The following is a 61013-nucleotide window of genomic DNA, read 5'->3' on the forward strand; positions in this document are numbered from 1 at the left end:
AATATTTTTCTTAATTATTAATTTTTTAAAATTTATATGTAAAAAAATTCTATATACCTGTTGTATTTTTGGGTTGTTTTTTTTGATTGTAGAAAAGAGTTTAAATGTAAAGATGAAAAAGAGGTGGCAGGAGGTTCTTAAAGAATATACTGATTCCAGTGCTGATGGTTATTTGTGGTGGGAGATATATATTTCCCTTTCCTTTATTCGCGATTACACTGTAGACACGCGGGGTAGGATTCAAAGTTTTTAACTGTGCCGCGAGTTTCTTGGCTGAGTCCCCCAAGAACACTGGACCCAAATCCAGACCCATATTGGTGGGGGTAAAGCAACACTCAAAGATCACGGTGACGTAGTTGCGGCAAGAACGCTGCCACGACGTGGTTTTTTTTTTTATTTGTTTTTATTTTTGTATTTACCATAACCAACGGATAAAATTTTCGTGTTTAACCCTTAATAAACATTTTTTTTTCATCATATAAACTATTAAAGATTAACAACAAAATTAGTCATCATAAATACATTGCTGAATGTTGTTTTTTTTTTTTTGGGATTTGAAAAAGACATTGTCATTTGGAAAACAGTCAGTGTGTGTGTGTGTGCAAGCAAAGGGCAAATTTGTATGAGAGTGGGAGGAAAAAAAAAAGTGGGAGACTGTAATTGGAATAAAAAAAAAAGGGAGGTGGTGGTGGTTGATTGAAGATGAAAAAAGAGGGAGGAGATATGTTAAAATTATAACCACCGGAAATTCATGTTATAAGATTTAAAAAAAAAAATTTTAAGTGTCTGACATTGCATGGAATTTTCTACTTAAATTAATATTATTATTATTATTTGGATGTAAATTGGAAATACTAATGAAACTGATGCTATTCATTTAAAAGTTTATTGCACATAAACAGCAAACATTTTCTCAATAACAAATTTTCTCGTTAAATTTTTTAATGGCAAATAAATTAGGTGATTATTGAAAAATTATATTAAATTTAAAATTATGTTGTAATTATGTTGTGAGACGCCTATCAGTGCAACCGATCATCGTGAAAGCCAGTTAAATTATATTTAAAAAAAAAAAATTAAAACTTGTTCGTTCAAGTGTATATATTTTTTATGTGCCAGAGTTCTAGAAGAATCAATTTTTATAAAATATTCTTCAGTTGAAATTTTGATACAGCACGTGAAACAATTATTAATTTTTTGTGACAATTTGACGTGAAAAAATTGATGAATAAATAAACAAAACGTGATTTATATTTATGACAATAATTTACAATAGACAAAAAAAAAAAATTACAAATAATTTTTAAATTTATTAATGAGAATTGAAAAAGGGAATGGAGATGCGACCACTTCTTGTGGCAATTTGCCTACTTTTTGTCACTCCAATCACTGGCTCATTCTGGTAAGCAAGAAAAAAATTTAATTTTATATTTTATATATCATTATTAATTATTTTTTTAAATGAAATATCTCGTACACGTGACAGTCATAAAACAAACAGAGTCAAACAAACGTCATCTGCATTTTACCTAACACTGCACACATTGAAGTACCAACGCACATAAATGTTGTTGCCTATATAATTTAACATTTATCCTTAACGCGCACTTTTAAGATTTTTTTAAAAGACTGTTTATAAACACACACTCTTGAAACGTCAAATAGTATATCATCTAAAAAAAAAAAAAACATACCCACCAGTATAATAAATCAAAAATGAAAAAATATAAATATATAACTCATTTAAAAATAATATTTAATAATAATTAAACCTCATAAAAACTACTAAATACATATATGCATTTTTTTTTTTCATATTAAAATCTTATATTTATCTTTTGTATATCTTTTTTTAGTCATGTTGTAATTAATTTCATGAGACCAAGTACTCCCGTTCATAATGTAAATATTTGTACAAGCGATAAAAGGATACACGGTTTTTATACTATTAGCACAAACTACGACAATCTGACATTATTTTCCACTTTCCTGCTAAAAAAAAAAAATGAATTAAAAAACACACAAGTTTGTAATTTTATGTATAATGATTATTTAAATTCCGTTAAAATAATTTATACATAAAATATGTTTGAATGATTTTATTTTTAATTTAAAAATTTTTTTTTACTCAATTTAAATTACTTTGTTACCTCAGTATAATTAATCCTTCTTACTGGATTTAATTTTTCATTATTATTATATATAGATTTTTTTTTTCTGTAACTTTTTTGAGTTTAAAATTTCGACATATACCCTTCTCATATAGTTGATGGGTCCTTCGGGAATGATTACGTTCTGGACAACGCGACTGAATTCTCTGAGATCATTGTGGATCAACAGAATTTATATTTTTTATTTAAAAAATATTTTTAAAATTTTTTTACACAGATGAATGTTTAAAAAATAAATAAATAAAAAAAAAAAAAAGTACTTTGATGAATTTTGTATCATTTATATCCATAAAAGTGGATCAAAAAGAGATCGAGTGCAATAATACAAAATATATATTATATAGGTAAACAAAAGGTAGAAAATAAATATATATACATATAAAAAAGATAAAAATAAAATTTTAAGACTGAAAATAAAGGTAGAAAATCGGGTGACAGTGAGAGGGTTGTATGTGCACAATATATATAAACGAAATGCAAGGTAAAAAGAAATAAGCCAACAAATAAATGTAGTAGAAAAATAATAAAAAAGAAGAAAAAAAAAAAAACGCAAAACGCATCTTATACTTTGGTTCGAAGCAAGTCAAGGAGTTAAACAAGTAAAGAAGTGAGCGAGGACGGACAATGGTCTCGCTCTGGCGTCACCGTAAATCTCGTTGAGCGCGTATAATTTGTAAGTTGACAGAGGCTCCCGTCCGCGTGGTCCACCTTTTCTTCTATATACCCATGGTATTTTTACCCTTTTTTTATATATATATATTTTATTTTATTTTTTTCATTTAGTTTTTTATATATATCAATGCAATTTTTTTGCAACAAACTTATCTCAAGAGCCAGTATAACGTACAGAACATCAGAATAACCATATATATAAAATGTCATGAAGTTAAATCACATAATGATTTTTTGTTTTTTTTTTTTTTTTTTGGCTTTTTTTACTTCTATATTTTCGGTTATTTCTTTTGGCTTCTGTTTTATTTTAAATTTTATTGTTTTTTTGTTTATATCAATTTTTTTTCTTTGTTGTCAATCAAGAATGTTGAAGATTTGAAAAAAAATTTATTTAATTTTTTTTTTTTTGCTTTAAATATATATATATAACATAATTTTTTATGCAGTTTGTGAGTCAAATCGAATGTTAAAATATTGCAGTTGGTTTGTAATAAATAATAAATAATAAAATAATAATAAATGCTCAAAGTGAATTGCCAATGACACGCTTGTATTCGTTGAAAAAAAAAAAAAAAAATGTTGGGGGGTATGAGTGGTAAATATTGCAAATCGCTGGGAGCTTTTTTTTTTTGTTTAAAAAAAAATTAAATATATATATATATATTAACGTAAACAATGAGTTCTGAATGAGGAAAAAAAAAATATATATAAATAAAACAAAGAATTGTGGTGTATATAAGACTTGAAAAATCTTTTTTTTATTATTATTTAATTTTACTGCATTTTCTTTGAGTCTTTTGACCTCTTATTTTTCTTTATTTCTTGATGGTGGACTCTCTTCTTGACTATTTCGTTCCAGGTAAGCTCAGACGTAACGAATTTGTCATGAACATGCTGTACCAATGGCAGCGTGCTAATTCAAATTTATGCTCGCTCTTGATGTGGGTCCACCTATGACCTTTCACCCTCCACCAACATTGCTTAGTGGTTGTTTCTCTTTTTTGCATTTTATTTTTTGCACTTATATATATGTGTATATAAAAAATATCAGCAAAAATAACCAAGGGCTTGTTGGAATTATTTATTTATTTATTTGATTTTTTTTTTTTTTTTATTTCTGTAATTTTTTCTTCATTCTCATGTCCTTTCACGAAGAAGTCGTAAAAAATGGATTTGATTTTAAAATGTTTTGAAAACAATAATGACAGAGTTGATGTGGATCGACTGTTATATTGCCTTTTGCAGTGGCAGCTTAAACAGCAACAGGTCCAACTGCACTTTGAATCGATTTTCAATCCTTCGGCATACTTTCTGAGAAATTCCAAATATATATGTGTGCAGTATATAATATATTCTCTCCCACTTTATTTCGTGTCATGCGGATTTTTTGCTTTTTTGTAACTTTATTTTTTTTGATCCTTGCTCTTTGAGTGTTGCTTTTATTTTTTTTACTTTTCAAATATATATACGCACACATTGTGTAAAATCCATTGATTTTACTATATATATACTCTCTTGTGCTGAATTGGATTCACTTAAATTCAAACATCAGAATGGCATAGGGACGAATGTCGGCATCACTGTCTATCCAAGTAGACAGCGTGGAGAATACTTTTTTTTTTTAATTTTATTTTATTTGAAGCAATGTGAGTGCTTCTAATGAGGCAATAAATAAAACGACTGACCAAACTCTTTCCCACTCTTATTTTTAAGCTCAACAACTTTAAGTATATTTACGTTTTGTTGATGATAATATTCAATGTCCTTGTCTCTTATTGATTTTTTATTTTCCAATTTGAAAAAAATTTAGATACTATTTTTATTTTATTGATTTAATTCTATCGATCATCTTCCTCTTTTTTTAAATAAATTTTTTCTCTTCATTTTGATGTTATAATCGATAAAAAAAAATTATCATAATGCACCTGACGATATGACGAATAGCTTTTTGATTGATACCGATTAATAAATAATAATTTGATTTATATAATTTTTTTTTTTTCCTCAAACTACAGTATGAGTTATTTTCATCGAGATTGATCACTCTTGAGAATGACATAAATTATTTTATTCAATAAAAATAATAATACAAATAATATATCTGAGCAATGATTAATTAATTATAAAAAAAAAAAAATGAGCTTGTCACATTTTTAATAACCAATGATTTTTCAGTTATTAACTTGGATATAATGATTTAATTAAATCGATTGAAATTACGTGAAAGTATGATATTAATTGCAATGTTGACAGCCAATCAATCAAATAATAATTAAATACAGCAAATGGTAGTTTTGATTTAACACAGATAATACTTAGATATATGTGTTTAATTGACGAGATAATAAATTTATTATTTTATAACTATAAATATTAAATAAATAAATACAAATTGTTTATATGAAAGTATAAATGCAAGTGATGTCATTAAATTATTCGAGTAAATTTTATACTTATTTCTTCATCGCTGAAATAAATCGTAAAAATATATATATTTTTTTTTTCGATATAGTCAACTGCAAATATGATGTGAAACGAAAATTTTCATTGAGTATACTAATGATGTTAATTAATTTTTATCGCCAGTTACAAAATATAAAAAAAAATTTATAAAAAAATTAAGATGCGGAGAGAGGAATACTTTCACATACAAGTTTTTTTTTTTTATTATTTTTTTCATTTACACTGCGTGTCGCATACTTTACCAGTTCTTTTATATTTTATATATAATTTTTTTTTAATTTTATTTTTTCGTTTTTCTTTTGTGTTTAATTTGGTCTTACTATATTTTTCCATCATTTCGTTCGTCTCCGTTATATACGTTCAAGAATACGTGCGTAATGGGCCGCAAGCTTTATAATTATCGTAATGGCAATGGTATGTTTTCACTGATGTTTATTTATTTATTTTTTATTTTTATCTCTTTTCTATTTATTGTGTTATTTATCAACATTTTAGAAGCTCATAGAGGTGATTCATCGTGCGATCTTGGTTGTTTTTTTCTTAATGCGTTATATGCCTTGAGAGTCATACCTCATTAAAATTAAAAAATAAAATAAAATAAATAAATAAATAATAATTATTATTTAAGATAAAATTTTAATCAATTTTTTCTATCTATTGTTTATCAAATAGGACTGTTGGTAGCCAGGTGGTGATGGATCCTATGGTTGTTTGTAAAAAAACTCGTAGATTACGAGGTAAATTGGCTGATATTTGTCGAAAAGAACCGTCATTGTTAAAAGAAATATCAAAAGGTGTTCAAGTTGGTACGAGAGAATGTCAACATCAATTTCGTAATCGTAGATGGAATTGCACAACTGTCAAACGTTCATTAAGAAAAATTTTACTTCGAGGTAAGTTTTTATATATGTTAAATTAGAAAATAAATTAATGAAGTCCCTATTATATTCGTAAGAAAAAAAATTAAGTAGTTCTTTGGAAGGCACTAATGTTAGAGAAGCATGGTGACTCAAATAACCTTCCTAAAAAATTTCCCCCCGAAAGGAACACACAGTTATTTCAGCAACTATCTCATGTAACTTGTTTTTTTTTTTTTTTATATATATTTTTTATAATCCATGATCGTGAAACAGGATCAACGAATATTAGCTTATACTGCTAGTGAGCCAGATGAGAGTATCGATTCCACGTGATCGAACCCGACAACTAAATCGAAGACACAGCGTCAATCCGATCGGTTCCCATATAGTTCAGTCAACAAGCTAAATTGATTGAACATTATTTTTTTAATTTTGTTTTTTTTGCCTCGTTTAAATTTGTCGAAAATGGAGCTGTCAGATTGAGTGCTCCTTTGGTAGCATGACAGATTGGCCACACTGTATGTCATATATTTTTCGACATTAGTAGCAATCTGTTTTCTTAATTAATCAGTTGATTTTTTATTTATTTATTTTTAAAATATCATCTAGAATTTCAATTTAATATACATTTTATATTTGTTAATTCAAATTGATAGACGTGTGAATTTTATTATATTTAATATTTGATTTCAAAAAAAAAAAAAAAAAATATTTAACGTGGATCGCCAATATTGATTGGACCATGTCATCATGTTTGAAGCACTTTTTAAGATAATATATTTAATATAAAAAAAAAGGAAAAGAGAGAAACAAAAATCTATCGGTTCCATTAATCGAATATTCGAATTCGAAGCAAGATGTAAGTCAACGGGACAGGTGGAAGAAGCAACGAAAACTTTTGAACCGATTAAAATGAATATTCCACTTCGTTTCAACTTCACATTCAATTTGTTTATCGATTGAATTTTTATCTTTTATTTTTTGTCACTCGTCTATTTCCATGTAGAATAAATAGATAAAAAAAATAATAATATTTACTTTGGATTATCGATTAGAGACTTAGAGTTGAGACAGTATAAATATTAAATAGAAAAATTAATATCAAATTGTGAAAACAGTATGTGTTATTTATCCCACTTGGACAGATACTTTGATGTCATCATAAAGAGAAAATAAATAAATATAAATAAAAAACTTTGAATGGATGAAGAAATGTGATGACAGGATCAGACATGTTTGAATGATCCCTTCGCCACAGGAGTCATTTTCGGTAGACTCCCAGAAACATCCAATAAATATATATAATATTGTGCAACAGGGACTACGTTTAAATATATTTGTGTTTATTTTTTTTTTTTTTTTTGTGAAATATGACTATATTTTTATGAGATTAAAAATTTAATACTATTTAAGGATTTCTCTATACTTTTTTTTTCTTCAGTCTTTGTGTATATCTTTGTAGAGTTATGTTACACTTTCTCGCGGTTCTATACAAAAACCCAAAATAGCATCAAATTATGTTCTCTGAAATTTTTTTAATTAAAAATTTCCAAGACAAATCAAAAACATTTATTTTTTTAAGTTTTCATAACTCAAAGAGTTGCAGTTTTAATTATGCCAAATCGTGCAAAAAGAAAAAAACAATTTTTTTTTTTCATTGAAATTGAGTTGAGTAATTACAGTAATTTGTTTAGTTGTTGATTCGTTTAGTTTTAGTCAAGTCACGACAACTGAATGATAGTTAAATTCTCTAAATTTTTTTCTTTCAATAAATTATCAATTGTTTATAATTATTTTAAAAATGATATTTATTTTATTGCTTGTACGATACATACAATTTACAATCGTAAATAATTCCGCAAAGAGTGTATGTGCCAGTGGGACAAATACTTAGCCAAGAGAAAGCTCTAAAACAGCATGAGTGTATCATGAAATATGCACATTAAATGTTTGCCTATATTACATATATTATATAGTAATCATAAAATCAAAAATAAATATACCAATTGTCATAAAAATATCAAATCAAGTATAAACTATTGAGAGATTGAAAAAAAAATTTAGTCATCATCATATAATCATGATTGTCATCTTTATGCGCCCATCAGCATCAACTGTGGTAGCAGTGATATTAATATATTTTTCAAGTGTTTCATGATGGCTCTTTCATCTTTTTGTAAATAATGTTTTGTGGCCGATCATAGCGTATGATGCTGTTTGAGGTTATGTTCAGTATATCTATACAACCCGTGGCGACTGAAGACAGCTCATTGTCCATCGTTTCTCAGATAAGAATGATTTATGCTTTTTCATCTCTTAGCCAACCACTATTGGTAATAGCCCCATACATTGGAATATAAAATTTAAAAAAAAAAAAAACACTTCTCACATTATGTTGCTGTAACTTTTGTCAATGAAGTAGTAACTCTTTCAAAATTTTTTTTTCAAATATTTATATCCTTTTCTTTTTTTGAAATTTATTATTATCATTTATTAAAATATATTATAATTTATTTTATTTATAATATAGATATATTTATTTATTAATCACTCAATAAAATTAATTTTTTTTTTTATATATTTTATATAATGAATAATTAATATATATTTCATTATGAGAATGTTGGAAAACTTGAATTCCAATATGTATACTTTGTCTATATAAAATTAGTAAACCTACTTAATTTTTTTTCTTTATCTAATAAAGAATTTTTAAAAGATGAAATTCCATTTAAATTAAACAAAATAAAAAAAAAAAAAAAAAAACTTGTTTTCTTTGGTACTTGCCTTTCTATATACCTTGAGAGATTTCTTGTAACTTAAACAGACCGAAGAAAAAATATATATATATGGAGACACTATATTTAAACTACTGGTGACGACGCCTATCTTAATTCCCGATTGACATTTATTTATCTGGCGACGTTTAATTTTTATGGTCGCGATCCACCGATAGGGGACCAGGTAGCTTCCTACTGTGTGGTCCCACGGGAAGATGTTTGGAAACGATCACTAGCAGACCTTCTTCAAATTGGTCTACCAAGCTGCCGTTTCAAATGGTAACTTATGTCTTCTTTTACTCATTTTTTTATTTTTTTTTTCATCTTTCTAATTTCAATATATTGCCATCTCTATTCTTTTAACACCGCACTCTGAGAGTGGCATTATTCTTAATTGAGGGCCAATCCAAGAGAGAAAATAAAATGAAAAAAAAAACAGGTTCTAATTTATTTATATTTCTAATAAAAAAATAACAAAATGGAAACAGTATTTAAAAGATAAAAAAGAAAGAGGAATCAATGTCATTTTTTAATAAATTTCATCAAGGTATCGGCTACTCAACACATATATATAAAGCTACCGTAAATGAGCTTCCATTTGATGGCTTATTTTCGCTGTGCGGTCAAAGAGAGAGCTGTTGTATATGTTTCGATTAATTCACGTTTAGAAATGACTTGTTTCGTTGCTAGTCAGTTTGCATTCATGGAAATAAAGTCGACTGTTTACGCGTTATATATGAAAAAAAAAAAGTCAACGGTGGTGGTCTTTTATACTCATTTCTTTTTATCATACTCTATATCTTCCACATTTATTTTTTTTTTATTTTCCAAATTAATACCTCCTTATGTAGGAACATTAAATGCTAAAAAAAAAAAATAATCTTAATATACAAAATAAAAACAAAATCTTAAAAAGAATCAGCCAAATAAAATCGCCACTAAATTGGGGCTAATTATTTGGCAGTAAACGCCATGCGGCAAGTTTCTAGGCGCGCGCGCTCGTAAAACGACTCCCTGCCGCCCGCAAGGACCTGAATATCTCACTCCGATTGTAATCTTTCCAATAAACTCGACAACTTATTGAGGTGGTCTTGTAGAATATATATATGTAGAAGGTCTTTCTTATATATACTCACATCATACGGATTATATTCGTTTAACGCGATTAATGTTATTCACACCCCCTACATTTACATTTAATATGAAATTCATTACAAATGTATAAATAAATTTTTTATTCATGCATCTAAAAATTTTACGATCTCAACGCTTGGTATTTAAAATTGTCCATTCTAGCTATAGCACTGAGTCGCTACTTGCATGTGGTTTTTTTAGTAAAAAAAAAAAAAAAAAGTTCAGTAGCTTGCTGCATGCTGTGCTCGTGTCAAGATTCGGATCCAATTTCTGTATCAGGTTTAGTCTAAAAATAAGTACAAAAATACTAGAATATAAATTTGATTACCTGCAAAGTCGGAATTTAAATTTTTTAAATTGAAACATAAGATGACATGCTGTCAAATTAAATCAGCATGTCCTTCAGCGAAATAAAAACACAAAGCAATTATATTTTTAATGACAAAAAAACTCTATTTTTAGAAACAATATATAATTTGTTGTTTTGTATGGTATATGCATTGCTATATGGCTTATATTAAGATGAGATTTTAGTGTCAATGAGCTGAGTGGTGAAAAGGACGAAAATTCGTGGGCGTGATAATGAGAAGACAAATGGGTGAACGAGTTAACAGCGATGTGCTAAGTGTTTGCTTTCTTGAAGCAATGTCAGTGTTAACTAATGTGAGCTCGCTCACTGCATAAATAACAGCTTAAACATATGTACCCACCGTTGCTATCCAAATTGTCATTAGTCACTCATTACATACAAATGTATACAGTCGAGCTTTTTTGTTGAACATTTATCTCATTCATACTTAAACATGGTAATGTCACAAGTAATCGATACTCTTTTATTGTTTAAAGAAAAAAACCGAGTTTAAGATTAGCCACATATCAAGGATAAAATTGTCGAACAGTGTGAAATCTCCCAAAGCAAATTAGACATGTATATGAAGAGAATAGATTCTTGACTCATGCGGAGCTTGCTTGTCGTTAGTTTCGCTATGGGTTTACATCTTGACATCTCGATTTTAACCCTGTGTCTCACTATGGGATCACTTTCTTTGTAAAACATTTCGTTATTCACACTTTTTTTTTTTTTATTTTTAAAAATAACCTCCCTCTTGTACTTGTTACAAAATATATACTAATTCTATTTCACACCGTCTGTTGATATAATAGGTATGAAAAACAACAAAACTATAATCTTCATTCAAACAAACAACAATATTTAAATAACAAAAAAAAAAAAAAAACACTAATAATGATTATGCGATTAAAAATTACCATAAAAATAGATAATCAATTTTTAAATAGCCATTTAACTTGGACAATTACATTTATTGTCAATGTTCCGATGATGATGATGCGTTATATGTTTTTTTTTTTTGGTCAATAATCGGCTTTTCTAAACATCTTTGTTGGAGGTCTAATGTAAAACTTCTTCGGGGGTCGCTTCAAAGAAAACGCTTTGTAAAAAAAAAAAAGAGGGTGGATAGTTCATGAAAGGTTTGCGCAAAATATTATCGGTCAAGTATGTGGCACTTTTAAATAAATTTAGTTGGTATATAAACGTGGTTTTTTGACACCCAACAGAGACTCACTGTCGTCGCTTAGAGCATTGTATTTTCTTTTGCTGCGACAAGATGGGCGTGTGCGATCATCATGATTTATTTACGACATTTTTCGATTCACAAGAGTTTGTTGTATTCGTGTGTTTTCTTTTTACCCTCCCTCAATTTTAGCTGATCCCAAAAAAAAATAAAAAAATCAAAAAATAACGTAAAGCGGAAAACAACAAGCCAGCCAGTAGTCATGGGTTTTTCTGTTTCATTCTGTCACACTGCAGGTGATCTTTTTCGATCACCTGAGAAGTGCTAACGTCCAATACATTCTGACAATGGCAATTCTATAAGTACCGATTATCGAGGTGCGTGTCGTTTCTCTTGTGTATTTTTTTTTTTTTTTTTTTTTTTTTAAGGTACAAGCTAAGGTTTTTTTTTTTATTCAAAGTGTGTAACTGATTTTTCATTCTTTTCATATGGCTATAGAGATGAAAAAAAAAAGACGTTGACGGCGCAACTAAATGTGAAGGTTGAGAAAAAGTTAACTATATGTTGCAAGGATATATAGTGAGAGAGGGAGTATAGGATGGCTAATTGATGATCGCTCCAGGACATTTTCTTTCCTTTCTTCAAAGAAATTAAGTCTATTCCAAAAATCATGATCATGAAATTCTTCACATTTATTGGCATTCTTTTGCGTTGTATAAAAAATAGTTTTTTTTTTTTCTTTTTTTTCTAAATAGCATGACCAAATAATTTTCTATATTTGTTTTTTTTATTTTTTCCTTTTTTAAACCCCTGGATAGATTGAAGAAGACATTACTTCATTGACTTGAAATATTCGTAAACGGGCCAGGATGATATATAGAGAAAAATAAATTAAATAAATAAACAATATATAAATATCGATATTTTCGAAGAACAACGACGTAAGTGCATATGTAAGTCTTATGTAGTTACGTTATTGTTCTTCAAGAACAGCAATATATTAAATACAAAAAAAAAAATAAAATAAAAAACTTTAGTATTGTCGGTGTACTTGCACAAAGGGGATTGACAACAGCAAACAGTTTAGTGTCCCGTACGTTTATTGTGAATCCAGAGGACTACTGTGCTTAAAAGATATCCTGGCATCAAGACAGATCTGTGACTCTGTAAAACTTCTCTCGTTTCTCACTGACATTTGAATGCTTCCATATACGTGGTATGGTGGATGAAGGCGGGAAAGCCAACGAGACTCTCTCGACAAGAAAAAATAAAATAAAAAAAAAAAATGCCAGAAATGGAAGACAACCAGATTGGCTCACCAACGCAGAATTTGCAATGGTAAATAAATAAATGAATAAATAAATAAATCAATCAATGGATAAAAAAAAAAAAACAAATGAACGAAAGAAAGAGAAAAAAGTGTAATAATAAAATTTACAATTTGACTCTTTTTATGATTAAAAAAAAAAGCTAAATAATTATATAATATTAATATTACAAATTTTTAGTGTTAAAAATCACACAAGTCTTTTTAATATACAATACAAATATTCAATTAAATCTATTATTATATGAAAATAAAATTTATATAAGGGTATATAAAAATGGTGAAAGAAAAAAAATATAAAAAACCAGAAATTCAAAGATGTTTTATTGGCAAGTATCTCATCGAAGTTGCGAGGAATCGAAAACACACAGAGCATAATGATTACTCGACATTTCAAAGTCCCTCTTGTGACGTGTTTGAGTGTCAAAGTAAAACCAGTAGAGTTAAAAAGAGTTAGAAAATAAGTATTAAAAAGAATAAAATAAAGATAAAAAAAAAAATGATTGCTACATATATGAAAATAAAAATAAAAAAACAAAAAAAAAATGAGGATATATATACGAGTTGAAAGAAGATCGAAGTCTCCGCAATTGGTCATTCGGCGATTTTTGTCGGGCATTCATGCGTCCAAGGTAGATATTTATTGGAAAGACTTTGAGTTGAACGCAACTGGGTTTCAACGATGGTTAGTACCCCCCTTTTTTTACCTCTTCTTTCATCCATACATCTCCTCATCCCCATATATATTTATTTATTTATTTTTTTCATTTATTTATTTATTTTTATTTTTTTTTTTATTCATCTCCTCTCGCCCCTTCTTGGTCGCGTATTCTCATTGAATATTCTTCGAGTTATTTACGGGATGCCGTCGAGATTTATACGCCACGTCTCGCCATCCGTGTCTTTTTTCCCCTTACCTCTTTGCGTTCCTTTAACTTCCATACCTTATTACTTTTTTTCCTTGTCTCTTCCCTTGATTCACCACAAAACTAACGTTTCAGTGTCTCTTACCCTCATTCTCACGCGGAAAAATATTTATCCAATGCACTTCTTTGTGAATTCTTTCGAATATATATAAAAAGTATTTTTGTGTGTATTTTTTTTTTTTTCTTTTTCTTATGCACTTGCACGAACGACAACCACGACACTCTGATAATGATATACATTGCATTAAAATTTACCAAAATAAAATACATTTAATGTATGAGAATAATTTTAACAACCATCATTTCACCTTTCTCCAAAGTATGTCACATATTTTAATTTATTATATTTATTATATGTGCGAGGTGATTATTTGAGCTACACACATATATAAATATTATTTATTTAAATGAAAAAAAAATGACAATTTTAAATTACTATTTGGACATATATCTGTCAGGGAAATATTTGATTAAAAATATTTACAAATGTTGGGTAAATTCACATGTCAATGGGAATGATATTAATGTCATTTATTAATGATAAAATAAGTTACATTACTATATGTATAAAAGACATACCAAGGACACTGCAATCACATTGTATTTATTGATGACAGTAGCAATAAGACATCAGTCAATTGTTGAATGAATAATAGTTGAAAATTGTGGGTGATTAATTTTACGTTAGTATATATGTAGTTGAAAAAAAAAATATATATAGATAAAGAAGATCATTGAATGTTTATACTTTGGCATTTGGCTTGTTACAAATCGAAAGAAATGTCATTTGAATTTGTGGTAAGTTCCAGTGAAACTTGGTGATGTGAGGGTGTCACCAGTGCAGCTAAGAATAAGATAAATGTTGTTGTAATGTGACGTTAAGAGTTACAGAATAAACGCGAATCGATTGTATGGACATTACGAAAAAGATTGTGAAGAAGACCGAGTGAATTGAATATATGTGAAACAAAGAGAATTGGTATTTTAACGGTGAATAAAATGTATTTATATATATTAAATTTAAAATGTGACAATTTGTGTTCAATGAGCTTTTATATATATTTACATTTTACGTTTATTTATACATAAGATACAAATCACCTGTACTTGCAATTATTTGTGAATAATTTTTAAACATTATTTTAATTTTAACAAGCATGAAAATACCGCGCACGAGTTAGAAGTTATATACAGCAATCATGATATATATCCATGGCATACTTAGACGATAACAAATGACTAATATATTACCTGCAATTATCAATATAGCATTACATAATATACAAGAATCAATTAATCAACGTGTTATTCATAGAGAAAAATAATAAAAAAAAATTTAAAAATATGTTTGTTCATTGTCGGTTGTGTACTGATGACTACTGACATTTTAAATAAATCAATCAACGCATTGCCACACAGTTATTAACAAGATTCTATTGTAGACAAGTAGTTTGTGCTACTGCAGTGTCTGTCAATGCATTTTGTAAACGCATATTTATATATACATAAAGATTCAATATTTATGTATCAATTATAATGATTAACTATAGTTTATTTATTTATTTTAAAAGTCGTGCATTTTTTTTTTTTTCTTAAAGCTACACTACAAATAATTTTATAGAAATAAAAAAATTAGGTTTATGAATTTATCGTTGAGTTTATCGATTGATTGATTTTTATTAAAATTATCACAATTATTTATATAAATTCATGATTAATTTATCGATTGAAAATTGTGGTATAGTTCAACACCAGATGAATTTTTTCAAATAGTTTATCAAGTTTAAAAAAGTTCAAGACTATTTGACATGTCATTAATGAAATAAATCAAGAATTCTCAATGCATCTGTGCATCTCAACATCAACAATTCCCAAACATAAAGCCAATTATTGTTATTTTATTTGTTCAAAGTACTTTGATCAATTAAAAGTCAACACGTGGTGGAAGTTCATATAGCAAGCAACTTTGTGAACAAAAAAGCAATAAATAAATAAAAAATTCAAACTAAAAAGGTAAATGAAAAAAATTAAAAGATATAAAAAATAAAATCATGAAAAATAAAAAATAAAATTAAGCAAAAAGAAAAAAAAAAAAGGAAACGCAGAGATGAAAAAAAAAAAGGGGCGATGGTCAGTTAAAGAGCGCGTAAGTTTTAGCTGTAGCGGATAATGCCATGGAATGCTGATAATTGGCTGGGCAAGGTTTTCTTCGTCTCTTAGGCTTCCACTTTGTGCCTCAAGGTGGATAACTATACACAGTGATAGAAAAAGAAAGAAATAATATTTTAAATCAAGTTAAACAGAGATAAATAAATGAAAAGAAGAAAAAAACGAAAGAGAAATCAGACTCTCTTCAAGTTGGTTTGCGCGCACCTGGCAGCAAAAGGACCCCAACGTATATATACCCCGCGAGATCATCGGCCCATGCCGATCCCTCGTGTCTAATTGATCCAAAGTGATTTATATCACCCGGCATGCTCTGACTCATTCGCGAGAGACGATATCCAATGTACTCCCTCTTTTTTTTGAAAAAAAAAAAAATCCTACAATTCTCTCGCACGCGCATTCTCCAACTTCAACGATCCATGCTATATATATAAAATAAAAGATATGCAATGTAAAAAACGAAAATGTGATATGCAGATTTGGTTATCATTTAATTTTATTATTATATGTACCCATATACTTGTAGATCTTTTTGATATGTTTTTTTTAAATCTTACAAAAAAATGATAAGATAATTTTTTAAATTGATTATTTAGGCAGAAATTTTATATGATTTTAATGTTAAAAAATGAAAAAAAATATTTGAAATTTCTGGTTTTTTGAGAGACGTTTGACATGGTGACATGGACCGCGCATATATATATTCTATATTTATATACACACACACGGGAAGATGGAATGATCAGAAAAAAGTAAATAAAAAAAAAATTGAATTCTAAAAACATAAAAAAGATGAGGGGTATATATACGCAGAGAACTGCATAATATGATATACAAAAAAAGCAGCTAGTCCTTCAAAGGAAGATGATCAGACGTTTCATTGGCGGCGGGGTAATACGTTGCTTCCGTCATGTTGGTAGTTGTTGGCGATAAAAAAAGAGAGAGAGAGAAAAGAAAAAGAAAGGGAAGATATTCGGATGCGCGGAGATACTTTAAATCCACTGAAAATTGTGTGGAAGTAGCAAAGAATTGTCGATACTCTTGAGAGAAAGAAAACAAGTCAATGTATATAAGGTAAAAAAGTGAGATGAAATGTATATATGGTCCCTTTGGGGCCTTCGTTTCGAACTTGATATCAGATCGCTCGTATAAAAACTATCGTATCGTTTAAATACGCACTGAAAGGTGAGGCGATGCATCAGAAGATACGCGGGCGGTGGCAGCCACGGTCCGTCGGTTCGTCCGTTCGTCGATCCGCGTTTAAGATATAACAACTAAGGAATCCATGGGAACCATGGAAAACCAGCATCAACACGTGGTATAACCTATTCGCTTATATAGTATTATATACTATATACTTTAACCAATATTATCTTTTGTATTTTCTATATCTCAGATTGTTTTATCCCTTGTTCTTAGATACATATACTATTGTTTTACAAACTTGCCACCTTTTATTATTATCCATGTTTATACAATTCATTATCATGAACCAGTTTTTTTTTTTTCTTCATTAAATCATTTGTTTGTTATTTTTTTTTCTATGATGATCACTGTATAAATATACTCTTTTTTTTCTTTACTTGTCGACTCACCTAAAAGTCTTTCTTTCCTCAAGCTTCGAACATTTTTTTTCACCACGAAAACTCATCAATATTTATCATCAGATCTGAAAAGTAGATGCAATCAACCCCGTGTGGCTAACGATGAAAATTGCATTAGTATAATATCAAACGTATAAATATTACATACAAAGTTACAAAGGGATAGATCGATACTTGGACAATAGAGTAAAATCACAAGTGTTACTATGGATCAATATTAAAATATATAAATAAATAAATAAATACATAAATAAATAATAAAAAATATACATCAAACACACAAGATGAGAATGCATTGGTTTGTGCTCGTTACGCATTTAAGGTGAACGAAGTCGGTTAATGTAATTGCGCCGGAATTGGCATAAGCTTGGCGGAAACACACTGCCGACTTGTGTGCACTCGTTTTTTATATATATACATATTTACGAATTTGATCGCACTACACGATAACGTAAAAACTTGCAATGCAAGGTAACTTGGCATTCGTGTTTATCAGGTATAGATATCCTTACATATATAATAAACAAAACTTCCAAGTGGAGCCATACCTGCAATTGATGGATTTTCTTTCTCACATATTTTCATTTTACTATATTATATATATATATCGTTCACATATGCTGGCAAAGATGGCCGTAATTGGAGTGGCATTCCGCGTTATGAGTTAATTCTATCGATTGAAATTCACGATATATATTAACGAGATGCTTTAAATAAAGCTCGTATCCATGACACGTGCCAATTGCCAACTTTACACGACGTCTTCTTTTTAATATACATATATTTATTTTTTTTTACTTATATTTTTCAACAACTGCAATGTTCAATTAGGTGCTGATTAAACTAGCCACATGCTATATCTGATTTTTATCTTATCTAAATACCACATCATCGTGTTATTTACAAACATTAAAGTTGACCTTTTTTTTCATTCAACTTATTCTTTGTATAATGATTGGTATTTTATAGAAAATTTACTTTATCAATATATATTTTTTTTTTTGGTCAAAATAACACTGTTTTAACGTGACAAATTAAACAATTATATGAATATTTATGTTATATATACATTAAATGATATAGCAAACTAATAATGAAAATATTATTTTCTCTAATATTATATAGAGTCATAGTTATGATTGCTAAAATTTCATGATAACGTGAATAAACTGTTATTATGTACAGTTATTTTAATGTCTTTCAGTTTGATCATAATCTGTCTTAATGCAATATACACACTATGAGTTTATGAATGAAGTAACTACGGTCAAAAAGGAAAAAAAAAAAAAAAAGAGACCAGCTTGAAGGATTTGCAAAGCCCGGATACAATATATATTGTATATAAAGAACAAGATAATAATAATACAGTGCACATGATTGATCACATATAGTAGAACCAAAAAAAAAAAACCATCGAGACATTGAAGAGGAAGAGTGGCTGGATGATGAAGAAGAAGGAAAAAAAAAAAAAACAAATCAAACAATTTATAGTAGTGTAATTTGGCGTATGATATAGATTTTATTATTATTAAAATTTTTTATTCTTTAAGGGTTAGAACTGGCGTAGTATTGTTCAGCTAATGATGGAGTGGAAACGTGACAGGTGTAACCCAATATGTGCCACGCGAAAGGTGGATATATCCAGTCAGTAACCAGTCGAGTATATTCTCAATTTAAAAAAGCCTGAGATTCAAAAATACTTCCCAAGACCTTGAACAAGTCTGTATTCAAATTGTGCTAATTCATCATTTGCATATAATAAAATTCCAAAGAATAAAAAAAAATTAAAATCATTTGCAATTATATTTTGCTTATAATTTTCGATAATGTTTTTTGAATTTTTTTTAATTGTATTAATCACATTGCGCTGCGTTTACTACGATATATCTATGAAAAATATTTTAAATGGTATTCAACAGTAATTGGACAATTGGCAAACTCTTTTATTTACTGATGAAAACACAAGATGTTCATTTGTATCGAATCATAAATCCTCAAGTGTTTTATTTCATTAAAATTCTCTTGAATATTTTTTTAATGTCGAATTTATATTTATATTTAAATATAAAGAATGAACCAATAGATGCATGTCGGATTCGCTTATTTTATCGTAAATATAATTTACAATAAACCCAGGGCATTTATCAATATATATAAGTGTGGTTACATTTTGTCTATACGCCTTACAATATCCATTAATCGACATGCTATTACACCATGATAGTCGTGCAAAAATAACCTGACTCGCATGAGCTACCATTTCAGTTTTGCGATTGAAATTTAAGATAGTATATGTGCTTGGTTAAATTGCAACTTTCTGAAGAAATATAAAAAATATCTTGTTTACTGTTTCATGTTTGATGCGATTTAAAACTATATACTGCAGATATTATTTATATATACACATAGGAAATGATTTTAAATCTCAAGATGATGATGAGAAATCCAGTTGCATGTTTAAAATTTTTTTGTATATTAAATATAAACTATATACAATCAGATATAATTTTGATGTTTGTTTGTAAAAAATTGTTGAAAATCATTTGTTGATATACATGCTATTATTAATTGATTATATTATTTTTATATTTAATTACAGATACAAGAGAAACTGGCTACGTTAATGCAATCACAGCAGCTGGTGTAACTTATGCTGTTACTCGGGCATGTACAATGGGTGATCTTGTTGAATGTTCATGTGACAAAAGAACATCTTCTGGTAATTGAAAAAAAATTATTAAACAATTATTGATCAAAGTAATATTAATTGTTTTTTTTTTTTTAGGCTATAAATTAAATAAAAAAAAAAATAAAAATATTGAAAAAATGACTGAGGGTGAATGGGAATGGGGAGGATGTGGTGATAATATTAATTTTGGATTTAAAAAATCACGTGATTTTATGGATGCACCATTTAAAAAAAGAAGTGATATAAGAACACTTGTAAAACTTCATAATAATGATGCTGGTCGTTTGGTAAATAAATATAATATAAATTTATTATAATAGCTTTGTTGCTTTATTTTATTTTTTTTTTAAATAATTTATATTTTATAGGCTGTACGAAATTTCATGCGTACCGAATGTAAATGTCATGGTTTATCTGGTTCATGTACAGTTCGTACATGTTGGCGTAAAATGCCATCATTTCGTGAAATTGGTAATCATTTAAAAGAATCATTTGATGGTGCTGCTAAAGTTATACCAAGTAATGATGGACATAATTTTATAACTGAAGGAACAACAATAAAACCACCAAGTCGTTTTGATTTAATTTACAGTGAAGAATCACAAGATTTTTGTATATCAAATTATGAAACTGGATCACTTGGTACACAAGGAAGACAATGTAATTCGACAAGTCAAGGTGTTGAAGGATGTGAATTACTTTGTTGTGGTCGTGGTTATGATACAAAAATTATTAAAGAAAAAGTTAATTGTCAATGTCGTTTTAAATGGTGCTGTGAAGTAACATGTAAAAGTTGTCTCGAAAAAAAAACAATCAACACTTGTCGTTGAATATTACATCTTTTTTTTTTATCATAATTCAATAATATTATAAATTAATTATCATAATTTTCTTTGTTTTTGCAGATACATTTCATTTAAATTTTTTCTGCATTAGTTGTGATTTAAGACTACGTCATTATTCATTAATCATATTATTGATTAACTATCATTTTCTATTTTTATATTCAAATTATAATAATATTTGGTAAGTTGATAAATTTTCAAATCATTTATTCTTAATTTTATTTTTAAAATTTACTTGATAATGTTTTTTTTTTTTTCCTACTTATAATTAGTGATACTAGATATTAAAATATGGATAGATATATATGAAAAAAATAAAATAAATAATTAAGCAATAAACAAAATTGAATAAACTTGAAAATCCTTTTAACACTTTTAAATTTATCATATAAAATTTTAATGTTATCATCTTGAAAACTTATTATTACATATATATGCTATATATATTTGAATGCCATCATAATTTTATTAGAATATATCATTCATTGAGAGAGTTTCACAATGAAGTTTCAAAAAAAAAATTATGATGAAATTAATAATTAAATAAATAAATAAAATATAAAACTAAAGGAATGAAAAATTAGTGAACATTTCTCCTTTTTTTTCTATTTTTTATTAGTCATTTTGAGCACACAGCTTTTAACCAGTAATTTAAAATATATTTTATAGTTATATGCTACTTTTTGAATAATTTTTTTAAACACAGTTTACTCAATTTTTTTTTTATTAAATTGTGTATAAATTTTTAATCTAAACATCAACACGAGTTAAAAAAAAGTAAAGAAATGAAAAAAAAAAAAAAGTAAGGGGTGTTATAAAAATAAAAAAAAAAGCCCTGTCTACATATCCTATAAAATAGTTTTACGATACTGGGGAATTTCACATGATCATAAAATAAATGCTTCTCACTCTTTTAACATATACACTAATTTATTTATTTTTTTGATTCTTCATTAAATCAAAATTATGAATAAATAAATTTTTAAATATATTATATTAATTTAATTTTTTTTATTTTAGAATGAATTTATATGTAACTTCAAGAGACTTTGAAATTGACTTCAGGCAAAAGAAAAAAAAAAAAAAACATATAGAAAAAGCAATAATAAATGGTGTATAGTCAGACTAATAGAGTGGTCTTGACTCTCGTTGGATATTTTTTTTATTTTTCAAAGAATATATTGGTAACATGCATCCTTGCACGATCGCAAGAATAAGAAAGATCTTCGAAGGTGGCGAAGCGGCAATACACAAGAAAAGAAGAGGTGGAGATATGTAGTGGCTAAGGACTGGGTCAATTAACCCCACCGACACGTAAGGTGGGTGGAAAGGGAGGGAAATAAACGGGGGCGTGCGATTAGTCCATAGCCAGGGAGATTGGTCTGTTCAACATTTAAACTGGGTGGTCTAAATACCCCAAGATAATTTTGGGGCTGCCGTGGCTTTTTTTTTTTTATTTTCGGACTTATGGCTGATGGCCAAAAAAAAAATTATTAAAATGGCTACCTTGATATTTTTGCGATCCAATAACGAAACACGCATTCACCATGAAATAATCATAAAATTTTCTTTACAAACCAACACCATTTTTTTTATATTTTTTTTTTTTTTTTATTATTTTTTTAAACCACAATTTGCAAAATGAACTTGACCAATTTTTTTTTTTTTATACTGTAATTTTTGTTTATCTTAATTTTAATTTCAAAAATTTTTTTTTCCAAATTAACGTGGTATTTTTTTTAATAGTTTACATTGAAAAAACAAAAATTAATTTTATATTCATTTGGTTAATTTAAAAGCTTTTGATATATGTTTTTAATTAAACATAGAAAATTCGTATACAAATTATTTTCTTTTTTAGAAAGAGAATTTAAAAGAGTATATATTATTTACATGTTGTATGTAATTAATTATATACTTGTAATTATATATATTCTTGCTTTTGTAGTAGTTTGTCGTGTGGTAATGATACGCGAAAAAATTTACAATATATATGGTTTTCACTGTGCTCATTGTTCCGCGTTTAATAGTTCCCAGAAAAGGCTGATTGTTTAAGAGTCGTGGGAGAGTTTCAGGGTGGTCTTATATGTATGTGTCTGTGTATATAGTTTTGATTTTTTTAATTTTCAACATGATTCATGGTCAATGACATATTACTCTATACATATATACATTCATTAATATATACAACTGCCAAAATAATAAACGTGAAAATATTTAAACCCCTTTGTTTCTCTGTGTGCAGAAAAAAAAAAAAAAAAATATTAATAATATTGGACATGTATTATCACTCCCCTCAAAAAGTTGATATTTTGTTTTTTCTATTTTTTTTAACGGTTCAATTTTGAGCATCATTAAAATATTTTGATGATTATTGCAAGCAAATTTTTCCCTCAAAAATAGAAGCTTTCCATTGCTAGAAACTTTGTAGTTTTATGGAAAAAAATAGCCACAGATAATAGTCAACATTCTGTCAGAAAATAGACTAAACAATTTCACCTCTTGACACTCATTGTGTATACATACTTTCAATTTTAAGCGTCTGCATAAATTTTATGCGCTTACACTGTTTTTCTTTTACATGATTAAATATTCACAAGAACTTAAAATTCAAGTAAACTTTATATATATATTTAAACATGAGCATGTATATATGTATATAAATATATATAACATGAATAAATGCCACAGGGTGGTCGTCTCGTGTGGAAGCTCAATATTAATTAAACGATCTCATAATACGATCTTTCCTCTTTTAACTAAACTGGCTTATATATTTAACAATTCAACGTGATACTGCTTCAAAAAAAAAACGCTAAAATGTTTCCAATCTTAATTAGGTAGGTGTTTACAGAAGGATAATTTTTACTTGGTGACTTTGCTGATCGGCCATCATTATACCACCCATCCGTAAAAGAGATATACATATTTTTATTTTTTATTTTTTTCTTGTTTATCATCATTTTATTTTAATTTTTTTTTCCCATATAATTGTCAATATATTTTACCTTATTTTCATACTTATATATATTTCTATATTAATTTTTTTTTTAAAGATAAATTAATTTACAAACGCATGTTGTTTGTAAATTTAATATTGCCAGCTATTTTTTTTTTTTTTTTAAATTTTTCATGATTAACCTCATATTTAAAAACGATTCAAGTATAGATAGATGCACTTATATGTTTAAGAAAAAGAAAAAAGTATATAGATACCGGAAATTGTTGTGAACAAGTTGTTAGATATATAGCTAAAGTAACTGGTATGAGTTTGACCTCGACAAACATCAATTGGAACTTGTTAGATCCTTTTAAGAAATACTTAGCGCTCTCACACGTGCCATTGCTTCCGCATTGAAACATGACTTATTTAAAAATATAAAAAAAATAAATAAAACTAATACACAAAGTATAAATATGTATTTTTAAAAATATATATTGTCAAAATATTTGATGATGTTGATAAAATAATAACATAAAAAATTTTGGTCAATAATTTTACAGTAAAATTGTTTTTTTTTTTTTTTTTATAAAATATATATATATATTTCAGCGACCACACACTGATATAGATGCAAATAAGAGAGCAAGAAGACCGATCACAGCAGGACTCCATATTCACAACTCTCTCCACATGGTAACTCTGGTTATTTTAAACATGTATTAGTACATGTATGAACATATTTTCATTTGATATAAAGAAGAATATTAACTCGTTCTTATATAAACACATGAAAGTTTTTGATATCGGTGTATCACTAAAAACTATATAAACATAAACTCGATGAAAGGTTAAAAATCCAGCAAACGATGAGAGTTATGATCATGCTTGGCTGTGAATTAAGGGTGAGTAGCAAATACGGTATATACATTGGTTTAATAAACGATCAGGTTTTATTTCGTTGCTTTTATAAAATCATTTGAGTTTCATGTTATAATAATAATATTAATATTATAAGTATAAATAAATAAGAAAAAGGAAAGAAAAAAAAAAAATGATATTGCAAAGTTGAAATTGTATTCGGGGCTTTATGTCTTGTTCTCGTGCTATGCCATGTTAATTTATGGTGTGGTTTTTAGAGACTCGTGCATTCTCAGTTGGTAATTAAATCGTATTTTGTATTTATATTTATATATGTATACATTATCATCATGTGTGCATATTAACATTGCAACGATTTGGGTGTCCAATTTTTACGCTTATATCATATTAAACACTATAGCTGTTAATCATTGTATATTATTTTTTATAAATTTATTATATCGTGCTTTTTATTTTTTTTATACTAAAGGGCTTTATCACTTTTTTTTTTTTTTTAAATTTAAAGTTAAGCTATTTAATATACTGCGCAGTATAGACATTGTTTTTATTTATTTATTTTTTTTTGATTATATAAAATGAAGATCGATTAAAAGAATATATAGTTTGACTCACTGATGGTTGATCTTGAATTGATCTTTATAACGTATATATGTATGCGATCGAAAGATTCGAATAACAGACAATGACGTGCACACACGCGACCAGTCTCCCGTGGGGTATTTCAACGATATGCTCTAATGAAGCTGTTTTTAGTTTGTTAAACTCAGACTCTTTTCTTTGGCCATTGTCCAACATTTTATTTTTCTTTTATCTTATATACATGTGCATATGTATATGTATTTTTATCGTTCGATGTCAATCGCTTCATTGATTCAACTTTGATTCAAATACTCTCATCGATCAAAATCGAATTTGTTTTATTTTCTTCTTGTAATTTTAATTTACATGTATTTTCTATTTTGTTTTTGTTTATTTCAATTGACAAGACAATTAGTAATTTTTTATCAATTTTATATTTCAAGAAATATATCTGTTTGACTCAAATTTTAAAATTCAACAATATCTACTTGCACCAGCTCTAACTCTGACCTTAAGTCCAACTCCGACCCTAAATCCGACTCTACGTTTTTTTAAAAAAAAGGATTCTAAGATTGACCTAAATATGTGTAAATAAATTGTTTTAATTTAATAATAAACAATTAAATAGATAAACACCAAAATTTTAAAATTCAACAGTATCTACTTGCACCAGCTCTAACTCTGACCTTAAGTCTGACTCCGACCCTAAATCCGACTCTACGTTTTTTTTTAAATATGGATTCTAAGATTAACCTAAATATGTGTGGATAAATTCTTTTGATTTAATAATAACACAATTAAATAGATGAACACTCAAATTTTAAAATTCAATAATATCTACTTGCACCAGCTCTAACTCCGACCTTAAGTCCGACTCCGACTCTGACTCTGACCGACTCTACGTTTGTTTTTTATCTGTTCTGTCTCTGGGAAATTTTTTTAACGTCTATAATTTTTCTACAATATGCTTCTTCAATTTATTGTCTTTGAAAAATCTCTATATCTGTCTCACAAACGAGATTTAGGAGAGATCTTTATGAGATCCCAAAAAAACTCAATTTTTTTACCCGGGTGTGTTGGCAAATAAATCCCTTGAAGTTGTCGATCTGTAACTGTAAGAGTTTGTTGTCATACCAACTATTTTTTCATGTAAAAAGAAAAGAAAAAACTCCAGGCGAATGCATTGTTAATTCATTATATATGAATTTATATTTTTATGATGTTCATATTTGTTTCATTAGAAGAATAGTCCTAGTGATTCCATGGTGAACACTGCATTTATCCAAAACGAGTTTTTTGTTTTTGTTTTTTTGTTTTTTTACACGGACACATACGTAGTGCACTTGTCCCGTTGTTTTTGGTCATGTTAACCGTCCACCCACATTGTCCAGAATATAGATGCCATTGCATTAGCTACATCTGGACATGTGGACACACTATGCAGACACAAAACAAACGGAGAAAGGTATAACTAAACAAACAAAAAACAAAATAAAAGGGAGCAAGATACAACTTGAATTTCAAGGGTAGAAGGATGAGGTAAAGCTGTATTATATATACTTGAAAAAAAAAAAAAAAAAAAATGAAAAATCCAAGTATACCTCCCAGGAGGACACAGTGTATCATCGCGTGGGTGAGTTACTTCAGTGTGGATTCGAAACATGCGACTCTACTTCATCATCTGCATTCATATTGTTTTGTGATATAATTATTTATTTCTTTGAATATATATATTTTCTCATCAGTTTAAAATTTTTTTTTATTCATTATTTTATGGTAAAATAATAATTAAAAAACCTCTTTAATGTTCACGCATGTGCATCTATAAATATTAAAAAATTTCAAAATATTAAAATTTTAATTAACAATAATATTATATTGACAACAAATAGAAATAATTTTTTAAATATTTTATTGATTGTTTATAAATAAAATTTTTTAATTATATTTACTTAAACAATTATTCATAATGAATATATAAATTTTTTTTTAAAATTATATTTGAAAGTTTAAGACAATAATGACAATTGCAAAATCGACAAGAAAGTAAAATTATTATTTTAAATATTTACAAAATAACGGTATTATTTTTTTAATATTATTTTTATAACTTAATGTGGTATATTATTATAAATTCATCATGGTTGAGATTGCAGATCAATGCTGTTGATGTAAATCGATACATAATAACACTAACAACAGGTGTAAACCGAGTACATTAAAATTTCATTGTGATAAATATTTTTTTTTTTCCTTAAACATTCATTGATGCAAGTGAAAAATAAATTAAGGTCATGAAAATAATTTTAATATTAAAAAAAAAAAAACAAAATTTGATGGTTGTTGTTGATGACATATGACCCATGTGCATATATCAAATTTTCTTTATAACTTAAATGATAAATCGATACATCAGTCGTTATCTGATATCTTGATTTTATTTTTTAATAAACACAAGAGTACATCAACTTTATTTTTTATTAAATCTCATTGTTTATAAATGCAATATACAATCTTAAAAATTGAATATATATATAAATACAAAAGAACTATATATATAGATGAAATATAAAAATGAAATAAATAAAATTATATATAAAATGTTGGTCGAGGCCACCCGTTGACTGATCCAGGTCTTACGAAATAAAAGCTGGATAAACAAAGAAAGACAGTATCATCGTTGTTCCATCGTTGGATCCAAGCAACACCAGACAAACAAAAAAAATAAAAATATATGTTACACATCCACCGAGTAGAATTGTGGTATATTAGTTTTAAAGAAATATTATTTTTTTATTTTTTAGTGTTATACCTTTTTTTTTATAATATATATTTACCACAATATCGGTTATATTATGATTGGATGAACGTTAAATTATCGTTATTGATTCGTAATTGTTAGGAAATAACTCAATAACATGAGATTACTATAGATATATTGTTGGGGGTGTCGGAACAACAATAAAATAACAATTTTGATAATGGCCGCTTGCGGGTACCTGTAGTAGATGAGCAGCGTTTTTGACGCCTCTCATGGCGCGCGGTCCTTATGACTCGTAATTACGTGCCTCGCGGAACACGGCGGTGGGTCTGAAAAAAAAAAATACAAAATACAAAATAAATAAATAAAAAACAATTTAAAAATAAAAAAATAAGACCCTCGAGCTCGCGCGCAAATTTTCTTCACCCGCCCTCTTATGTTCATGCTGTCCAAGTTGTAAGCTCTGACCCTATAGTTCTTCTTATTTTCATTCTTTGCATCTTCTTTCTTCGCACCAGCAACCTTTTTCATGAACATATATGTATTGGTATATAAAATACCACAGCTAACTCTTTTGTATATCACTCTCGATGAGCCACAATTACAATTTTACAAAGATTAACTTAATCATCAAAAAGATATATTCACTAAAATATAATTTACTTGATTCAATATATACAAAATTAAAAATAAATAAAAAATATTTACTTTCGATTGCATGGTGGTCTAAATTTTAAACTTTATCAATTTGTATATTTATTTGGTAAACAAAAAATTAAATAAATAATTTAACATTATAAGAATTTATTTTTTTTTTTATATTAAAAGCTCTCTATATTTTTATATCAACGTTTTAATCAAATTTCAACATTGTTGCGCGAAAAAATATGCAGGTTTTAAAAAATCCATTTAAATATGCATTTTTTTTTATTTTTTTTTATGTGCATGGGATGTGCCCCGCGTGTGCATATGCTAACGCAGCAGTGAATTTTTAAGCCCATTCAACGCGTATATACACAACATCACAGAAGAAAAAAAGACTGAGTCGAATTCATGATGCACCAGGTGGTCCATCCACCCTCATTCCAACGCCCTTAAATTAAAAAAATCACCTGGGGGTATTATTATTATTTTTATTATTTTATTTTATTATTAACAAATCGAAAAATAACTTGTCAATATTTTAAATATAATTCTTTACATTAATAATGATTATAAATATTTTTTATTAACAATATGAAATAATAAAAATATTAATTTTATGTGAAATAAATTTAAAATAGCAATGTTATTTTAAATATTAAAGTCAGTTATATTATGGATTGTATAGTGGCAATTCGTTGCACTACTCAAATTGTGGTTATACTGGGGCGGTCCTTTGCATGCAACTGAGATGAAGTCATTCTCTTATGGGTTTGCACTTGGTATGTTTCAAAGGTAAATAAATAATATATTTTTTAAAAAATAGAAGCAAATTTTTCTTATTTTTTGATACCTTCGGGACAATATATTTATGGATGATAATGATAATGTTGTTGTTGTTGTTGTTGCTGTTGATGTTGATGTTGGAATAGGGTGGATGAATTTGGGATGGGGTCCACCGTGGTGAATGTGATGCGTAAATTTCATGCATTTCAATTTTTTATATTTTTTATTTATTTATTTTTTTCATACACTTCACGATGGGATTACATCTACGTATATATAAAAGTTGATTACACCTCGGGTGGTCTGTCTCACACCACATCAAGTGGCATGTCACAAAATTTTATTGCCATATATTATTTATTTCAAAAAATTAATACTCATAAATTTGACAATATATATATGTATATAAAGATTCAAAAAGTATACATATATATCTCTAGTTACAATACATATATTTTTCTATTTTTCAAAAATATTTTGAGAATTTCATGTCTGGTTGTTGAGTCTCTCTTTTTTTTGTCAAAAAAAAAAAAAGGGCTAATCAGCAGGACGTAATAGAGGACACAACTGAGAGTAAAAGAAATAAATAAAAAAAAAAAAAAATTGTTAAAAATAAATAAAAAGAAAAAGGAAAAAAAAAAAAAAAAGGAATAGAATGAGGATGATGTCGAAAGAAATTTCGGCGAGACCGTGGCAGAGAAGCGCTAGAAAGAAAGAAAAAACGAGGATAAAAGAAAGAAATTGGCGTCGAAACACGATGGTACATGCGGACGAAACGTTGGAGAAGTAGTCGAATGCGTTCCCACAGTCGCTTGGGTACCAGATTCCGGAGAGTCTTCAAGACTGGGTCCATGAGGATCGCGCGTCAGTATACGAACCTTTATACTTGTATGCGTATATAAAGAAACAAAAAAAAAAAAAGAAAAAAAAGAGACAAAAAAAAGCAACGAATTGGCAGTAGTAAGTTGGAGTCTCTTGGTCTTGAAGGCGCTGAAAGAAGAGCGCACGGTTAAAGGTTTCTTATATATAAAACACTCCGCAGGTACGGAATCTTATAACGTTATAACATGCCAAAACACCGATAATTCGACGGTGTGGACCACCATGTTCAAAAGATATACTTTCCCACGAGAGAGAAGAAACGGCATCTTATATGTTGGTCAAACAGTATGGATTGCGATCAACGCGATGAACGGTCAGTCTCTCGTTCCAAACATTGAATTCCTGTCATTCCTATATACTTTTGCAAAAAACAAAAAAAAAACCAACAACAACAAACAACAACGACAACTTTTAACTTTGTCTTATTAGGATTTACTAAAATAAAACAAAAATTTCATACAAAAACTAATAAAAGCATTCTCAAAGCTTTTAAATATATATAACAAAAAAATATATAATAATAAATTGGTTGATTTACACGGCATCATCCCTAAATAATTGGCATGCTTTTCGTCAAATCATCATTTCGGCCTTGAAGTCATTCTTCAAGGACATACATAAAATTTTTTAAAAGTATTATAAATATTTTATATAAAAAATATTGAAAAATTTTTTGAGAATTTTTTGATAATTATTATGATAAATATTTTAAACATGATTAATGTTTATAAAAAATTAATTACATATAACTTTTTTTATTCTTTAACAATTAAGAATTGATTTGTTATTTTGAAAATTATGATTTTTATATGAAATTGAAATTTTTCAAGTAATCTAATCGTTCGTTTGTTATTTTTACGTGTAAAGCAATTTTTTTCTGGATGAATACAAGTGTTTCTGTATTGAGTTTGCTAAAGTATCGAGCAATTTTTGTCGTAAATTTCGATGGATTAGTAGATGAGTACAGAATGAATTCATTCATCATAATTAATTTTAGTTTATTGAAGAAAAAATCATGGTCAATTCATTCACAACGAATTTTTTTGCACGGGTTAATCTCTACGTTTTTTTTTTTTTTTTCTATTTTCTCTTCTTGGTATCAGGATTAAGATTTTCTTGGATTCATTTAAGTCTCATTTTCTATACATTTAAGACTATGGAGTCTGCGAAAAGACTCTTATTATCTTAAAATGTAAAAATAACTGGTAAAAACTTGTTTTTCTTTGATGTGATTGATTGAGCAACAAATTTTTCCGAAAAATAACAAAGTACAATCTAAGCTCTACTTCAATTTTATAATAATAATAGTAAATATATTTTTTAAATTAAAAAAATATATGAATTTTTAGAAAATTGCAATTTTATGCATATATATAGGTATGAAAAATGAGTTTACGTGGTTGATGATAAGATGCGAAAAAAAATAATAATAAAAAAAAAAAAAAAGTAGTCTAAGCCATTAGTAATGCTATGCGCGTATACGCGATCGGTCACGACACACGCCACAATGATTCAAATGTTTCTGTCGTCGAGCTTGATATTTATTTTTTTCTTTTCTGAAAAACTGATTTTTATCATAATATGAAACTGCACAACCCCATAACCCTTAAATGTTTTCAACGCCTCTATCTGATGTCAGGAGTAGCTGCAAGTTTTTTTAAAAAATATATATTTAAATGAAAAAAAAAAAAACATTTACTAAAAAATATAAAGTCAATTTGTCATTCAAACATAACTTTCCTTTTTTTTCTTTCTATTTAGTGATTACAAGCTATTTAATAAATTCATATTCAAAAGACATATATAATTTTTTGTAATTGCTTTGAGGTAAAGCTGTGATGACAATATATCCTGGAGGGTTGTCAAAGAGGGTGTGTGACTTTTTTCATATTTTTTCAACAATATTATATATATGTAGTAAAACAAATTCTTCCACGGGAGTCTCCCAGCATCCTGGAAGATCTCGGGCAGCCGTCCATTTCTCACGGCGGTACCTTTGATCTCGTCATGCACCGCCGCTAGTCTTTCTCCCTGTGTACTCATCCACGCAGAATCCCTCTTTCACTCTCACTCACTCACTCATTCTCTCTCTTATATTTTATTATTATTATCATTATGTTTTCGTTTTTTTTTTTCTTATAGTTAATTTTTTCTCAGGTAAATTTTCGTCCTTATACCATTTGGCTTACCTATCATCAACACGTGGCAATACACATTTATTATTATTTTTATTATAAAAAAAAATTTTCACGCAATTAAGATTTTTATTATTATAAAAGAATAAAAAACAATTTATATATATACTAATTTTTTATATTGTCGTACGCGTGCCAATAATAATTATTAGTATTTATTTATTTTGACAAATGAAAAATTTTCTCACGATTAATTCTCGATTTATTTAATCGAATAATTTTTAAATACGTTGGTGGTCCCACCATACATTTGAGCAATAAGGGGGTGTCGAGGCCATTAGCGTGAATTCCAATCCTCCAGAAGCGGTCAGAATCCTTTTATCCTTGGTAGATACCTCCGGGATTCCTTGGCGTTATCATTGCTTGTAGGCATTCAACAGTATCGACATTGAAATAAAAATAAATTAAATAAATGAGAGAGTAAAATAAAAGAAAGTCAGAAGCTTCACTAAAAGAGTATATATATATTTAAAAATATATATATGATATGAGCAAGCCCTCCCACGATATCCTTGTGCTTGTCGATGGAGTTATGAAGTCGTCCGCCAAACTCTCTCGCAACTTTTCGAACCAGTTGACTTTAATATTTTATTTATTTGTTCAAACAGTCACAGTATGCACGAAGTTAGTATATTACATGTAGACGAGTATAGATAATATATGTAATGGGAAAATATTAAATTCTTGTTTTATATATATTTATGTATAACGACAAGTCAAAGAGGCCAAAGATCATTTGACTTAATGGAGTCATGCCACACATGATATCATAGATCACTTATATTGATATATAGATTTTTATATCAATTTAAATATTTTCATCAAAATATATTTATCATCTTATTTTATTTATATGAGAAGGGGAGTTTTTTTTTTTTTTTCTCTTAGTACATTAAATAATAGACAAGTCAATAATATAATAATTCAGAGTTGGTTTATTTATACATTTTTTATTTGAAAAAGTAAGCATATTTATTTATTTTTTTTTTTTTTTCATCTTTGTATACATTCTTTTAAAAACTAAATATATAAATTACAGAAAAATAAGATTTTTTTTTTTTTCTAATATTTAAAAATGCTAAATAACATAAAAATTAAAAAATAATTTAGCAATTTTATGTTTAGTTAACTTTTTTTTTGTTGTTTTTTTTTTTTTTTTTTATTCAATTTTTTTTACATTTTTAATTATTATTTTAATTTATTTGTTTTATTTTTTTTCCTAACTATAAATATTTTGTTTAATTTATTATTGAAATTAATGTGTAATATGTACATTGAAAAAAAAAATTAATTTTTTTTTTAATTAATTACTCTATATATATTTATTTATTTATTTATTGAAAGTTTTTTTTTTTTTTTTTTCATATATATATACAAAGCGAGTATATCGCTTGACGTTTTCTATATAGGCAAAGCTATAGGCATGCCCTGTCAATTTTGCTGGAGCTCGGTTTAAATATTTGTAAATAGAAAAAAAAAAATAAAATAAAGTTTAAAATATACAGTTGAGGTTTAAATATATATTGATTTGAGACTTGCTCTGTATGTACACTGTCCATTTTATTATTATCATTTATGAAATTTAAATGTTGAAAAAAAGAACGAAAAATAATTTTTATTTTCAAAAAAAAAAAAAAAAAAAAAACGAACAATAATCATCACCATTTGTCCCTAGCCCCATTCCTAAATCTATTAATCCATATAAGTGTTCAGTCTTTAACTAACATTCATATGAACGTAATCAATAAATAATATTTTTTTTTTTAAAATCCTTGCATAATACTGGACAAACTGGGGGCCAACATATTCCCCCAAGCAACGCTGCAGACATAATTGAACAATCAATTGTTGTCTTCGCCAGGAAGGACAAACTTAAGCATGCGTCAATTAAAACAATAATAATAATAGTATTATTATTAATAATTAATAATAATATTAGATATAAAATAATAATTAATATACACTCATAAATATATTACAAACACGTATGAATTATTTTTGTTGTTTTGCATGTTGCACACCTTACCTCGCAACACCATTGAAATGTACAATTACATCTTTCAACAGAAGTAACATGTTCTGTTCTATAACCTCTACCACAACACATTAAATCACAACCATCAACACCAATACTAGTATCATTACATTGTCTACCACGTGTACCAAGTACACCAAGTTTTGGATTTCTTTCACAAAATGGTGGTGATGATTCAATATATACAAGATCTTTAACACCAGGTGGTTTATGTTCTGAATTAAATGGTTTTAATTGATAACCATAACGTTGACGACGACCAACACCTTGACGTGGACCATGTACTGAATTACTACTACTTGCTGAATTACTCATTATTGCATTTGATGTATCACGATTTTTATCAGAATTTATTAAAACACGTGATGCACCATCAAAACGATCCTTAAGATTATCACCAACTGTACGAAATACTGGTAAACGCATCCAACAAGTTTTTACTGTACATGAACCAGACATACCATGACATTTACATTCTTGATGCATTTCAGCTGCAACATGCTGTAACATAGGAAAAAAAAAACAATTAATATCTTTTAATTTCATTTAAATTTTGTGCATTATATTTTGTTTTTTTTTTTTAATTTTTTTAAATTTTGTTTTATTTAATTGTTTAAAAATATTTTGCTTACGTTTCTTCCGGCTTCATTGTTGTGTATGTTCATTTTTTCACGTATATTTCGACCTCTTTCACCGGTATCAACAAATTCTCGTGAAAATTTAAAACCATAGTCAATATTATCAGAACATCCACCCCATTCCCATTCATGCATTTTTCCTCCTTTATTTTCATAGCTATAATCACATGAACAAGATTGTATGCTTCCTTCACTGCATGCTCTTGCAATGCTATGTGTCACAGCAGCACTCGTGATAGCATAGATGAATGCGGTCTCTCGGCAACCTGAAGCACAAAAAAAAAAAACAAGAAAAAAAATTAAATAAAAATTATATACAGAAGAAAAAGATAAAAAATATATTTAAAAAGACGAGGAATCATTCTCTGAGTTTTGCTTGAGCGAGTCACGTAAGTTATGTGTATATAGTTTTTAAAAAATGAAAAAAATAACAGCAACACGATTAAATGAAACTGTGTGTGCAGGTTAAGATCACGAACGACAAGGACACTCTCATCCATGATGGTATAAATGTTGGCAATGGTGATGGTGATCATGTTGGTGGTGTGGTGAGTAAAAAGGGTATACATATATAAAGAAATAAAAATAAAAAATATATATATAAAAATAAGAAGAAGAAGATGATGATGAACTTTTTGCACGTCAAACTATTAAGAATCTGTTAATTACACCAGGCAACGTTTTACGACTGCGGGAATTATAACGGGTGCCGTGTTCTTTGTAAATTGCCGACCAGACAACTATTGTCCTTCACAAATTATTCCTATATACCATAGACATTTATTTATTTTTTTTTTTTCTTTCATTTTTAAAACATTTTTGTTACAATCAACTCTATATACTCGTGCATCTTTTTTTTTTTCCACTAAATATAATGATAAAATTATGATTTTTTTTTCATTCAAATAATTTTAAAATTTTTACATCAACAATAGTTAATAAAAAAAAAAAAAAAGTGGCGCCAAAAATTTTTATTATCCTCCAGTCCGGGATAAAAAATAAAAAAAAAAAAAAAAAAAAAACAAAGGGAAGCGAAAGGGTGATGGGTAGCCAGGTAAAATGTGTGTGTTGAATGGACAAGATATTTACAAGGGGTTAAGAAAGAAATAAAAAAAAAAAATTAAAAAAAAAAAAGAGGGTGAAAAAAATGCCAAGTTGCGTGGGAGGTACGTGACGCCAGTGAGTTGAAACAACTCAATCGAAACAGTCGACTACCTGAGGACTGTTCTTTCTATCCTTTTTATTCTCAGTTATGTTTTTTTATTTTTTATTTTTTTATTATTATTCTTTCTTTGTCTAACTTTGTTGGATTGCGCCACCACGTCTGCACCACCACCACCACAACCACCACCGCCATCACCACCAGATGGAAGCTAAAATGACCTTAACCCCCTCATATCACCTACTCGCACCCGGGGCCTTAGTCCCCTCGCATCCCCCGATTCCTATTCACCTAAAGCCTTAATATTTTTTTTTATTTTCTTTCTTTCTCTATCTTTTTTCGCTCTTTGCTCTCATCGCCTTATCTGCATAAAACGCAGGTGCCTACCGGCACCTTTGTACCTCATCCAAGGCGGTGAAGATATCACGGGGGCCCTCTTTTACTCTTGCCCCGAGCTTCCTTCCTTCCTAACTCTTGGTTAGCTCGCGCGGTCGGTCCTTCGGTTGCTCTCGCACACGCGCACGCTGATCAACCATATAAAGAGATGCCGAAACAGGTTTATGTACCTGTGAACCAAGATACACCTTGGATGACCTTTTTCGCACGTACATAAGTCACAAATACACAAACACTTGTTAAACATATATTTGTATATTTTTTATTTTTTTTTTTTTCCTTCCATCAATGATGATGATAAAAAATAAATAAATGAATTTGACAAATTTTTTTATTCTTTCGTTTTATATAAATTATTATAAATTTTTTTCTCTATTTAATGATTTTTTTTTTTCTATGGTTTCGAATTTTATATCAGAAAAGAAAATGAGATGTCAAAGAATGTCTATACCTCATGCTTCGTTTCGCTTGAGAAATAAATATATTTAAAAACTAAATGGTTCGATCGTACAAACTATTAGGGTAGACCAAAAAAAAAAAAAAAAAAAGTAAAAAATAAAAAAAAAAAGAAAGAAAGGAAAGAAAAAAAAAAAAAAAAAACCTATCCGTATCTAATTTAGCGAGCCATGAGATTCAAATTCGTCACGAATTTTTCAATAGCCATACCCCACGCATATACCGAGAGTGGATTTTTGACCTTGGTTAAATTCCTGGGATCTTCTCAGGTATTATTTTTTTAAAGGTGCTTCAGTAGTCGTACATGAAACATGCTAGTAGTCACATTGGAAAAACCTTTTACCAAGGTATGTATTATTTTTTTTTATTCTTGTCTGTATCGAGCCCAAATATGTTGGGTTGAGACTTGAGTGTGTATATATTGCAAAAAAATAAAAAAAACATTTTTAGGTCCCAAATTTTTATTTTATATTGGTGTTTGACAGTTACGCTCAAGATGAAAAATAATAGCTTTTTTTTGGGGGTACCGTTTTTACGTTAAGCCTTCACAACGGGTCTTTCTGGTTGCAAGAGGGGTAAATACTACCCAAGAAGACCAACCCATCAAGGGTGAGAAAAGAATCAAAAAAAAGAAGAAGAAGAAGAAAATATAAAAAAAAAAAGCACAGTGAAAGAAGATTTACACCGTTCCACTTGATTTATTTAAATAAAATTTACAACTATATATACATATATATCTCTATTTTCCTTGAAGAATACATATATATTTTATTTTTAAAATGTTAAAAATTCATCATTCGTTACAGATATTATTTGTCATCATCACCGGAAGACTACCGTAGCCAATGAGCTTACTGTCATTCACATTTTCATGACGTATAATTTTCAAAAAAAAAAAATAAATTCAACGATGAATTAAAAATAAAAAATCGTATAAATAAATTTAAACAAATTTCAAGATAAAGTTAAAATTATCAGAGAAATCTATTCATATACAAGTTTATGATTGTCAAACACAAAGACTTTTTATCAAAAAAATAAAATAAAAAAAATTTGTTGAACGGATATAACAACCGATAAATCTATTTTGTATTTATTTTTCAGGCTTGGTAAATTTTTTTTTTTTTCTTTATATATTTTTTTGTTCATTTAACAAATAAATAAATAAATAAATAAAAAAGCTCGATAATGTTAACAAACGTAATAAAGCAAGATGTAAAAATCAGTGAAAATAAAATATATATAAATTTTTTTTTAAGTTGTTGAAGAAAATTGTAGTGTGATGTCTCTCAACACATGTTAGCCATCATAGTCGACAATTTATGGCTGCGTAACACCATGAATAAAAATGAAAAAAAAAAAAAAAAAAACCAGTTCACATCCATATAAGAAATCATACTCACATGTACCATATCAAAGTGACAAGTATTGATTAAATTTATACTCTATAAATGGATCATATATATATAAAAATAATATCGAGTAAGGTATAAACAAAAATTTGTGATATGTTTTTTTTATATATATTAAAACCAGTATACATATAGGCATGCTTGTGATTTGCAGATAATAAAGAAAACAGCTAAATATAATAATAAATAATATATAGCAAAAATAACATGATATTTTTCTTGGTAAATTTAAACGATAAGTTTAATTAAGACGTGATTAGAAATGAAAACATAATTATATTAACCAATAAAATATCATGTCCATCTTTTCGCCAATTATAAACATGATAAATAAATGTCATCTTGGTATAAATATATATATAAACCAGAAATACTTGATTTAATTATTTTTTTTTTTTTAAATATTTTATTTTATATATAATTATATAATTTATAATATTAAAAAACAATTAATAATAATTAGAAAATAAAAATAATAAATAAAATAAATTTAGTAAATTAAATGATAATTTATTTTTTCATTGAAAAGGAACAAAAAAAATTAAAAATAATACTTTCTTTTTTCTTTTTTGTATATATAGATATTTATAAATTTATGTTTGGGACCGCCGGGTGTACAGATCGTTTTGCGGTCAGTCTTTTAGTTCATTTTTGAGGTGTGGGAAGGACTACAGTGAGGGGCCCGAATCAAGAGGTGAGACGAGAGGGAAACTGTGCGCATCCTCCTGTATGTATGTATATATATATTATATTTATTATTTCATGGGCAAAAGCTTTGCGGTAGGTGGCTCACAACGGCGGCAAAATGATTACAGACCACGAACTCACTCACTACCAGGCAATAATATCAAGTACAAACGTTCCCAAAAGTTTACTCACTATTATCCCTTAATTTTTTATTATTAACATTTTTCTATTTTCAGTAATATTATTTAATAATTTTTATAAAAATTTATAGTCATAATAACACTGTTATAAACATTTTTTTAATATTTCGAAATTTTTTTTTTTTTTTCTTTTATCATTTAATTGCATTTAATGTTTGATAAATTTTTTTTTTTTTTTTATCATTCATTGTAAGTTATTTTAAAAACACATACAAATGACTCAGAGAATTTTTATTTTTTTATTTTTCAACTATCGTATTAGTCATAATGATGATTTTTATCGTTAAAAAATTTCATTGGATTTTTTTTTTTTTTAAATGAATATTTTCATTATGAAAAAAAATAATAAAAAAAAAAATACCTAGAGAATTTTATATACATTAAAATCAAAATAATAAAAAATGACCGTTTTAACGGAATAAAAAAAAAACCGGTAGTATATATATGCTTTTATAATAAAAGTGTGCGCACTCACGTATAAAACTTCTAATCCTATCATAGGATCTTAAAATATGTCGAGTACCTACATACGCGTTACAGATTTAAGATATCAATCTATTACATGTGTGTATAGTAAAAAATTTATATTATGAAGTATATCAAGGGTGATCTGGAGGGGGTTAAAACTCGTGAAGCTGATGGGAATCTGATTCAATTTTAACTGATATCACGCTAGACTTATCCAATGCTTTTAACCATTTTTTTTTATTTTTTCCTTTTACTTTTTTTTTGTTCGTGTCTTTTTATGTTGTCCAAAAAAGTAGCACTGTAATACAGTATCATGTGACAATATTTTTTTTCTCCAATAGTCCAATTTGAAGTATATATTTTAAAAAAATCTGTTTGTCAATTTAAAAATAATTTTTAACATTGATTTTATGGATTTAATTAGACATATGGTTACTCAATTTTTATTTGTGCTTTCTCGCAGTGAAGCCTGGTGAACAATAAACTGAAGCCTTTTTTTTTTTTCTCTTTTACATTCAAGTGGCCATATGGGTACATAGTCCTGTGACATGTAATAACGGTCTTATGTATAAATGCAGTGACGAAAGAGAGCAAGAAAAAAGGGTTGCGATTAAAAATGAGAAAAAACGAAATTATTTTACAATAATTATAAGAGGAGTGCATGAAGAAAAGGATAATAATATAGCTAAAAGAGTTGAAGTAGGTTTTTTTTTTTTTGAGTAAATTAGAGAGCTATTATCAAGTTGCAAAACATACATTTACATTATTGTATGAGTTGTGTTTATATACTCACAAAAAAGCACGCGACTTAAAAATGAAAAAAAAAAAAAACCAACATGACTTTTTAAATTTCATACGTCAATGATGAATTCTTAGAATATATATATTTACCATTAAAAAAATAAAAGTAATTTTATATTTTTTATCAAAGTTTCTATAACATCTTTATCTCGATTAATTTATGACATGAGTCATATTTTTTATAAACACAAATATTTAAAGATACATCATTTTCATCGTGTAAATATTGATTAATTAAATCCCAAGAATAATAAGCTTTCAGTTATATATACAATGTATTTTTTTTATATTTTGTATATCGACCTGGATGTCATCATCATCAATAAAATCATTCGGCACTTTGTCATGAATAAAAAATAATAAATAAATACTTTGTTCTAGATGATTTAAATGTTTGTGGTTAAAAAAAGAAAAGAGCTCTTAGTATAGCCTCGAATTGAATATTATTTATTCGATTTTATTTATAAAAAACATTGACATTCGAAGATTCAGGACAACAGACCGGTCCTGAGAATTAAAATCACGCAATGACAATGGCACATATATAAATTTATCCCTATACGCGTATGAAAACAAGTATTTGCTTATGTTTTTTTTTGAATGTACATAACTTTAGTTGTTTGATGAAAAACCTGCCATTCTAGAATCTACTTTGCTGCATGACAATATTCAGTAAACTTAAGATGAAATAAATAATAAATAAATATAAAATTCAAGATAACATGTATTAGGCATGTTTATATAAATAAAAATATTTAAATTGACTTTACATGCAGTATAGACATCAGTGAATTTCTTATTTTTTTTATTTATAAAAAGAGTATATTAAAAAACAAAAAAAAAAATGAAATGTCTAAATTTTAAAATTGTTTTTTTCTGTGTTGAAACGTGACAAGGTCATGATATTCATCTTGCGTCGCTTTCTACATGTATGGTTATTTTTATTGTTCTGTTTTTTTTTTTTTTTTGGTTTTTTTATATATGCTCTTTTTTTTAAGGCGAAAAATGAGAAACATTATTATAACTTAGGCGCATGATAATAGATTGAATCGTTGTGACAACTTGACGACACCCTCCTGTTGATTTTTTGGAGGTTAGTAAATAAATCAAATAGCTCGTATAAGGCTCGTAAAGCAAACGATCGTTTATGTAATTCTCATGGGTTTTTTATTATTTTTTTTTTTCAATAGATATATTTCGGCACATGTGAAAAATCGTGTCTTCATCAGGGGTGAATTATACCCTACTGTGAGCAAAGCCAATACATAAGGGAAACCAAACCTATATATAATCATGCTGAGTATAAGGATATATTTCTTTTTTTTCTTTTTTATTTTTTTCCTTTTACGACCGCAATAATAGTCCATTCAAATGTTGCCCAATGTAACAATACCATTCAAGATGAAGTGTCCGAAAAAAATAGAAAAAAAAATGAGCAAAAAAAAGGTGTGACAAACGCATGTGTATCCGTTTAAGACTAATTTTAATTTTTTAACATTTAACAACGACTTTACGCTCACGTGGGGTTTCTATTATTGATTTCTATTCAACAACTTGTTAATCATTGATAAAATTAGTGTTAAAAAATAGTTTTTTTAAACTTACCACGATCGACAATTTTTCCAAATAAATTTTTTCCACGTAAAATATTTCTTGTTGAACAATTCCATCGACGATTACGAAATTGATGTTGACATTCAGCTATTGCATGATTAGCACCACGTGATATTGCACCAAGTACACCTGGATTTTCACGTACTAATCTACGTTGTTTTTGTCTCAATGTACTAAATATTGCTGGATCTAATTGTGTTGATGTTTGTTCTGGTGTTCCATCAGTTTTAGCAATACCCCTGTAATTAAAATGAGACATTAATTTTTATATCAAGAAAATGAATATATAATTATGGAGCAACGAGTTTTATGTACTTTTTTTTGAATATAATATATACTTATTATCGGGGTATGTGAGGAGTAATGAATAATATATAAAAAGTGTAAAATAAAATACGTGAGAATATTGAATATTAAGAAAAATTAACGGTACTTGGAAATATCTGTCTCACGACATATTTTTCGATTTAATTAATTAATTATTTATTCAAGTCAATGCATAAGGACACCTTGATTTCTTTTATCTTTTTTGTGACATACACGCACACGACAGTAATGATTTGTAAATTTATCAAAAATAAAACTTCCACATTAAATAAATAATAAAAAAGTGTAGCAATGTGAAAGAAAGTGAATTAGCCAAAAAGGTAAAACTGGTCTTGTATTTTAAAATGTGACATTTTATAAAATTTGTTTTGATATAATTCAATTAATTCATAAATTATAAAAATCTAGGCAAAATAAATTGGCTGCATTATTGTTTATTTTATTAACTGTTTTACAAAAAATAAAATGATCTAAATTTTTTTTTTCCAGGACATAATAGTGTATATATGAAAGAATTTTTTTATGAAAAAAAAAAAAGGAGAGACTGCTGATGGAAGATGGTACAAGAATGTCAAATGTATCTGTCGGATTTCTGTGTATATATTTTTTTTTACTCCGCGCACACGCCCTCATATAAACACTCGGAAAGATTGGATCTCACAAGGCGCTCCAAGTGTCGTCGCTCGTATAATAAACAGTCTCAAGGATCAAAAAGTTGATGTTTACGTGGTCTCAGGTTGTCTCCAAGGTAGTCATATAATGAAAGTGAGAGTAAGTTAATTTTTTTTATTTATTTATTATTATTTTTAAATGTTTGACTTGAACAAACATAAATATACAACAAATAAAAAAATTCATTAATTTTTTAACAAAATTATTAATTTTTTTTTGTTATATATGATAAATATTTAAATCGGTATATAAAGATCATATAGTGTAGCTGATGTTTGTGCTGATGAAAAAGATCTCTAGCATGATATCATAGTAAATTAGATGCTTGTGTTTTTATTTTATTTTTTATTGACTCATGCATGACACTACCATAAGACTTGATATAAATTATTTTTTCAATATTATTATACATTGCAAAATTTACGAATAAATTTAAACTCGTTCAAATTTTAAATTTAAAAAAATAATTAATTAATCAAATTAATTTGTATGACTTACCACCACATAGATCCACGACCTTTATTTTTATTCTTGCTGGGGTCAGTGGGCAGTACCGATGGCACTGCAACCACAAGCATAGCAATAATTATCCACAAATTCATTGTTTATTAATTATCAAACCAAAAAAAAAAAATTATAATTATTTTTCGATAAAAAATATAACTTGTATTTTTTTTTTTTTAAATAAAACTTTTTTTTTATGTTCACCTAACACTTTTGTGATACGTCAGACAATAAAATCATAACTATCCATTAAAAACACTTGAGATATAATTTAATTAATTTAAAATAAACAAAATTATTTAATTGTTAATTAAATTTAACTAATCACTGATGAAATATTTTTAAAAAACTTTTTTAATTATTAAAAAAAAAAATATCACGTGTTTTACTTTTAGTTAGCTTTTTGAGTTTTAAAATATTGAAAAACAAACTTATATATTTGTCTTCACAGTAGTTTGCCCTCGGGGTTCCGATACTTCCGCAAGACTGACAAACGATGTGACTACCTTTGGTCAGTTTACTTCCCCTTGTCGAAAATCACCCCCTCCGTTGGTAAAAAAAAAAATATATATATTCAACGTTATGCCCGAGGCTGTTGTCCGCCCTGGTCAAGGGCAGGACCTAAACCCGGACGTTTAGTGGCTGATTTTGTGGTAGGAGAAAGTACAATTTTTTTTTTTTACCTGCCAAACCCCCTGTTGCACCAGGGCATAACCTAAACTTTTAATTACCAAAAAGACGTTATCCCTTTTTTTTTTTTTACCTCAAATACGGCAAGATAAAAATTCAAAAAAAAAAAATATACTTTTAAATTATTTTATACTATAAATAATACTTTAATAATAATAACAAATTAAATTTTTGTTTTTTTTTTTTTTTTTTTGTAATTAATTTTTTTTTTTTTATTATATAATTATTAATTATTTTTTGAACTTTTTTAACGTTGTTTAATATCAAAATGAATTCTTCGACGAACGAGTATAGCGCCTCGGCTGGCAACTGCACGCGCTTTACCACGAAAGATACGTTCACCGGTGAGCAAAGGTAATCCCCCTCTTACCACTTTTACACACACACATATCAACTAATGCTCTTTATCGAATGACTCCCCCAAGACTCCGATTAAATCTCAACCACGCCTTTTATTTTATCCACCTCCATATATATTATTTATTTTATTTCTACATTCCCCTCACTATATATGAGCGAATTAATTTTTAACACTGCACTATTAATAGACAGTAGAATTTTGCTTGAAAAAAAAATTAATTTCAATTCAAAAAAATTTTATTTACGGATCATAAGTTTGAAATAGAATTATACATCATATGTACATACATCAAATTGGAGCTTTTTTTTTTTTTTGTTATTTCTGCTTGTCGATTTGTAGTTTAATTTAAACTGCATGTAAAAATAATTCATAGAGCTTTTTACACTTGAACTTCATTAGGGGTAGTATAGAAATTAATTAATAAAATTAATATATAGATTATATTATTTATATTAAAAATAATTAAAATAAAATATTTATTTAAAAAACACGTGGTAAATTTGTGAGCAAGAGGGGGATTTCTACTTGGGAGGAACTTTTTGTGACCACGCCTCTGGTTAAAGTATCTTGGTTCCCTCCCTGAAGGTCCAGCTCTCTTTTACAGTCTCCAACTAACACATATATACAGTTTTTTTTCGTTTTTTTCTTTTTGCATCTTTCTTTAAAACATTAACTCTCATCATTTAATATCTCCCTCAGTTTCCACAAGTTTATCTTCCAATTTAACAATTCTTTGATTATATATATATATATTATTTACTTGTGTTAAACTCAACAACTGGACAATGAGATGACAAGAATGCACGAGAAATCAAGGTGGGATGAAGCGCGAACTTGCAAGAGGCACTGCGTGTGGGAACTACACGACGGAATGCAAGCATATATATACTCTTTAGCTTTTTTTTTTTTTTTTTATTTTTACTTAATCTTGTTTTATTTATTTAATTTTTTTTTTTTTTTTTTACATCCAATTTTTTGAGAGACTACCTTTTCGGCATTATTTTTTCGGACGCTCTAGATTAAAAAGAATGGCGGTATAAAAGAGCTTTTGGTAATTTCTCAGAAGCTCGAGCTCAAAGTAAATTTTTAACATCAAAAAAATAAAATAAATTAACAATATTATTTTTATTAAATTAATTAGTTATTTTAAAATAAAAAAATTTACCTAATAATGTCAATAAGCTCAAGAAAGTATAACAACCCGAGTAAAAAAATTAAGTTTTTTTGGGATCTCATAAAGATCTCTCCTAAATCTCGTTTGTGAGACAGATATAGAGATTTTTTAAAGACAATAAATTGAAGAAGAATTGAAGAAAAATTATAGACGTTAAAAAAATTTCCCAGTGACAGGACAGATAAAAAAAAACGTAGAGTCGGACTTAAGGTCAGAGTCAGAGTCGGACTTAAGGTCGGAGTTAGAGCTTGTGCGCAAGTAGACACTGTTGAATTTTAAAATTTAGGTGTTCATCTATTTAATTGTGTTATTATGAAATTAAAAGAATTTATTTACACATATTTAGGTTAATCTCAGAATACTTTTTTTAAAAAAAACATAGAGTCGGATTTAAAGTCAGAGTCGGACTTAAGGTCAGAGTTAGAGCTTGTTCATTGTGAATTATACAAACATTACTTGCAGACAACGTTGTAAATTGTCTTCACTTGACAAGGACGATTCCAATAATACTGATGATGAAATAGCAAGGGAAAAAATGCTTAAAAAATATAAAAAAATAAATTGAAAATAATACATAATATGCAGATTGCAGAAGAAGAGCCAATTATTATAATGAATAATTGCAATTATGTTGAATTTTTCAAAGACTATTTTTTATTTAAAAAAATAATAAATATTAAATAAATTTATGATGAAATTTTTAACAACGTTATACTAGAAACTTTGGCGGCAAATAATTCGTGTGAAAGAAGAAATATGAATTCTGGAAGGCACTGCAACAAACTGCATGGAATTCCTTTTCTTTTTTTTTTTTTTTTGAACAAAAGAAAAAAATGTAGAAAAATGATGAAACAACACGATCGAAGATTACCGAATAGTTTGACACCTTGAGAAAAAAAAATCAAATTAGAAAAAAAATCACTTGAATTCGTTCAAGGGGGTCTGAAATTGATTTTTTTTTTTCTTTGATTCTTTGTTTTTTTTTTCTTTGTCGGCAAAGATTACATACATTTTTTGTCAATAGGATTAGCAAATATTGTCATGCTATGCGTTGAAAAATTTCTTAGATATGGTGCGAGGTTGTGTTTAATTCTACTTTTACAAGATTATACTACCCCTTGGGTCATCAACTTCGCATTTACAGTTCTACGACTTATCGCAAAGTATGATTTTCCAGAAATATATTTATTTAACGTGATAAGTTTACTGATTTTAACAAAGTTTTTTACTGATTTTACAGTTAAACAAACACAAACAAATTTAAACTCATTTTTAATTAAAATGAATGAAAATTCATGATCTAATATTGGAACTAATTTATCATCAAATTTATAATTTATTATCCAAGAGTCATAAAACAAAGTACAGCCGTTTGACTGATAAAAAAATAAAAAAATAAAAAATAAGTGATCTGTTTTGGGTTTATTTATTTGAGCAGATGAAACATGACTGCACGTGGCTTTAAAATCAGTGAACTTTAGTTATGAATTTAATAAATTTACAGCGTTGAAAAAAAAATATATAATAATCATTAAAATACATATAGATATTTTATTATTTTTATATTTTCAAATTAAAATATTATTTAAGCTGTCTGTATAATTTTCATAAAATATTATTTGGGTTTTACCAATGTGTACGAGGTCAAACTCATTAAAATTTTACTATCATTATCACTATCTTCATATCTTCTATCAAGATAAAAAAAACAAAGAATTATTTTTTATTTTTGTAAATTTTATTTTTTCTACAGAAAAAGAATTTATGCTTTTTTATTTTCTTTATCTTTTATTTTATCGTCTATTTTTGAATCAGGGAATTTCCCAATTTTTAAACTTCTTGTATGGCTATCAACACTGTCGATTATTTCCAAAAGCTTATCTGGTCAATTTAAAAATAAATGTATATTTATACGTGATTACAAACAAAAAAAAATCTAAAATTTATATGTTGAAAGTTTAAAAAATTATAACATATTAATATATTATTATATGCACGTGAGAATGTAAAGAATTTATTGGTTTAAATAAATATTAGAGAATATTATGAAGTCTAATATTTGCGTTGGAAAAATAAAATAGTATATGCAAAAAATATATCGAACAATTTTGAAGCATATCAAATTTAATGTGGTATATAGTTATAAAAGTTAAGATGTGGTCTTGTGCATATTAAACAAGTGATGGATACAACCAGAGGGAATATGAAAAACAAAGTTGAAATGGTGAAGATGCGTTTGCAGAAGAAGGTGGAGTCAAGATAAAAACATGTACAAGTTATACATGTATATATAATATTGTGATGTATATACTTATTATACTTATATAGTTTCTACTTTAGACCACACGCGCGTTTACAAATTGGCCTTTGGGTATATATAAATATTTTCCAGAGCTATATAACGAAGTGAAAAAATAAATACAATCAACAGGTGTATATATATGTACATAATTATCTAGCCAATAATTATTTTAATATGTATCAAGCAAAGTGGCAATAAATACAACATTGTCAATATTTCGAAAAACAAGATATTTTTTTATTTTCTTTTGGCTTGATAGTGCCGATATTTTGGCTAAGATATTTCGACTGTAAAGATTTCGTTCAGGGTATTATTCACCAATTGATGTTGCCGAACAAATAAACACATTGCAAATTTAGACAAATCACAATGAACGCTAAATAAAAGAAACAAAGCAATGTCATTATTACTACACAAAAAAAAAACAATTCTGAAAAAACCAAACCCTGAGAAATAATGCGATCAATTCTTGCTACTTTTTATTGGGAAACATGGACCCAAGTGCTTTTTTTTTTTTTCTCAATTTTTTTCAAGAAACAGAAAAATAAAAAAAAAAAGGAAAGGAAAAAAAAATGAAAGAAATAATAAGAAAAAAATAAAAATTCTTTCCTTTCCCCTCCTGTTCTATCTCTACACGTCACATTCATACACTTCTTTCCGTAACCGGAACGAATTTTATAAGTGAACCGTTATATACCTACCGCCTTGAAATCTCACCGGAGGTACCTCTCTCGTTTTATATATATATATATTATTTCGATTCATAAAGACAAGGACAAATAATAAATATTTGAAGGAAAAGGAAGAAAAAAAAGCCATCGAGATAAAATATATCTTAAAGTTAAAATCATTTGATGCAGAGATGATTTTATAATCCAATATAATCTATCAATACCATCAGCAATTCATTGGAACCAATTAATTTCTATTAGTATAAAACTATATGTATAATAGCATAGTAAGTTGTTTTAGAATAAATTATACTTTATATACAATTTCAAATTTTTTTTTTTTAACGCCACATATGATAAATTATATTTTCAATAAATGAAATATAAATAGTAGCAATGAATTTTTCACTTTTTTTTCAAGCGTAAAATGTTTTTTTTTTTTCTGAGGCACGAGTCTTGACGTGGGGACGCCTCCTCTCTTCTTGGTCAAACAACAATAATATAATTTTAATTCATGTGAATAGCCAATCAAAAATCATCAAATAATAATGGTTTTTTGAGCAGCTTGATGATGCTTATATTCATGATGAAAGACATTGGTATATGCCAAGTTTTTCTAACCACATTTTAATACAGAAAAAAGTGTATACAACTGGTATTGTTGATGATGCGAGTATGTCTTGAATGTTGTATAAATGTAACACAAAAAAGAAAAAAAAAAAACAACTTTACATGTGTATATATGTATTTTTATATGTATGAGAATAATCTTTTAGTGAACGTAGAGAGAATTAGAATAAGAGATGAGGTAGATCGTAAATCTAAAGCCTCCTCCTCTTTATCCCTCCGCCTTCTGAATCACAATTTTGAATAGGTGTAAATGAAGTTGCAGCTTGGCTTTCATTTTTTCTTCTTTTTTTTTTTTCTTTCATTTTTATTCTCTTGAGACCACCCTGATATTTGTCGTCGCAAATGTTCTAAGAAAAAAAAAGCTTCATATACGTGTTTAAAAATTTGTATGTATATAAGACCTTTAATATGTTCAGAGAGTTGATGAGCTAAATTATGATTAGAACATTATTTTGTTAATTTATTTTCTTCATTTTGGCAGATGAATTCTATAGCACAGTGCCGTCAACACCATTCGGCATTTTTAAAACAGTCGTGTTTTAACTTGTCTCAACCTGAACACCACGCCCACCAACAACGCCTAAATAATTTAAGGTGTTAAAAAATACTTTGAAAATATACTAGATGGGAAAAATTGCTGTACACATGTTGTCCCTAATGATTAACGTTTTTTTTTTTTTTTTTTTTCATTTTAATTTTGTTAATTATAACAGCTTTAAATTGAAATAATTCTACTGGAACTTTTTGAAAAATTAATTCCTTAAAAATATATAAGTCATGTGTCACTAATCCAAAAAACTTATCATGATCTACTTAATCTATGTTTTATACAACATAAATTAAAATGTCGTCTTTATTTTTCTAACGGGTGTTCTTTAAAACCACTCGAACGATTTATCTGAAATTCTACTTAGATCTTCATCTGGATCTTAAATATATAATCGTATCATACTTGTTTTCTCAGGTGACTTTCTGGATCACCAGGAGTTCCAAAAAAAAATATTGAGACAGTTTTTTAAGTTCTTTCTGAGGTCGAAACTTTTTGCTGCGTTTTCATCAGTTTTTTTATTATTTTTCTATTTGATATTGCAATTTATTTGAGCAGAGCTTTTGCTTGATTTGAAAATTTTTAAATAAACCCTTCAATGGTATATTTATTGTCCTATTTAAATGAGTCGAAAAAAATTTTTTATCAAGTCACAAAACTTTTTTTTTTAGACATAATGCAGATGTTCAAAATTTTCTTGTCACGTCACTTGCTTGAATATCAATAAAGCACTAATAACGTCAATTACAAATTGTACTATTGAACGTTTCAAAAAAAAAAAATATAAATATTTAACTCATACGTAATAAATTGATTATAAAATGATTGATCATGAGTCTTTATAAACATCGTCATAAATACATTCAAAATATCTATCAAAAAATATAAATTTGACATCCAATAAAATTTTGATTAATAGTATATTGAATAAATAAAATATAAAAAAACATTTTAAACTATTCATATGACATTGATAATTTTTTAAATATTATAAATTCAAAGCACGTGTTGTCGGAGCAGACTAAACAGTTTTTTTTACAAAGAGACAAAAAGAAAAAAATAAAGAAATAGAAAAAAAAAATTATCTTTTTTCTTTAACTCGTAAACACCTTTTGAAAAAGCTCAGCAAGATAATCTCTTGTGACTAGACAAGCGATTGTAAAGGTTACATATTGTTTTTCCTTTTTTTTTTTTTTTATTTTATTTTATTTTATTTTATATGCCGACAAGTGTACAGATGTCTGCAAAGTGCATAAAAATCACAGTAAATTTCCTGCAGTTTCTTGTCATTTTTTTTTTTTTTCTTTTTTTCTTCTCAATCTCTCTTGTTCTACAAACCAGATGATCCTGATATAGGTTAACCAGTCATCCACAACCAGCTACCCAGATTTATACACCAGCATGAAATGAGCTGGTAAAATCCTGAAAGGACACCTGTAATGCCATTTTAAAATCCATGTATATATATTCTATTGTTTCGATTCTCCCACAGTATATACGTCTAACCATGATCCTATTTTATTTTTTGCCCCATTGGTTTTTCAAATTAGCTCTGGGAATTCTTTTTTTTTTTTTTTTTCGTATGACAATAATAAACAAAGCAATATTAAATGAGCTCAACGAGGTGTAATACCTTTATAACAAAAAAAAAAAAAAAAAAAATAAATAAACTTCCTGTTTTCAAAGAGTTGAAAAATATATATATAAAAGTGTGATCCTTGGTTTAAATGGACCTCTTCAAATACATATCCATCCCCATTGAGAAAATTAAGTAGAAAACAAAATATAACTTTCTATGAAAATCGTTTGACATAGGCGATTTTTAAATAATACTCAATGAAAGAAGATTTTACTTTTTTGCCATTTTGTATCATCATTATATGTGTATGTATTTTTTAAACCTCAAGTATATATATACAGATAATATCCATTGGACTTACACTTGGCGCCAGACTTAAGCCAATTTTTTTAGTCAATGGATATTCCCTACTTGGAATAGATATATTTTCATAAATAACATTCGTAGAAAATAAAATAAAAAAATAACAAATAAAAAAAAGAAATGTAGTTGTTGTTCAGGGTGGCCATGGTGTATGTCTTGTTGAAAAAAAAAAAAAAAAAAAAATGTAGCACGGTGTGGTCGTAGTTACCCATACCATGATTTTATCCCTTGGACACCTACCATGTATATTTGGGCGGGGTGCGAACATATCGTTGGGGAAGGTATACACATCAAAGACGCCGTTTCAAAAAAAAAAAAAAAAAAAGTAATTATTGTTTCTTCGGGCTAGCGACCAAAAAATCATCTGCTATAAGAAATATATATTGAAGAAACCAGTGGCGCCTGCTGCTCTATTAATGTTCACATACATTTATACATATAGATATCTATATATATTATTTTTATTTTCCTCTTCTTTTGCCACCTTGAGCCACCTTAATTAAGTGTATGCCTCGCGGCTGACCACCAATTATTCACGGTCTCACATTTCGTGGATATAAAGAGATGAGAGGAAAATAAAATCATAATAACAAATAAAAAAAAAAAGTTGATATAGAAGAAATCCCGGTCATTCTTAAAGTCGTTCATCTCTTTCTCTCTTGGATGTTGGTTATTGTCTCAACCGGATGTGTATTTCAACTAATCGATTCTCACACGAACCCCAAATTCTTAACTTTAAAAAGAAACGAAAAAAAAAAAAATTTATAAATAAATTCATTTCTTTGAAAGTCTTCATATATAGACATACACTTTTCTCTCAGCGTGGTAGGTCTTTATGAAGACTTTGTACCCTTTTTTTTTTATTTTGCTTCGTAATATGCAATTTCATTTTTTTACATCTTATTTGAGTTCGCACAGATGAAGTGATTAGGTATGGGACTTGATATTTTTTCACGCTGTAATAATGAACCATGCTGAGTGTTATTAGGAAGAAAACAAGTTTGCAAGTGAATGGGTAAACTTTTTTTTTTTTTTTTTTATTTCTTTCAAAATATTTAGTAAAGCTATGCACGCATCAGAATGAAAAAGAAGAAGATGAAAAAATAAAAAAAAAATAAATAAAGTATCAAGCTGCGAAGATGTTCAAAAATATATTAAGTAAATAAATATAAAAATTACAAGAAAGATCATCAAGATTGATAAAAAAAAAGTGTAGACATCAGATAAAAAAAAGAGATTAATAAATTGGCATTTTAGTCCCGTGTGTATATCATCACGTCACACACAATGTTGTATATACTATATGCATATATAAAATGACCACAAACGTGCCAATTTTTTATAATATTTAAAATGATGCCACCACTGCAGAATTATTATATTTTATTTATTATTTTTTCAACTTAATTGCTCCGATTAATTAGCCACAATGATTTTTATATTTAATATATACATAGTCTATACTAATGGGCCCATACATTACAAACACAGTCTTATGATACATTCACGATATATTTACGTTCTAATAATAATTCTATATATACGTAATTATGTGTAGACTTGTGACGCACGTTATGCCTCATTTGCCTCAGGTTATATATGCGCCCTGGTCACGGTCATGGTCATCATTTTTATAAATATATATAACATCTATTTGTGTATATCGTATGTACATATAAAATCTCATTGTATTTGTAATGATGACACACTACATCACATGACGATTAGACAATTCGTTATTCGCATGCTGAGATAATTTCTTGAAATAATATTACTCATATACAATTTTTGGATTATGATTATATAAATAAGCATGTCTAAGAAATCGCATATAAACATTAATTATCATTTATTTTACAACGTTTTTTTTTTTTTTTTGTCTGATGACATTATTATTATGCTTATTTTGAGAAAAAAAATTAATTTAAATTATATAATTTTGTAGGTTGATTAATAATTACAAATAACAGTAATTTATTTGATATTATTATTATAAATTTTAGTGGTATTTAAAATTAATGAAAACATCAAATAATTATGTCTTTTTATTATAATTTTTTTTTTTTATTATATCAAGAGCGTACCGCCTATTTCCGCCCAATATTTTTCGATGAATTTATTTCGAGAAAATTAATTTTATTTCAACGTAAAGGTGTGTGTATATATGAATGAGTCATCAAAATGATTTCCATATATTTCTAGGAATATATAAAATTCAAAGTGATGAAAAATCAAGTAGATAAACTTATGAGTTGTGATATGTTTATACCATAAAATAAAAGTGATAAAAATATATTTTATTTGTATACTAAAAATGAAGGTTGTAATATTAAATTTTATAATTTAATTATTCATTGGATGAATAATTTTGAAACAATTTATCACAAGTAGCTACGTGTCAAAAAATAATATGTAAATGTTTATTAATTTCTATTGAAACGAATAGAAATATGATTAAGCTAGCCCTCTGAATTTTTCCGCGAATATCGTTGCAAATTATTTGAAATTTTTAACTATAAAACTACCAAAAGAAAATTCATTCAAGCCAAAAATTTGTGCGTTGAAGAATAGAGTTATTAAAATTGACATCATAATATAATATGAGATAAAAATAAAAATATAAAAAGAAATAAAAAAACATGATGCGTATATATATAGAGTATATAAAAAGTTGATGCATCAGATCGTGATATCTGTTGGAGGCCTCTGGGTGTGCCTGTATAGTCCAGGGAATAGAGTATGTTTTTGTTGCCAGCTGAGATAAACCGGATCGTTGGGTTAATTAGCGTTTGTCGATGTCCGAGGGATGAATCAGTCGACTATCTCACAAGATCCTGATCTCTTCGTTTGTTCGTACTTTTAATCGATTGACTTTATATATAAATTTATATATATATAGATCGTCTTTGTTTGACCCACCAGGATAACCCAGGTGGCATTCATCGTCAATATACATAAAAAATGTCTAACTGTGTGTGTATATAGACAGTTTAATTAATCAGGTTTATATTTGATATTAAATAAAATATATAGACAGTTTATAATAATTATTATAATCACTATATATCAAATTTTCGACTAGACGCATGAAAATTTCACACTTGAATTATTTAATCATTGAAAAAAAAAAATAAATCATGTAGTATAAAAAACATAAGGTATATTTTTTTAATTAAAAATTATCATTTCGAGATATTTTCATGAAAATATTTATACTTATGTATATGTAAAATAATTTGAACCATTTATGAAAGCAGTACAGTGTTTGTCTCAACTTGAATATAGAGGTAAACCACTGCGGGATAGCTCCCATATATTGGATGGTGGCATACCCGCGTGCACCCCGTTGAGCGCTAATGGATCGTTCGTGGGTGGTTTAAATCCACGCAATACACTCCAGGCCATTGCGACCAATCATAAGATAAGAAATATATTTATATCATTATCATAATACTTGACCAATTTTCATTAAATACCAATTTATTATAAATCAATCAAAAAATACAATCAAATAGTCCAATACAGTCTTATTTTATTTTTTTTTTAATTTTCATTTTCCAATAATAAAAAAATATAATACTGCTGTATTATATATCTCATTTCATCTTAATTAACTCCAAGTTACACTACAGGCAAAAATAATATAAAAAAAAATTATTAAAATAATTTTAAATTGAAAAATAAAAAAATGTCTGACTAAATATAAACATGTTCTACTGAAATAATTTTTTAAAACTATTTTTCAATATAATCATTATATATTGGTTGTGTAATTTTTATTAATCAATTTATATTCGATAAATTATCTTTAATCTGTTGATTAATAATGATTAATCACTGATTAATTAGTGATTAATTAAAAAAATTAAAAAAACAAATTGAAAATTGAACAAAAATAAATAAAAACTGAAGCTAAATATATATGGGACGATGACGATGAGCAAGACAATGTAAATTTCTGCGAAAATTTGAATAAGTTTTATTTTTGTATATATGAAAGAAAAAATAGTGAGGAATTTGGGTATCCGCGAAATCAGGTTAAATAGAGTCGAGTCAGACGGTAGTCAGACCATCTGGTCTTTACCACCATCGAAGAAGCCCACCCGTATAAGATTAACCTATTGGATTTTATACATATAAATATATATTTTTTTTTTTTTATTTCTGTATAATAGATAAAGAGAGACATCGACGCATGGAAAATTGTAGATGAACGTCCATTTCCCATTGCTTTTCGAGGATGTAGAGAACAAATACCAATGAATAGACTTCAATAGATTGGATAGATGTCCAAAAAACAGCTTACTCTCAGTCTCTCACACACATTCACTTCTAAATTCTATATACCGTGAATAATCAACGACGTAAGAAAAGACATTCCAAATAAAATCAGCTTATTATACATATATTTATAAAAAAATAAAAGAAATAAAAAAATAACCAAATTAAAAAGAAAAAAAAAAAAAAAACAAGAGATTTTAATTTTTATAATTTTTCATATATATATATAAAGACATTCTGTATTAGAAAATAATAATTATTATTGATGATATGATATTGCTAAATGTGCAAAACTCATCGCACTGTGGGTGGCAAAAGTGTTTAGAGAAAAAAAAATACAAAAAAAAACAAGCGTGAGAAGTCAATAATGATTAAACGTATACAGGGATATTCTAAAAATTGGTCGGTCAAGGTGGCTGAAGACGAATAATTTGCCTTCTCCATGACTAAACAGCTTCTTTTTTATATATATACAATCCGGTTACTGAAATAAATAATCACCACAAAGCAATCAAAAACTCGTTATCTTAAATATTTAATTAAAAAAAAAAAAAAAAAAGAAAAAAATAAATAACAATATTGTCTTTATTTGCTGTTTAAATTGTTAATAAATAAATAAAAAAAAGAAAATATATATTTTAAAAAAACCATAGTTAAAAATTATAGTCAATGTGAGTTAAATAGTTTCAATAGTTAAAATTTGTCATAGCCAGGTGAAGATGCACACACGTATATACACATAAACCTAAATAAAGAATTTTTTTTTTTTTTTCTTTTTTTTTTTAGACCCGGATGCACGCTAGTTAAATGATAGGGGGAAGTTATAGAAGAGTATAGAATACCTGTCTCAATTCTCCACGGTGTACTCTGTCTATATTTTGTATACCAATATATATTGCACTGTACAAAATTGTGGAGCCAGTGGTTTGTCTCCACAGAGACGCCAGGTAAGGACAAGAGTAGTACGCGTGACAACTAAAAAACCCCATGAGGTCTAACCGACAACTCAATGGAACTGAATGAACTTGTCATCTTATATACGAAATACATATATATAAACCATTCAAGTTTATTCATTCACGACTTGAAGAATTGCCTAAACAGTTGAATATTTTAAATATATATACTTTTTTTTCAATTTTTTTTTCTAAAAATGAAAAGCGTAACAATTTTTTTTTTTTTACAAAATTTGACATACAAAAAAGAAAAAAAATAATAATAAAAAGAAATATCAGTTAATCTATTATAAGCTTCTTTTTTTATTACTATATTACTATTATTATTTTTTTTTGCTGTTGTTATTTTCAAGTCAAAAAAAATAATAATAAATATATACCAAATTAGATTGGTTGTAACTAATTTGTGATTAAAATGGATACAAATAAATATTATTCATTAAAACATACAGTTGCTAAGTTGAATTTTCATAGTATATAAACATATTGAATTAATAATCAATTATCTTGACAAACATCATCATTAATTAAGGATTCGTTTGACTTGAAACTATTAGACTTAATATAGTGATTATAAATGTGTTTATATGTATACACAAAAATATATTTTATCAATGTGTGTTTGCTGTGTCATTGACCTTCAAATTGATAATTATTTTGGATAAAATTTTAAGTTGAAATTTAAAAAAAAGACTTAATTCTGAATAAGGTATTTGAGTGTTATGAACTTTCCCAATAAATACTTTGAGATGATAATTTTTTTAAATTAAATTTTAAAAATGTAGTATTTATATGAAATAATTAAGATTGATAATTATGTGCTTGAATTTATTATTTAAAAAAAAAAGTGATTAATAATAATAATTAAATTGTTTTTGGTTTTATTGAGGGATGATGAGTTTTTTTTTTTATTGTTTAATGTTATTATAATGCTTGTTTAATTTAATTTAATTTTTTTTAACAGATAAGATGATGTATCTATGTGGGAAAAAAAGAAGCTTAGAGTAATGGAATTAAAATTTATGTGTTGGCACTTAACTTGGCACGCGTGAAAATTGTTTAGTTTTAGCTTGTAGGGAAACTTCCGGCAGGGTTTAGTTCTTCTTTTGTTGCAGTGGAGGATAAGTACTTCCTAGAAAAATTTTACAAGATAATAAATCTTTTTAAAATTTACAAGGGTAAAAAAATTTCAAAAGTTACAAGTGTATAAAATTAACAGAAAGTTTAAAAATTCATCTCAAAAGTTTTTTTTCTTTCACAGATAAATGCAAGTTTTTTAAATTTATATTATCAAAATATTATTATAAAAATTGTTATTTTTATCCGTATCTATATATAGTAACATTTAAATAATAAAAATAAATAAATAGAAATTTTTTAAAGCTGAGATTAAAATAAGTTTGCATAAAAACAACATATTTTGATATATTCAAAGACAGTTTAAGTTGATTTTTGAGTGGCATCTCAGGTGCAGCCGACAAGACATAAAAAAAAATCTTGAGTATAAAGATGAGTATTTATTAGATTTAAAGTTGGGTATACGACTAAAAAAGACATCCAAGTGTTTAAGATGTTGTATAAATAAAATATGAAAAGACGTTCAAACATCGTCTAAAAGGTTTGAGTTGTAATGCACTCGGACACTCGACTTATGAACAAACAGATCAGGGACTGTCGCCGTTCCATGGGAGAATATATATATTTTTTTTTTCTGTTATTTTTTTGTCTTTCTTCATCAGGTATAATTTTTAATTTATATATAAAAAAAAAAAAAGAAGAATAAGAAGAATGAGACGGAGAAAAAGCTCTCAAAGTTTTTTTACTATATACATGAGAACAAATTGCAACAAAAATTCATACATAAGGCTGATGAAGATGAATATATAAAAAGAAAAAATAAAAAAAAATCTAATTAGCCCATAATTAGTTGGGTCTATATCAAAGCATTTCTATTGTTGCTTAATTGGACTGAGAGGTAAATTTCTTTGTCTTGAATAAAGACACTCATGTATTTAATTGGTTTTGCTTGAGAGATAATTGAAGCCTATGTTCAAAATGGTGGATGAAACAAGTTGAAACAGGTGACTGTATATTATATGAAAATATAAATATACACAAAAGTGTCCTTGATGATTTAAATAATAATATATATGATATATTGGCTGATTAATATTACAATGACTTATGAATTTTTAGTGCTAAAGCGCATCACAAAGTGCTCTTTTGTGTTAAATGACAAACGGGGTGTGTGCAGAGGGCGGGATCTATTGTCAGATGAGTATTGAGCGAGGGTTAATAAGTTAGTAGACAATCCTATATATATATTTTTATTTTGCTGTTTCACTCAGATGAAGCATGTCAATATTTTTTTTTTTTTATTTTAAACCAGTCGATTCTTTTTTTTTTTTCATCTAATTATATCTTAATATGAAAATAATTCTCAGGATTACTTTGTATTTTTTATTGAAATTGAAAAATAAAAAATATTATTTTATTACTATTGAAGAGTTAGTTTTTTTTTATTTTAAAAAAGTATTTTGATACTTTGATTTAACTAGATTAATTTTATTTTAATATAATAATACAGAGTGATTACAAAGTAATGCAGAAAAAAAATCTGTAGAAATATTTTTAGTAGGGTATGTGTTTGTAAATTGCCAATGAGCATTTAAATTGTTGAAAATAATATCTGGATCATTTAAGGCTGTTTATGAGTCCCAGACTCTTATGAATTTTTGAGTCAACTGGAGCGTACTGAATATTTCTGTTGAAATTCCAAAAAGTTTAGACAAAAGTTTTGTCAAAAAAAAATACCATGAGAATGGATAGCATCATCGCATTCTTTCTCATGACTTTTATAGTACAAAAAAAAAAAAAGAAATTCTTTGTTCTCCATTTAGAATTGAAAGTGTAGTTATTTTATTTTTTTTTTCTTTCAATTTAAAATATAAATTAAAAATAATAATAAAACAATAACTTGAATAGTGCGATAAATGAATGATAAAAATATAAAAATTATTGATAGAAATTAATAAAAACAATAAAAAGTAAATCTATTAATTTAACAGTATATAAAATTCTTATGCAATGTCATGGGAACCATTATTGGTTTATAGGATTCTTTCCCATGGCGCCGAAATTCCATGAAATCTATGAGATACCTGGATACAATCGGCATCGCTTTTTTAGCTTCTGCGTATAATATACGTGTGTAATAATCGATAAAAATAAAAAAAATCAATATTTT

At 27.2% G+C, this 61013-nt stretch overlaps 2 protein-coding genes across 4 annotated transcripts; one reads left to right on the forward strand and one right to left on the reverse strand.

The window, feature by feature from the left end:
- Nucleotides 1-270: 270 nt before the first annotated feature.
- On the forward strand, nt 271-21271 carry LOC122852821 (protein Wnt-6-like). Its single transcript, XM_044152896.1, has 5 exons — nt 271-1402; nt 5979-6199; nt 20238-20357; nt 20424-20614; nt 20696-21271. The coding sequence occupies exons 1-5, from the start codon at nt 1335-1337 to the stop codon at nt 21155-21157; spliced, it is 1062 nt and encodes a 353-aa protein (XP_044008831.1). The 5' UTR covers nt 271-1334; the 3' UTR covers nt 21158-21271.
- Nucleotides 21272-34346: 13075 nt separating this feature from the next.
- LOC122852813 (protein Wnt-1) lies at nt 34347-45025 on the reverse strand. Of its 3 annotated transcripts, none has more exons than XM_044152883.1 (5): nt 44896-45025; nt 44207-44270; nt 42701-42948; nt 35508-35779; nt 34347-35376 (listed from the first exon to the last, which is right to left on the reverse strand). In XM_044152883.1, exons 2-5 carry the CDS (start codon nt 44212-44214, stop codon nt 34816-34818), a joined length of 1089 nt encoding a protein of 362 aa, XP_044008818.1. In that variant the 5' UTR covers nt 44215-44270; nt 44896-45025; the 3' UTR covers nt 34347-34815. The 3 variants fall into 3 exon arrangements, with proteins under 3 accessions (XP_044008818.1, XP_044008817.1, XP_044008816.1); XM_044152882.1 differs by having other exon boundaries at nt 44417-45025; XM_044152881.1 differs by having other exon boundaries at nt 44207-45025.
- Nucleotides 45026-61013: the final 15988 nt, after the last annotated feature.

Source organism: Aphidius gifuensis, linkage group LG3 (assembly GCF_014905175.1).
Source record: "Aphidius gifuensis isolate YNYX2018 linkage group LG3, ASM1490517v1, whole genome shotgun sequence".
Classification (NCBI taxonomy): domain Eukaryota; kingdom Metazoa; phylum Arthropoda; class Insecta; order Hymenoptera; family Braconidae; genus Aphidius; species Aphidius gifuensis.

Excerpts from the sequence above, each read along its gene's own strand:
- LOC122852821 (XM_044152896.1), top strand. The coding sequence starts at position 1,335 with ATGGAGATGCGACCACTTCTTGTGGCAATTTGCCTACTTTTTGTCACT. Across the intron at positions 1,403-5,978 it reads CCAATCACTGGCTCATTCTG|GACTGTTGGTAGCCAGGTGG; the intron begins GTAAGCAAGAAA and ends TTTATCAAATAG. Across the intron at positions 20,358-20,423 it reads TGACAAAAGAACATCTTCTG|GCTATAAATTAAATAAAAAA; the intron begins GTAATTGAAAAA and ends TTTTTTTTTTAG.
- LOC122852813 (XM_044152881.1), bottom strand. The coding sequence starts at position 44,310 with ATGAATTTGTGGATAATTATTGCTATGCTTGTGGTTGCAGTGCCATCG. Across the intron at positions 42,949-44,206 it reads GGTCGTGGATCTATGTGGTG|GGGTATTGCTAAAACTGATG; the intron begins GTAAGTCATACA and ends TTTTAATTACAG. Across the intron at positions 35,377-35,507 it reads ACAATGAAGCCGGAAGAAAC|CATGTTGCAGCTGAAATGCA; the intron begins GTAAGCAAAATA and ends CCTATGTTACAG.